The sequence below is a fragment of the Lampetra planeri genome, chromosome 32, assembly GCF_965212315.1.
Source record: "Lampetra planeri chromosome 32, kcLamPlan1.2.h2, whole genome shotgun sequence".
Lineage (NCBI taxonomy): Eukaryota > Metazoa > Chordata > Hyperoartia > Petromyzontiformes > Petromyzontidae > Lampetra > Lampetra planeri.
In genome coordinates, this window is record NC_136138.1 from 12,065,775 (window position 1) to 12,137,537 (window position 71,763).

Here is a 71,763-nt window from a genome sequence, read left to right on the forward strand (position 1 = left end):
GCGCGGTGACGTCATCGAGCGGCATCAAGCTCCGTCCGTCTGGATTGTTACGTCATGTCCTCACGGGCACGTCTTTACTTTGTGACGTCACGAGGCCGTTGCGTCACTGTTATGTAATTAGCACACTTGCTTTGACGTCTTGCTGACTAATTAAAGAGGATTAGAGACCACTCTTTCGGGTCTTTAGACAACGCGGCCTGATGGGAATTAAGTTTTCTTTTATCTCTGAAGATCAGCTTAAATAGGCATTGAATAGTTACACACACAGTGGCCATTGCAGGCCATACACGTGATATGTCTGCTGGTGTTTAGTGCTATCTCGTGGCAAAATGTAGAAAATAAAAATATTAGAGACACGTATTCGGGTTTATTTTTACAGAAAATAAAACTGATCAAGTTTACAAAATTAACAAATAAAATGGTGTCTTGCTGCATGCAGGGTGATGTACAGTTGAGAACATGCAAGCTGTGAGAGTTCAAAAGTCATCCACCCACAGCACGTGCCTGGACTCACACGCTGTTTTATTGTTGCGCGTGTGTGAAATGTACTTGAATCCATTAATCAATGTCTCGTTACAGTTGTCGGTTTGGATTATAAGCACGTTAATCTACAAGCGTCTACTGAGTATCAGATACGCCTCTAGCCCTTTCACAGCCAGGTGTTTTTCAACAGTACATGCCCTTGCAGCTAGCCACTTTATTTTTTTTATTAATTGTGTAAACTTGGCCAGCTTGATTTTTGGTTCAAAGTTTCAGAAATTACCCTGGTGCTGTGAAATATTTTTTTATTTTCAAAAATGTGCCACAAGATGGCAGCAGACACATCACGTATCGTCTGTGTGGCTCTCAAACTAAGCATGCGTTTGGTTTCCAGCCTGCACGGTCATAATCCTCTTCTCATCGCTTACAGATTTGAATACATTTGGTCAAGTGGAATATCAAATTCACCCGAGAGTAGATGGGACGAGCTGCGAAAGAGTGAATTTGAAAAATCGAGTTCATGACATCGAGGCCCACTCAAAACTGCAGGTGGGAGGGGCTCTCACGGTGGAAGATCGAGAGCCCTGGAGAGGGCATTTGGTCGAATCTTCCACACACCTCGGAACAGGGAGGAGTTCTCACACCTTACCCCGCCACGCATGATCTACGGATTTAGTAATTGTGGTCTACCCATTTATACTGCTGAGTGGACAGAGGTGTGGGATTTAAGAAGCGTCCGTCTCTCATAGAACCAGCAACCTCTGAAATGCGAGTCCAGCATGCAAACCACTCCACCGCAGAGTGTCCCATCATGCATCAGCGTAGAATTTGTTTAAATTGTAAATTCGTCATACGCACGATTTTATACATCTAATGTGAGCTGAAGAATTGCTATTAGTTGAATCGATATATCCTTACGTCGTGATGAATGTGGACGTACGTGTTTGCGAGTGTGTCTGTGTTAGCGCTGGGGGGAGCGGTAGTGTCGTTGTTAGCGCTTCGCTGCGCTATGAACCCGGCGGCCCCAGTTCGACTCCCGCTCACGGCCAACACCAGTGGCGATTGTTTGAACCGGTACTTGGCCTCCCCTAGGTCGACTCGGCCTTAAGTGAGTACCTGGTGAGGTGTATAAACATCGTTACGCGGGAGACAAAGGCGGTCGTGAGTGGTGCTGTCTACCCACCTACTTCGTGTATCGCCCGGCCTTCATAGTTGCTTGCTAACAGCACTTGCCCCAAAATTCTGTTATGGCTATAAGGTGGATGTTTGTTTTTGTTGGCAGGTACTATACTCTGTATTATTCGCCAAACCCGCAGGTTATGCTTGCAGCATATCACAAAGCACCCTGCCTCACCATCTCCAACCCCTTAATAACATCCCAGGTGTAATTGTATTTCTGCATTGACGCCTAACGCTTACACTCGTTCTCATGGAGAAATCTATCTTTTTGTAAACCGTAGCTCTTAGGCCAGATGTAAACCTCCCATTTTTAGCATGGAAACGCACGCAAGTAATTGCCCCTGAACCCTCATCACTAGCCCTAGCACCTCATCCTGCATTCATGATTGGCATTTCCATGATGAGGGGGCCATGAATGTTCGCTACTTCTCGTTGCAACAGTCGATGCACGGGTGCTGTTAATGAAACAAATATGTTTAATCTCAGCAAATTATTTGCAGATAAGATAATGAGATGTATTTTTTGGCATATAAAACCAGCACATGCTGACATCTTACTCTTGCCAATTATGTAACTTGGGTTTTAAAGTTCACTCTGCAATTTAAAACAAGGTTTTTCTAGTGAAATTTACTTATTTGAATATTGTTACTGAATCATCCCTTCAGATGGATTATCTAGCTTTTAACGGTGTCCAGCAGGCTTTGGTAATTGCATTTTAAAATACACGCTCCTTATCATTGTGTTACATAAAGTATATTTAAATAAGGTTTACAGAAACAGTGATGGCTTTAGGAGGTTGCCAACATTTCAGAGTACATCACAGCCGAAGCGGAATGCTGTATTGTTTTCTATATATAAACAAAATGTAATAACTTAATGACGCACCACAGACTTATGGGCGTATGTTAATCTGCAGGTTGAGAGATGAACACCCAGCAGTGAGTGATTTAATTAAGATCTGGATAGCCTCACCGCTGCCGATGAACACAGAGGCGACATAGCGACACGTGGCAGAAATATCTTTATCATAAGCGGCTAATGCACGGGCCAGACCAGTGGAGCTATTATTAAACTTAACGTGAGAATGAGCGTTCCGGTCACAGTTAGGGATTTAAAAACACAGCTCACGCTAAAGTATAATTTCTGAACGAACCATGCGTGCTTCAAAATGGAACTATCATCACGATCCATCTCCAGCCAGAAATATAGACCAAGAAAAGACATTTGACTTGGTGATGGAAAGTGATTCAGCCATACATGCCGCATTGAGACGACAGATCTAGCGGGGGTGGAAGGGGGAGATTTGGGGGGGGGGAGATTGAGGAGGGAGGTGGAGGGGAGAGGTGGAGGAGGAGGTGGAGGGGAGAGGTGGAGGAGGAGGTGGAGGGAAGAGGTGGAGGAGGAGGTAGAGGGGAGAGGTGGAGGAGGAGGTGGAGGGGAGAGGTGGAGGAGGAGGTGGAGGGAAGAGGTGGAGGAGGTGGAGGGGGAAGGTGGAGGGGAGAGGTGGAGGAGGGAAGGCGGAGGTGGAGGGAGGTGTCTGGAGAAGGTGGAGGAGGGGAGAGGTGGAGGAGGTGGAGGGGGAAGTTGGAGGAGGGAGGTGTAGGGGGAAGGTGGAGGGGAGAGGTGGAGGGAGGTGGAGGGGAGAGGTAGAGGAGGAGGTGGAGGGGAGAGGTGGAGGAGGAGGAGGGAAGGTGGAGGAGGGAGATGGAGGGGGAAGGTGGAGGAGGTGTAGGGGGGAGGTGGAGGGGGAAGGTGGAGGAGGTGGAGGGGGAAAGTGGAGGGGGGAGGTGGAGGAGGAGGTGGAGGAGGAAGGTGGAGGAGGAGGTGGAGGGGAGAGGTGGAGGTGGAGGGGAGAGGTGGAGGGGAGAGGTGGAGGGGGAGGAGGTTTCTGATTTCCTTCCCCCAGTAATTTCTTCACATTTCCAGCCCTGACGCTGATCCCCTCTCCACACGGATGCCTCTCTGAATCTCATTTATTTTCAGGAAAGGGGTACATTGTGTTTTGTTCTTGAACATACTGTGTAATTGAAACTTTATATTTGCAAAAAAATCCTATTTTTCTGGAAAAAAAACCCTATTGTGTATTTTCTAGCCTTCGTCCATTGTGATGTTTACCTTTGCTATACTCTGCACTCGTGTTCTTATTTTGTTTGTTCTTGCACCCTTCTGAGCCGCCCCTCGTTGGACATCTGTGAAAAAGAGCTTCATATCTCACCGGATTCCTCCTCCTCCTGCAGCTGTTGCTGCAGTCTCAATACAGAATCTCATCCTGTCAATCAACTCCGTGCTGGCGGGCGGGTGGGCGGGGTGTGGTGGTGGTGACGTCACGGGGAGTGGGCGGGTCCCAGCGCGAGCCGCTCTTAGGCGTGAGCGCCCAACCGAGCATCCCACACAGCATCTCGCAACTGCACACACACGCGCACCGCCAGCGCAGCTGGTTGGCGTGTCTTCTTTTGTTTAGCCTTTGGGAGGGTGGGGGTTTTGTTGTTGTTGTTGTTGTTTATTGTTTAGACTGAAGACAATTCTATTTAGATTCGCCTGCTTGAGAAGACAGTATGGCTGGCCGGTGGTGCTGGTTGTGGCTGCTGCTGCTGCTGGTGACTGTGCAAGTCCAATGCCAGCGCATGTGTGTGGAGGTAGGTGTCTGTGTGTGTGTGGAGGTAGGTGTCTGTGTGTGTGTGGAGGTAGGTGTCTGTGTGTGTGTGGAGGTAGGTGTCTGTGTGTGTGTGGAGGTAGGTGTGTGTGTGTTTGGAGGTAGAGGTAGGTGTGTGTGTGTGTGTGTAGAGGTAGGTGTGTGTGTGTGGAGGTAGGTGTGTGTGTGTGTGGAGGTAGGTGTGTGTGTGTGTGTAGGTAGGTGTGTGTGGAGGTAGGTGTGTGTGTGTGTGGAGGTAGGTGTGTGTGTGTTTGGAGGTGGAGGTAGGTGTGTGTGTGTTTGGAGGTAGAGGTAGGTGTGTGTGTGTTTGGAGGTAGAGGTAGGTGTGTGTGTGTGTGTGTGGAGGTAGGTGTCTGTGTGTGAAGGTAGGTGTCACTGTGGGTGTGTGGGTCCACTCGTACACACGGCTGTGCACTGCCCGCTACCATATGGCAAGGCAGTCCCTGCTGCCGGCAGGCGATGGTGGTATGATGGTGATGGTGACTCACCATCACTATCACGCTGTGATGGCGATAGTGATAGTAAGTCACCATCACGGTGTGCAGCTGCTGCTGCTGCTGCACTGACTGCGTCGATGTCGTCTTGCGACGTTTCGGCGTCTGTCCTACGCATGGACACCACGCGCACACGTGATGATTACACACACAAATCGCCCGTCTCGAATGGCAATGCATCACGTAATCAATGGAAAGTTGCCGTATTGAGGGTTTCATATATTAGAATATCAGTGCGGTGTTTGTAGCTCCACTTGGCACGACCCCGACACAGTCCGTGGCGATGTGCACATAGCAGGGGTAGAGGGGGTGCAGGGGTAGAGGGGGTGCAGGGGTAGAGGGGGTGCAGGGGTAGAGGGGGGTGCAGGGGTAGAGGGGGTGCAGGGGTAGAGGGGGTGCAGGGGTAGAGGGGGTGCAGGGGTAGAGGGGGGTGCAGGGGTAGAGGGGGGTGCAGGGGTAGAGGGGGGTGCAGGGGTAGAGGGGGGTGCAGGGGTAGAGGGGGGTGCAGGGGTAGAGGGGGGTTCAGGGGTAGAGGGGGGTGCAGGGGTAGAGGGGGGTGCAGGGGTAGAGGGGGGTGCAGAGGTAGAGGGGGTGCAGGAGTAGAGGGGGGTAGAGGGGATGCAGGGGTATAGGGGGGTGCAGGGGTAGAGGGGGGTGCAGGGGTAGAGGGGGTAGAGGGGGTGCAGGGGTAGAGGGGGGTAGAGGGGGTGCAGGGGTAGAGGGGGTGCAGGGGTAGAGGGGGTGCAGGGGTAGAGGGGGGTGCAGAGGTAGAGGGGGGTGCAGGGGTAGAGGTGGTGCAGGGGTAGAGGGGGTGCAGGGGTAGAGGTGGTGCAGGAGTAGAGGGGGTGCAGGGGTAGAGGGGGGTGCAGGGGTAGAGGGGGTGCAGGGGTAGAGGGGGTGCAGGGGTAGAGGGGGGTGCAGGGGTAGAGGGGGTGCAGGGGTAGAGGGGGTGCAGGGGTAGAGGGGGTGCAGGGGTAGAGGGGGTGCAGGGGTAGAGGGGGTGCAGGGGTAGAGGGGGTGCAGGGGTAGAGGGGGTGCAGGGGTAGAGGGGGGTGCAGCAAGACGACGTCACGTGTGAGTCGTGTGCTGGTCCTGCACGTCGCAGACTACCGCTGTGTCGACTGTCGGCACTTATTTGGCGAGTACGTACTCTGTGTGTTTATATATGAAGACTGTATTTGATGTGTACATATAAGCACACCTGTTGATTGTTACACGTTGCAGCAGTACTGTGTAGTATTATCAGCTGCGTGTGTGTGTGGAGGTAGGTGGTTTGCATACGAATGTATGGAAATCCGTAGCAGCGATATGCAAATGTGTAAAGGTATCACTACTATCGATACCTGTCAACCCATACGGTTTAGCCGTATTCTTGTGCAGGGAAATCGAGTTCTCAGGCCCATGCGGCGTACAGGCGTTTCGTTCCGAGCAAACACAATTTGTCAATGTGTTTGTGTTGCTCCCTCGATGGGACTTTGTAGCATGTGTGTTGAGATGTATCAGGGGGCACGCGGTGCCCCCATGACGGTCTGACTTGGTCTGTTATAAGGCAAGGCAGCACTGATAAGGGGGTGGCAGGTATGTATTATATCGTGTATATGTTTGTAATTTGTGCACATTATCAAACTCTTGGCCATGTTTGGTCGTGCTGTTGAACGCCTAACGGCAAGGGTGATGATCGTGATACTGTTACGCAGTCGAATGGTAGAGAAACCTTTCCCAAAAGAGACCGTGATGATGACGATGGAAAGCGACGGCCTGGCAGGCAGCTCGAGGTGACAGTGCGCACGAGGCTTGGGGAAGCCTTCATCCAGCAGTGGATACATCATCGTTTGGGATTTGGTAATCCGAGGTGCGGGAAGGCAGACACAGCCGGCGCTAACGAATGCCCACGCTCTGCGATCCTGTAGCTGGATGTTGGACAAACTCCAAGACCCGAGCGTGTGGGTGTGTTGCCCACGTGGGAAGAAACCGGAATACTCAGAGACAACTCGCCCGCGAGAAGAGGGCAACACGATATGTGATAAATGTAATTGTTACCTGGCTGTGCTGCCATCCCAGACAACCACGGCGAGGGAGCTTCACGAATGTGTGAGCTCCACCATCCCTCGCACCTCATAAGTGCTCGGTCACAGCGTGCCCACGTAGCCACCGAGACGAGCAAGGCGGCGCATTACATTTCGATTGCAGAGTTACCATACACTGGCCTAAGTTGGGGTTTACTACATTTACTCTATTGCCATTCAATACTAAAATGCACTACTGCGTGTTGTTGCACGGTGTTTCCCTGCGTACGTGGCAGAAACACACAGTCTTTGCCATCTCCAGTGATCAATACATCGTCAGTGAGTAACCTGTGCTTAAATGACAATGCACAAACAGCAGGAGATAATAATGATGGCCCGTGGCTGTGTATTAAATGGCACACGGGACTGGAGCCAGTTTGTAGGGAGAGTCACACCCACTGGCTTAACGCCGGCACGCCGTGCCTCGCCGTGTCCACGTGTCCAAGCAGGAGCACGCCGTGAAGCCCCCCACACCTTCTCCACCTGGGTGTGCACGCCGGGCTATCTCTGCTGTCTCTGTGGCCGAGTGGTTCACTGTGTCCTGCTTCAAACGAGGCGCCAATGTTTGGCACTGCGAGCATTCACGTGAGAGATGTTCTTGTTTTGGGGAGCGGTGGCGCAGCGATTCGGTTACTACGCCAAGAACCCCAGAGGCCGCAGTTCGATTCCAGGCCGTGGCCAACATTAGCGGTGAGTTGGTCCTGGACTTCTCCACTTCACCAACTCGCACTGACCAGCGTGGTTGAAGTTGGTCAAACAATCCAGCAGTGGATCAACAAAAAGACATTTTATTTTCTGGTTGGAGTATATCTCCACCTGGCCTCGACCATGGCAATGTCATGTGGCTTGGCACTGCTGCCACGACGCTCAATTGAGTGGGAAGACACTTGGCTTCAATATCACTTCTGATTGGGTTTTATATACTGCATTGTCTAATAGACTGTATTTTTTATAGACTGTATTGTTTTATAGACTGTATTGTACCGTACACATCTTACATTATGGTTGGCACTCATACGTATTGATAAAGTACGAGTTTATGTCAGATTGTCTACACGAGTTTGATCTATGTTGAATTTGCGCTAAGAAAAACCAAAACACCCAGTATAACTTTCCACATTTGTAAACCTTACATGGAATTGTATATCTATATATTTTAGCTCCTACTATATACAGTACATGTATTTTTATGCCTAAAACGATTGCACTGCAAAATACAGGACTGCAAGGTAGCTGTGAACTGCTAAACTAAACGATATCACTGGCTATTTAAGTGTTGTGTTGTCAACATCAAAGCCAGGCCGTGATTGTAAAGGTCACCCCGTAGTTCATAGAGGCTTGTAAGTTTAGTATTGCACAGAGGTGGGAGCTTTCTGGCAATTTTTTGTTTAATCCGATTAAAGTTCTGGCATTCTATTTCAAACAACCAGGTGGATACCGAGCGACTGATAGACACATCAAATGTAGAACTGTGAATTCAAATAAATATTAAATGATAAAAAATATAATTGCAGTCCTTGGTCCAACGGCTACTGCTGGGTGAAAGAGTCGGCACTCTCTGCAGGCCGCGTGGGTTGTTTGACCATCGTTGACCACGCTGGTCAGTGTGGGTTGGTCACTCCTGGCCATGTCCAACATCATCATTGATGTTCACCAAGGCCAGGAGTCAAACTCGGACCACCGGGTTCCCATGTGTAGTGAGCTAATCACTGCTCCATGCCACAGCAGTATTAATTGGGTATAAGTTAATTGCGGTTATGAGTCATCGCTTGTACACGTTTCAACTTATTTTGCTCAGTATCGTCATCATCAGCTATTTTCTGTTCTTTGTTGGATGAAATTTCCATGGGTGGGAAACCATTTCCTATTGTTGACGCCCAAAGGTTTCATTTTACTGTAAAAATTCTGTACGTTCACAAATGGGCAAATCACACAACCATCTCCAGTCGCTCTCCAGTGTTTTCCGCGTGCACTCGTTGGCATGATGTTTGACATGTCGATGCTCGTGCCGTGAGCTTGTTCAGAAGCTGAATTCATTTCATGAAATCAACTCAATTGGACAATATGGGATAACTTAAAGCACAAACCTACGGAGTAAAATCATCTACAAAGGTTCATAAGACAAACGAGCAGCCACTGTAACAATATAATATCTGGTATTCACCTTAGAAATCTTCGCTGTCCCTAGACATTTTCAGGAATGTCCTGCTTGGGATGTGTGGTCACATGTTTACTTGTATGTGTGCTTGTGGGAGGAACACTGGAGTGCCCAGAGAAATCACACACATACGATGGGATTACACTAAAATGATCCACGTTCTATTGATAGTTCAGCAGCTTATTTGCTGTATTGTTTTCTACAGGACACCTGTGAGCATAGCAGCTGTGTTGTGCACTCAAAAATCCACAAGCCCTGCCTCCTGCAAATAAATGAATTGGAGGCGTATACCACCACCACTGCTACACCACGATCACCGCTACACCACAACCACCACTACACCACAACCACCGCTACACCACAATCACCGCTACACCACCACCACTGCTACACCACCATCACCGCTACACCACAACCACCGCTACACCACCACCACCGCTACACCACCACCACCACCACTGCTGCACCACCACCCCGCTGCTACGCCTGGCACAATGTCACTGTGCCCTACATCCTCTGCACCCGGCGGTGTCGTGGGGTTTACGCTAAATCCCGTCTAGTCCTGCGTGCACCGCCCTGCAAGTGTTTCCATGGGCACAACACTCCTGTTGCAATTCGTGAGTGGCAGAGAATGAAGGATAAATGGTAATTTGGGAGCTTTCTGTACGTGCTTTCGTCCGGTGCGAGTTCATAAAACACCCAACGAGGACACACTCTCACATCAAGAAGGCAATTTTCAGCGATGGGTTTTCTCATGTCCTTATATCTTTGGGTGCATGTTGAGAATTTTAAAATTGAAGGCTTGGAGGCTAGACATTGGTATTAGATTGTACAGATATTCAGCCATCCATCCATTCACTCGAATCTCTAAATTGATCTTTGTTTGAGATGGTGTATTGTGAATCCATCGCAGCATAATACATGTTTTAGTCATGATAACACATGTTTTAGTCATGATAATACATGTTTTAGTCAGGATAACAGCTTACTGGAGCAGTGATAATAAACAGCAAATTAATGGACTGCGTAGGCAGCGTTGTCCATCTACACATTTAAAAAAAGAGTATCACATTTGCATTGCTCTGAAACAGTTGTCAAGCATTATTGAAGATGATGATACACTCATCTGATAATGTTCTTGTTGGAGTAAACAGCTGTACAACAATGCTCGTAAATTGGAATCAAGGCATTTATCTTCGTCATGAATTTACAGGGTCCATGCACAGTCCTTAGGCCAATCAATGGTTGGATGAAGGCCTCCTTCATGGCTTGTGTATCCAGGGACGTTATTTGACCATACTTCACAATGGATGTTTCTGCCCACCACGTAGGCCCACAGCCTATAACACTTTATTTGTTTTGTATTTATGGTTGCCACCCATCCAATCGCTGTTTAGCTTTTCAGTTCTGACGAGAGTGTGTGCATTAGGGATGCTTTAGTCATAGGCGAAATAGTCAATATCATGTATCATATGTACTCGTGTAGAGAATTGCATGGTACACTTGTTATATCAATTATATAGCGGAATTCTTGAGCTCATGAGGTTGTCATCATCATCCCTCTTAGTAAATTGTGCCCCAACTGGTGAGGTTGCATTACACGGAAGAGAGTTCGCTCTGGGTTTTAACTGGAGAGGCTCGTGGCTGCCATCGGAGTGTGGAATATAGAACCCTGGCACAAGATTCCCGACAAAGGTGAGCACCACCCAACGATCAATGTCACATTGGTAGGCATCACTGAGATTGACTGTGTAAGGTGCAGAGCATCTTCATGAAAGAGCAATGGCGCAGTGCACCTCACACTGGCCTTGAGCTGCCAGTGGAAATTCCTCATTCCTATGGCAGGGGCGAGTTTTTTTTATCATTGATCGTCCACTGTTGACTTACATCAAAGTAATGCAGTACATATTCATAATGTTGGCCCGAGAGGGATGGTCGTAGTGGAAATGTTTTTATATATAGAAACTGAACACGTATTAAGTCGTGTGTATGTCCTGCTGTTACGCATAGACACCGACAGAGAAAATAAAAGAAAATCTGTAAAATGCACAAAGAAGCAAAGCAAGATCCATGCTTGTTATAACACACCCGTGAGGCCGAATGAGGAATGTGGATCAGAAGGCACGGGCAAATTAGACACAATATTGACAGTTAAACAAAGTAAGTGGGCTTAGAAGGACCCATGCCCCTAAGGGATGATGGTTGAGAGCAATGACGTTGGCAGCAAAAGGATGGACCACGCTCGAGAGGAGACCACAGCGGAGATGGAGCAATGAGATTGGCTCATGTGCAAATGGATTGTCACATCACGAAATGGGGGAGGGATGGCAGATGGCTCGGGGGGAGACCGTAGTGCTCAGTGACTAGAGCGTGGTTGATGATAACGATGAAGAAGTACAGTATGTAAACGTATGCTTTAAACAAATGTGTAAATTTAGCCCCTACCACTGGGCTTTACCGAACAAGTAAGGTGTGGGTTCGGTGCATGTAAAGTGGGAATTGGCAATGGAAATGATCCTTTAAATAAATGTAGTGCTGCCACCTTCGCAGCCCTTCTGGGGGCACACAGGTGTCCTGTTGAGCAAGCTCCCTTCTGCCACGTGTCGCAACCAGCAGCCACTCCGATGAGCCTGCGAAGCAGCATTCGTGTGCTTGCGTCATGTTCTTACGCGCGGCTTGCGGTGAGTTCTCGGCGTTGCCAATTGTGACTCGTCTACACACGCCGCTTCAGGCAGCGTGTGTAGAATGCAGCGTTTATGCCCGTGAAGTCATAAATGATTAATGCAAACTAACTGGCGGCCAATTTTATATGTGCCACATTAAATCTTGCCTGCAACTTAACGTCCTTTCCAAAGGGCGCTTATTATCTCATTGAAACTGAAGCACACTGGAAAAAATGGGGAAATTAAACAATAGCAGGTGATTTAAACTGATTAATACGTTTAGGATCAGTGTTTATTATTGCCATACTTTATCCTTAATTTAACCAGGAAATGAAATAGACCCCTTGAGACGCATGAAGCACTGCCTCTTGCGAGGGCGACCTTGTTGACATTGATTGCTCTCACACAAGGACCAGAAAACGTGGACATTGACAAAGCGAATGGAAGAAAGGCTGAAAAGTGTCCCAGGTGTTGTAGCGTGGAGAGGTGCATGTGAAGAATTACGCTGAGAAACAGAAAATGTGATGTGTGGAGTAGAGAAGACGTGCAAGTTAGAGCCATCGGATTCACTGTTCGGTGAAGAACACACAGTGGACTTGGACAAGGCGTGTGTCGCTAGAAGGGTTCATGATCAGTGCTCGAGACTTATGCCAGTGGAAGACAAAGGAGGGAACACGTGTGGGAGATGACCACCGTGGACACGGAGAGACATAATCGGCGCTGGCTCTGGAGTTAGACGGGTGGTATCTCAAGACCGTGAGTGATGGTGATGACTGGGAGGCCTTCATCCAGCAGTACAAAATAATACAACTATATTGTACAGTATTGCACAAATGGATATCTTAGTAATTCGAGTCACCCATGGTTTAGTTACTGTAAAAGATAGAGGTGCAGCCCTGCAATTTCTTGCTCGTGCCACTGTTGGTGGAAGGTCCACTGCTAGAAGGAGCTCTCAAAAGAGCTCCTCGAATTGGTACCTGGCCTTCTCCTGCCAGACACCTTGGAAGAGGTGGGACGACTTTTACTGTCGCGTGGACAGAGGGGTCAGGGATTCAAGCAACCTGCTCCATTGTTTCAACTACCACACCGAGGGATTGAACCGCGACCTGTGGATTCTAAGTCCAGTGCGCACACTGTTACAACTCCTGTGTCTGACACAAATGGATTTTTACAATTTATAAAACAAAAATCCACATCCTTAGAAAAACACCTAAAATTGTTAGTGGGGAGCGGACTCGGTTCAAGGCAGCAAATCCATGTTGCACCTTTCGCCATGGCATGACTCTGTGTAGTGTTCAACAGAAGGGTATGTTGAGAAAAAATGTCCACGATCATAACCAGTTAATCTGCTGTATACCCATGATTAAAACGTATAGTTGCATCAGCTACATAAGCTTTGTCTTTCACAAGCCCCCTTCATTATCTTAAGTCAATATGATACCTGCAATTTTCTATTGTTCTCTGATTCATATGTTTTTCTTTCAGTGGCATTCCAACCACGCTCCTCTCCACGGTTATTTGCACAGGGTTAATATTTTGGTACATTGCAATTGCCCATGTCCTTGTTTGCTATGCATATGTCATAGCAGGTAACATACACCCTTGAAACTTTTGTATTACTCAGCACATTGATATGTTGTTGATTTTCGTGGTCAAGTGAAGTTTCCCCGAATCGCTGAAACCTCCTCTGTGCTACTGCTCTCGGCCAGCTCGCCACGGGCCGTGAAGTACGCAGCTCCACCTTTTGATCTCCATCATTCGAATGTGGAATTTCCACTCCTGGCTCAGAAGCCAGTACAGAATGAGTGCGTCCCCCAACTCTGGCTCGAGCAGGAAGACCCTGACTTGGGTCCTGTTTATGTTTACACAGTTGTGCTGCATATCAGCTCTCCGATATGTTTTTGGATTGCGCCGTGTGTCGTTGGCGATGATTTCTGATATTTTGCTCGCGTGCACTGTTTGCTTCTTTGGGAACTGAGTAACAATACCGTGAAGAAGCATTGGCACTGATTTGTTCATTTGCTTAAGGAGCCCCCAACACATGGAGCGTAATGTTGGGCATGGTGCCGAACAAACACGCGGTACATCCCAAACACAGTAGAGGGAAGAGACGCGTTCACTTCAGTCTCAACGCACATATCTGCTCCGGTGTTTAATTTAGAAACGTTCCGTTTGACCAAAACGCAGCTGAATAACCGATGAACAACCTGGGGCAGGTGTCTGGTTGCTGTTCCGAGTTGAAAATATTCATACATTCAGGAGTTCAGACGCACTGCCCTCGAATGAAATACAATACAGGTGTTTAAAATGTTTTTATTTGAATGTCTGAATCGAGAATAGCACTGCTACATCGCACAAAACCTGTTCATGGTAGAACACAGTGTCAGAGAATAGCATTTAAATACTGACTTTGGTAGAGGGGTCCTGGTTTCAGCCATACATGCTGGAACTGTGCTCTCAAGCGGAGCAAGTTTATGGTATCAGCCCAATCACCTCTTATACATGTATTTTTATTTACATTTTATTTTACTCCCGAAAGCCTCGCTGAGTCTCATGATTCGTTTTCAGGAGAGTCCTGCCAAGTTTTCACAGGACGGGGCGACATTGCTGCAGTGTGTAATCCCAGTGGAGTAATTGCATGTCATATTTCAGCATTAATTTGTATGGCTAATACCAGGTACATTTTTATGGGGGGAGGAGGTTTAGTTATGGGAGGAAACTGGAGAACCTGGAGGCAACCCATACAGAACCGGGGGAGAACATACAAACTCCACGCAGAAAGACTCCAGAATCAGGACTCGAACCCAGGCCCTTCTTGCTGCGAGGCACGAGTGTCACCACGTGGCCACCCTGCCGCCCAATCACGACAAGCACGCACATTACAACAAAATTGGTATTAACTGTTTGGAAAATTCTGTCTTTTGACGATGACAAATTCTGGTTTGACACGTGACTATTTTTATGGCAATGAAGAGGGGTGCCCCGACTGTGGATTTAGGGGCCTCGGTGAAGCGACTTCAGAAGTAGAATCGGCTGGTGCCGTCAACTTAGCTCATTCATAAGCCAGGCCTTCTTATATTTTATATATCTTCTTTAAAATAGCGTGACCATAGTAACAAATGTGAGTGTAATTTTAAGTAACTTAATATTGTTACACCTTTCCTGTTTGCCAAATTTAACATCACCAGATTTGCGTTTCAGCTTCATCACTATCCTGACGTTTTTTTCCACAAATGTACGACGGGAAACAGACAAACATGTCGAAGACAATAGTAATTTAGTCGTTTGTCTGCTCGATATTGATGGGAATTTCATGTTTGCCAACGCATGTAGCATGTTTGCATTTCTTCTAGTTGCCTTCTGATTTGACATTTATACACCTAAAAAAGTTGTACCCTCTTCCCCTGTTTTATATATTTGTACCAAGGAATTAACTTTCCAGATATTAATTCTAGATTTGAAGCTTTCGTCACTGCAAGGATTCATACTCTTAAGTTTTTTTTTCGGTAAAGTCACGATATTCCTTTATAAACACACACAAATGGCCCGATCATACGGTGGCAGATGGGCATTTGCCACCAATTTTCGGGAGACAATTTTCCAAGTTAATGTAAATGTAAGCAATGTTGTCATGATCCCACGGGGTCTCCGGGTTTTCCCTCCAGATTTAGAAACATGCATTGAGATTATTTCGGCGTTACAATGGGCCACTTTGTTGCTATCATCTGTGGCCAGGTTGCTTCTGAAAAATAAGTGAATTCCTCCGTGGGCTTTGCCTGGTAGGATAGGGTTGGTTGAGTGTTGTATTTGTTTGTGTGATTTATTTACCTTTCTTGTACTTTGCACTATTGTGCTTTAGTATTGATTGTTCTAACGTTATTACCCTCCCCGACTGGACATCTGTGAAAAGAGCTTCATAGCTCATGGGATTCCTCCAGTAGAAATACATATTTTGATTCTGAAGTATCAGCAGAAACGGTAATTCCACTTGGCCTGTGAAGGTGATTTTTGCGCACAGCGTTGGTGTACGGTGCTTTTTCTGGAAGACTTTGCAGTTTTTTTCTGGATTTTTCTGTTGGCGCAGTCACTTTAAAATGTTTTATTGTTCATGTTTTTGTTTTTTGTTTTGTTGCGGTTGCACCCGATTCAAGGGCCGAATGGCTCACAGGGCTATACCTAATAAACTGGAGAAAAAAAAACTTGCGAAATTTCGGCTGCTTCTGTGACAGCTGCTTTGACAGCAGGAGTCTGCCACAGGCACCTTCGTGTGCATGCAGAGGCCTGTTGTTTTATAAACATTTTTCAAGAAACTTGTCAGCTCTAACTTTACTTACTCTTACTTTGCATTATAGGCCTTTTAACCTCTGCTTAACAAACTGTGATGAAAATAATGACACATCCCAAATGGTTGATTCAGCAAGAGCGCAGGCGTCGATACCGTCTTTCTAACAAATGCCATGTTGAGTACGTTTAACATGTTGAGTATGTCATGGATATGCAAGCATGCACAGGGCAGATGGTTTAGCCACTCCTTGCTAATGCAATTGGTGGAAAGGACATACCCAGCGCATTATAATCATGAACCTCCATCACGACTCTGGGGATTACATGTACAGCTTGCTGGAAAGTGATTGTCTCGCGGGTAAATAAATGTGTGGAAAACAATCAACGTATGACCAGGTTCGTTCGACTAATGCCGATCATGTTGCTCGGCATTACCATGAACCTCGCTTGCTCCCCCGTCCGCGGTAATCTCCAGTTGTATATTCCATCTGCCGTGCCTAGGTCATTTGGAATATCATCGTTGTGTTTGTGTTGCACGAGCGTAATCATGTTATGGATGGACTGGCCCCCACCATGCTAATGTGGTATTTACAAAATGACCTCCAGTCCACGGATGCAAATGAGCATTGCTCCAATACTCGTTTGAGCACTGCGATAATTTGATGTCGGCATTAATTGTATCGCTGCACTGTATTTGGAATTCCATTGAGAGACAGATAGAGGATTAGATAGATCTGAGAACATCATCATCAGCCATGATCAGTCCACTGCTGGAAGATGGCCTGCCAAGATACGGCCATCCATTCGATACAATCCACCCAGTACGGAAGCCAGTGGGTGTCCGTTGGCTGCCATACTTCTCACGCAATACTTCCAAAGACTTTTTGGAAAGAACATCTATCCACATGCATGATTTTTCCTAAAAAAATGTTTTACGCCACTACAGCTCCCCTGTGCTTTAAATCAAGTTCGTGTTTTCCTGACGTAATCATAAAGGATCTAACATTATTGAGACTCAGGGATCTGAGCCTGCCCTGGAAAATATGATTGCCTCTTAATTGTCTTATTAAGGGATTCATATGCAATAAATCACTGGCTTTTAAAACGTATCCTATAATTAAAAACATTGAAAGGACAAACGAGATATGTAATTCCCTTTGTGTGCATAAAGCAGTTCCATTGATGGCCACACAAGATTTGACATTAATTCAGGAAGGGCCAGTTTATATTTGCAGGTCGTATATTGTATTGACCCGAAGCGGGCTTTCAGCCAGGGTGCCCTCATAGTCCTGTGGTTGAGATGCTTTGTGTATGCCTATCATTGGATCTGCAATAATAGCTGCAAGCAAATACTTTGTTTTATATTTACTGTTCTGAGTCAATCCAATTCTGGATGAAGGCCTTGACATGCTCCTTGAAGTGACGTGCTTTGCCTGACCATACTTCAGAATCTATATTTGTACTGGAGGAATCCGATGAGTTATAAGGCTATTTTTTTACAGATATCCAATAGTACTTCAGGTTGGTCATTTTTGTATTGTGAAACAGAGAGGGGCAGGACCAGTTCAGACATCACTCGCCGCGGATGATACCTGTGGCCAGGAATCGAATTCCAGGTGTATGATTTTTCTATTAACTCAATCTTAAGCACCTCACTGTTGATGTTAGTCACCAGCCAATAAGCTAATCAAATCCAATTTCGCTTATCTTCCAAGATATGACAAGATCAATCTCGGAGTTGTTGCGAGACATTCTTATTTTTACGTCCAAATAGTAGTATGAGTGATTATAATCAATTATTATTAATTTAATATAATTATAATCAATCAGTATAATCAATGATTACAGTTGCTCACGGTCCACGGATCAAATTGTGCATTCCAGATTTTATTTTTTAAGATCCATGCAAGTTATCCTGTATGTTATATGCTAATGTTATATTTAGGCTAATGGAGCAAACTAATCTACGGATAAGAAATGGGGAATTTTCGTTAGAAACGATACAATACAAATTATCCTGTAAACAATGAATGTCACTGTGAGTTTGCGAATTGAGCCAAGACAATGTGGCCCGTCACGGGGAGAGCGAATAATTACATGCTTCGCAGAAAGCGACGATGAAATATCTCAACGGAGCCTTTTTCCTCCAAACTAATCCTACTGATTGGTACATTTAGCTGTGCAAACTCGCGTGACTCATCTGCGGTTGATGACGTTGACAGTTGCAAGGAGGTTAAATGCGCTGTTGCTCAGCCGGACCATTACATGAGCTATGGGTTCTGCTTCATGGCCGGTTTTGAAATTTCCTCTTTTCATAAAACAGAGAGAGATTTCACTAGACGCTTAGAGAAGTAGCCGGCCAATTTAAATGTCATGATGGCATAAGGGAGAATTTATGTGTTAAAGATGCTGGTCCATTAAGAAGCCCCTGTTGTGGACCCCGCACTGCTGGATGAGGGCCTCCCCACGCCGTGGCGTGCTGGTTTGTCGAGCCTTCGCTTCACCGTGCCGCTCCGTGTCGGCTGAAGGTGGGAAGCATACACGTGGGAGTCGATAAGAAGCAGGAGAGAGATGTATTTCACTGCCCTATGTTGCCTCCAACATATACCCCCTTAGCCTATAATACCTGTTGTGCATGATGGTTGCTCATCGGAGTACCGTTCAGGCTCAGCTGTGCTGAGTTTCTAAGATCTGTTGAGGTCAGATAATTCTTAAATTTATTTTACGAAAGATGACCATTTGGAGAGGGGGGGGGGGGAGCACCCCCACCTTGTTCCAACGCAGCCTCTCCCCACCTTGTGTTTCACATTTGGCTGCACGCGCTGGCTTCGCGTAGAGGTTGCGTCCCCGCTAATCTTGAGACGGGCCGAGAGGGGGGGGGTGTGCCCTCTTTCCCTGCAGTGCTTGTGCAGCCGTGGTGGCGACACGTGTCGGGCCCACTCGCCGCCACCCTGGCCTCGCGTGTGCGTGAGAGCTAGAGACGTCGCTGGATCGATGGGGAATAAGACGGTAATTTTCTGCTCAAATGAGCAATGAGGCATTGGCGTTCAGCCGATGTTTGCTGACCGCCCCGAGCCATTGTTGGACATTCCTCATTCCTATGGCGGGGCGGATTTCTCTATAGGACACAATCAGTGTTGACCTCCCCGCAGAGTGGTATGAATTTGATTGACCCCGGAGAGATGATCGGCTGGGTAAACTCAACCAGGATTTAAACTCAACCTTCTGATTGCCGCCCGCTTGCTGTATCACGGAGCCACAGCGTAGGTCAATGCGTCTCCCGCCCTGTCGCCGTGTATATACTTGTAGCCATCCTCTTGCTTGTAAATTAAATAAGTCGCCATCCTTTTCCCCATATTGATGAGCGCCAGAGTCCAGAGTGCGCGTTGTTTTAACAAATACTGCTGCTTGTAAGCTAATAGGAAACCGATCATAATGTGTTATGTCTGTGGGGATAAAGAACGTAAAGTTATTTATTTAAACTACTACTATACCCACAGGGCTCAGTGAGGATTACACTTTTGTTAATGGTCAAACTTCGTTTATTTAGCGGTGTTTGCGGGCGTGCTTGTCCTCGCCGCACTAGAAAGACTTGGGTTGCTTAATGAAAGGGACTGTCAGATTTAATGGCAGTGCTCAATAGCTGTGCTTAAAAGTGGCCTTTGGGAAGTCAAGAATAATGGTGGGTGCAAGGTTCGCAATTCAATTTTGTTTCTTCATTTGAAGTGCTGTGATGGCAGTGTCAAATAGAACACTGGCATGTGTACACGCGGGGTGTATGCGCCATGCGGGGTGGTGTGTGTATATCTGTGTATAATCTGTGGTGTGTATAATCTGTGGTGTGTGTATAATCTGTGGTGTGTGTATTTGTGTATCATCTGCGTCGTGTCCCGCCGCTGTTCCGCCCGGCTCGCCGTGGTGCGCCTCTCTGCTTGTGCCACGTGGCTCGGCGGGGTGGTGGCTATTGAGATGTGCGTGGTCCACATAAGATGCTCTGATTTGATTTTAACGACTGTTTATACCTGCCTGTTTAGCTGTGGGAACATTGCTTATCAACTCTAACCGTTAATGGATCTGTATATGCGGGAGTGCAGGTCGCTTTACACTATAACAGCCTTAATTTAACTCCCACAAACAGTCATTACGAAATAGCGCCATTGTTACCCTCCTCAATGGCTCCACAGTAACCTCCACAATAACGTTGGCGACATTTAAAGTGAGTAGACGTCTCGCGCTTAGATAACATCTCTCTCTCTCCCGCTACCTGCCACGCTGCGGTGACCCCACAGGTGTTCCCCCAAGTCAGCCCCGTCCCCAGCGAGTGGTACACTGACAACAGCAGCAGCAGCAGCCTCTGTTCTGTACAACATTCAAGAGCCCCTCCAGTGCACCAAATCGTCATTTCTGAAGAAGGGAAACCGATTTTGAGACATTGCAGTCTTTTTTCCTTCTCGTTGATGCAAAAAGACAACCATGTACACACCGTGATTAGTGTTGACCAGAGGAGCCTGTATGTGTGCTCCCTTCTGCAGGGTTGAGCACACGAGAGTGCTTGCCAGGTGTTGTAGGAACGAGGCTGCGAGGTGGCCCAGGGTTTGCCTTGTTGAGTATCCCCCTCACCCCCCGTGCGTGTGGCTTGTCTCTGCGTACTCCGGTTTCCTACCACTTGGCATCTCCTCGTGAATGGTTCTGGCCAAATTGCCCAATTAAAGACCCTCCTGAAAAACAGCCTTGGGACTCGGAAAAGTGCTCCTGAGGAAACAATAGCACTTTATCTTATTAATCTCTTTATCTTATTAATCTCGCTTTGCGTAAGGTATCTGCAACGTCAACAGTAATTCAATGCTGTGCTTCTAATATTACTTATTTCATGTAATTTCGACCCTAAAATACGACCCTTGCAAAGTACATGGCAGTACGTGAGTAACATTATCTGCTGTCTTTGTGTTGCTTTATTTTGCTGGGTTGCTTTAAATATTGAGCGCCAATTGTTTTGACACAACAGTTTGTATGCAGCACATTTTTTATTTACCTTTACAGTTTTGAGATCACATTTCTGTTTGTAATTGCAATTATAATCAAATCTTATTTATTTACCCTGAACCACATTTATTTTGTTTCTCCGTTTATTTGTTTCCTTGTTGCATCTCATTCTACATCTTAAGCTGGGCATTGTTGCTCACTTACAGCTGCGATTATTGTTTTTAAACAATTTTCGACCTGAAACGAATCCTGAGTTTTTTCTTATATGTCGCCTGTGTTTTTATCTTCTACAAGTGGCCCATCGCAACTTACTCGGTTGTGTCAGCATGGGAAGTTCTTCATCCATCTGTGGTTTGAAACTTTTATGAGCCCACGATGACGATGGCGTCTCCAAGCTGAATCGCATCACTTAGTAATACTCATGCATGCTAGGAAGTACTGTTCGGATCACAGCAACAAAATCCCACAAGTAAACACTGGGGTCCGTGGGGAACAGCGGTGCAGCGATTCGTTCTATGCGCTACGAACCCGACCACCCGAGTTCGATTCCCGCTCACGGCCAACACCAGTTACGATTATCTGCGCAAGTCCTAGGCCTCCCCTAGGTCAATGCAGCCTCAAATGAGTGCCCGGTGCGGTGTGTGGTGCTGGCCACCCACCCCCCTTCATGTGCCGTGCCTTTCAAAGGTGCTCGCTAATGGCACTTTCCCAGAAAAGTAAAAGGCTATAAAGGGGAATTTTTGTCTCTGTTAATCTCATTATGCCTTGCATGTCATGCGATTTCACTACTCTGCGTGTTTAACGTACACAGCTTTGTATTAGACGACCAATTCTAAGTGTTGAGTCAAAATTGTGGCCACCTTTCCCAAGCCAGCGGTGTTAGCTGGCTGGCCAGCTACGTCTCTGCCGTGTGTCGTTCACCGCTTCGCCAGTTTGCAATGGGCCATCTGGCTCGCTTCTCACAGCCCCCCCACTCATTCATGTCTGAACAACATCATCGGGGCGTTGTGAGCATTAACAACTGTTTCACAAGAGGGGAGGCTGTTGTCTTCCATGATATCGTCATCCCAATCCCTGTTGCTAAATAGCCAAGGCAAGAGACGGGTCCCACTGTTGTTACACAGCTCTCCGAGGTGTAACACAAATGCCCGGTGGGCTTTTGGCTGATTAACGAAAGGACTGTACAGTAAATCCGTCCGTAATATTCGCGGAGAAATGTTCCTGGAGAACGGCTTGGATATTAAATTCGCAAATATTAACAATTAAAGCTTAGGGTTAGGGGGCATAAACATAGAATCCGTTTTATAATTAAAAACATATTGTACATTATTATGTTTATTTAACTTACCCTCAATAGTGATGAACAGAAACATTTAAAAGTGAAAATATCAAATTATTAATACATTTATATGACACGTTTTCGTAATTCCAAAAACCGGTGAAAGAGAGCGCTGGCGTGAAAACGGTGCGGCGGGAGGAGGAGTGGGCGAGGGGGGGGCAGGAGGGGGGGCAGGAGGGGGGGGAGCAGGAGGGGGGGGGGGAGCAGGAGGGGGGGGAGCAGGAGGGGGGGGAGCAGGAGGGGGGGGGGGAACGGCGGCGTCACGTGGGAACCTCCTCGCTCTCTCGCGGCCCATGCCGCTCCCATGCCGCTCCCATGACTCGCTCATTCTTGTCGGGGAGCAGCACACTCTGCCCAGCTGTGAAAAAGAGCTTTATAGTTCATCGGATTCTTCCAGTATATAATACATATTCTGATTCTGAATACTACAAATACAACTGCGCGAATTTCAAATTGCGCTGAAATAAATGTGTCGCCAGCGTGCAATACCGCGATTGTAATCCCCGTGAACATTCCGGGTTCATGGGGTTCCTTTCTGACTCCCATTACTCGGGGCCCCTTTCAAAAAAGTGGCAGCCCCAACAATCCCTGCCCGGCGTGATGCGCTAATGATGTCATCTAGCCCCGCCCATCACCTCCCGTCCAACGGCACAAGTGAGAACAGGTGGTGACTTTTCTTTGTCTGTGGCCCAGAAATGATTGATTGCAGTACAATAATCAGATAACTCAGTTTCATTGCTGTGGTCAAAATAACGTTTTTGCACGTTAATCTATTTCATTTGGCAAAACCGTTGTAAACTAAGCAGTAGATAAACCAACATCTACGGCCAATTAAATTTTTAGTGTAGAATTTTCAGAGCTGTAAAATGGCACCACCCAATCCCAACTACTTTCGCTTATTGACAGAGTGGCGGTCTTCTTTTTCTTTAGCGAAGAACATCTTGAACAAACATGACCACCGGGCCCTGCGCGGTGAGAATGAGCCATCTGTCGCTGCTGCTGCTGCTGCTGCACTTGTCCTGTACGCCCGGCTAATTCCGGGCCACGCTAATTCCGTGCCTCGCTATCGGCTCACAGGGATTTGAAACGCGCCTCGACACGACGACACATTTATTCAAGATGAATGGCTCAATTACAGCAGAAAAAGTTGTGCAAGACACATTTCTTTTGTTTAGGATACTCAATCATGTGTGATTAAAAATAAAATGAGAGACAGGTTGATGTTTGAATTCATTACAGCGGAGTGCATTTCCATTAATGACTCTGAACCCACCCTGAGCCCGTGGTGGATCCCGGGGTCAGCAGAAGTCCGAGGCATTGGCAGGAACACGGTGTGACCGTTCTGACGATTCCACAGTCCACCATGCCACAAGCACTGTTGACTTGTTATTCCATCTGTCCACCCGGAGCGATAATCGGCCACCTTGACTTTACACCGCGACTGGTAATTGCGACCCTTCCGATTCCGACATGAAGCCGAACGGCAAGTGTAACGAGACAAGCTGACATCACAACGGAGCCATAGAGCACAACCGCATGGTGGCACTTGCGGTTGCGAGTCACGCACTCTGCAAACACTGCAAGTCCATGACCCGTGGGAATCGAAACGACAACCGTGACTTAAAAGACAGGTCCGAACGGTGGTGTCTTTTAGATCGTGTGCTGCTTGATGGTAATCGTCTGTGGCGGTCGCCTGCGGGGCTGCTGTGGCGGCTCACTCGCCCGCGCGCCCGTGCGCTGGTGACGCTTGGTGCAGGTGTCTGTGAGCGCTCGCCACGACAGATGTGATGGCCGCAAGCTGCTATGCCTGCCTGGCTTGCGAATCTTATCAGCTGCTGGTGTTCTGGGCGAACGCTAAACAGAGCCCGGCAAAGTGTATGTATAATGCATGACTCATTAGGCTGTCAGAGGTAGGGGTGCTTCTTATAGGGGCTGTTGTTGTTGCTGCAAATGATTGGTCAGGTGTGCGGATTGATGCCTGGAATCTATCGATTTAGATGTGGAGTCGGTGGATTCTGTTGTTAGTGAGTCTGTGTCATTGCTCAGCTGCAGGGACATGTTAAAAACACATCATGACATGTTAAAAACACATCATGACGTGTTGTTACGACACATTGTGAGCTATGAAATAAACAAACCCTATATCTATGGGATCTTGATGTGAGTATCAAAAGGATGATAAAATAAGAATAGGCTTGACTCTCTCTGGCAATAAAACAGGAGGTGTTAAGATGTTCAAACACCAAATAATGACATATTGCTAGGCATCATGTCTCTGCAAATGATGTGCATGGTCCAGAATCGAACCCAGACGTCCAGGAACGTAAAAGAGACATGCTGTATTATTTACATCCTTTATTTTCTTAAACGTTGTCGTGAAACTTTTTCAATGCCATTATTTTCATGCCTCATTTAAAGCATGGCACGTGACCTTAATTTACACACTCCTCTTTCGGCTGGAGGCAAGGCCAGTCGTCGCACAGGATGAAAGGAAATCTCTTCGCGTACGTTGCATCGTTAAGATGGAGCTGTTTTTACACTTGTAGTTAAGATGCAAAACTTTGCATGCATTTCAACGTTACAGGTGGCCGTTACATTAGGGGTCCGGACACTCAACATAAATGCGTCTGCTATTGCTCGTGGCTAAATTGAGCAGCGGGTGAGCGAGACGAAGGGCAATGCATCACAGCCACGTGGCTTTGTCTTGCTTTGTTGCTGGTTATGTGTATGAACAACTCGAAATAAAGCAGCCTTATCTCTGCTTAGGGGGCAGTCTCGTCCACAATGGTATGATTATTAAGCCTTGCTATTTACCCTGAAACGGAGATAAGGTAATGAATGTTCTGGTTTTAAGTCAAATTTACACCCAAGGCAAGCCCTAAGGTCCACAACGGATTGTGAGATTAATTTCAAATCCAGTAGAGCATCGTGGACATGGTGTAAGTTTGACTTTGGCTTTCCCAAAAACCTTTTGGTGATTTTCTAATTTCTGTCGTGGTGGGTGCTGGGGGTAAAGTCGCCCGCAGTTCTCTCCGTGAAACGGTAACATCGTGGCCCCGGGGCCCCGAGCAGGCCGTGCGCGTGAATCGAAGGACACGGCCGACCGCTCCGTGCGATGGGAATACGAGAGCGGCGACGCCGCACAACCTCGCGATGCACTGCGAGTTTCGGCGGTGGCCATGCGAGCGCTCAAATGAAGCAGCCTGCGGTCCACGCTGACGCCGTACAGTGACACGTTCAGACACCTTCAGAGCGCGGTCGTGTAGAGAGAGAGTGTGTGTGTGTGTGCAGTACGTTGTACCATCGCAGTGACCCAGGTTTAATTTCTGGCCATGTTCAGTACAAGTAGAAAATTGGTGTGTGAACCTGTTCCTGGCCTCATCGCTGTCAAAATCAATAACTATCTTCCATACCATTTCGTATGTATGTATGTATGTTGGACTTATTTCGCACCCGTACGTAGCCAACCTAACGGTTAGGGTTGGGGTAGGGGAGCGTTAGGGTTGGGTAGAGTTGGGGGTAGGGTTAAGTTAGTCTTTTAACCATTCCTAAGCCTTGTGGTCAATGCGGGTTGGTGAAGGGGGGGGGGGACAGAACTGGCTCTGATATTACTTACCGCCACGTTGGCTGTGGCCGTAAATCAAGCGATGGGTCGCCATTGCTTGACTTATTCGACCACTTTGGCCGACCCTCACCATGCTGGTCAGTGGAGGCGAGTGCACTCGGCAGGCACAGACCTGCTTAGCTTCTGACTAGAGAGGCTCAGCTGCATTCCGTGTGATTTGATCAGTGTCGATGTATCAGTGTAGGTATTCAAAATAAAGCCATTTTACAATAAACCCAAACCAAGACAAGCATCTGCTGAGTGTATAATAAGCATGCTGTGCTAGCATCAGTATACAGAGTGTTTCAGAAAAATGGACCAGATTTGAAATCGCTATATCTCTGCAACCACGAACCGCCCGTGAATGCAACTCTTACCACTTGAAAGTGCGGGGCATAGAGTTTCAAATGAGTACCGCTCGATGCCTCTCGCAGCGCACAAACAGCCCCTAGCCTCAGTCATTCGCAAGACGGTGACCCCGCCAACACAAGGGGCGTTTTGCGTTCTGCAGTTCAGCGAGACTGAATCCGTAATTGCGGTGCAGCGTGCGCTTCAACGGCGTTTTGGAATTGATCCGCCGATGTCAAAGAGCATTCGTCGTTGGTACCGACAATTTGAGGAAGCGGGCTGCTGTTGATGTAAGGGGAAGAGCACAGGGCGACCACGCACCTCAGAGGAAAACGTGAGAAGAGAGGCGTTTGGGACGAATTCAACTATCGTCTCGATGTTGTCTGTACAGCAGGTGGAGGGCACATAGAGCATTTATAAAATGGTTAGTAAAACTTGATAACTCATGAAACCGTTTGTAACTTTTTGTGTAATTGTAATATGTTGCCATCGTGATATATACTGCTTTGAAATTGGGTCCATCTTTATTAAACACCTTGTGTATAGCTGCTGCCAGCACACTTTCCCCTGTGGTGTGTGTGTGTGTGTCTAAATGGGGAATGTGTATGTGTGTTCCCGCAGTCTGACTACCGATACCAGTACACGGAGTGCGATGTGACGGGCGGGCGTTGGCGCGTCGCCGTGCCGCACTCCCCGGGCGCCTGCACGGGGCTCCCCGAGCCCGTCAAGGGGACCGAGTGCTGTAAGTCTTGAAGAGCGTTCGCACCGCCATTGAGCCTGCGTGCGCATCGGAGTCGGTCATTGCGTGTGGCAAGTTCATTCGCCTGCAAGGGATGACATAAATTCATTTACGTCGTTTTTTTATGAGAATGTTCCTATTGTTGCTTCTCCGCACCCTCTCTCTTCTTTCTCTCGCCCTCTTGTCATCTCCCGTCTCCTTTGTCTCCTCCTCAATCTCCCATCTCTGAATTGAGCTCTTGTCTCTCGCATCCACCACCTCTTTGCTCAACTCTAATTTGTTTAACGCTTCCTCTTCTCGCTCTTCGATGTTCCTATTGCTGTGCTGTGCCTCTCCTATCCTCCATCTCCTACCTGTCTTCATTTCCTATTCTTCTATTTTCACCAATTCTTTGTCTTTTTCCCCTCTTGCCACTCCTCGTTCTCCTTCTCTTAATAATGCCTCTCCTATTCATCCTTCCCACTCATTCTCATCCTTTCTCCTCTTCCCCCACATCTCGTGCTCCTATTTAACGCTCTTCCTCCAACTTTTTCCTGCTCGTCTCCTTCAAAGCTTTCTCCACCCGTTTTTCTTTCTTTTTGTATCAATTGGTCGGAACACTTCACTCCCCCCCCTCTCGCCCCCATGCCTCGCCAGCATTCTCGTGCGGGCCGGGCGAGTTCTTGCAGATGCTGCAGCAGGCGTGCGAGCGGTGCCGCGCGGGCTCCTACTCGCTGGGCGACGGCGTCCTCTTCGACGAATGGGACGCCGTGCCGCCAGACTTCCTCAACATGGCCGCCATGGCCTCCGTGGAGGACGGGCCCGACACCCCCGTCGAGAACTGCACACAGTGAGCCGCTAGCCAGGGTCTCCTCCACACCTGGATTAGGCCTACGCTCTTCAACGCCTGGGTTAGGCTGGGAGCTACGAGGTCTGGGTTGGGCTTAGCGCTACTCGGGGCTACTAGGCCAGGGTTAGGGCTACTAGGGGCTACTAGGTCTCGTTTAGGCTTAGGGCTACTAGCACGTTGTACTGCTATAATATGGTATGCGAGACCCTTGCAAATCGCAAGTTTATACTGGTAGAAACGAAGTGGACCAGACCACCAATAGATTAATGTGTCCGTCCGTCCGCGTCCGTCCGTTCGTCCGCGTTTGTCCGTCCGTCCGCCCGCGTCCGTCCGTCCGCGTTTGTCCGTCCGTCCGTCCGTCCGCGTCCGTCCGTCCGCGTTTGTCCGTCCGTCCGTCCGCGTTTGTCCGTCCGTCCGTCCGTGTATCAACATCGCCCCCTACTGCAAACACTTGGCATGACCCTGTCCGACAACATGGCCGCCCTCTCCCCCTGCAATCTGTGAATTAAACAAGATGGCCGTCGCTTCCGGCGCATCACGGCAAAACTTTAAACTTCGCTTCAAAATTACTTTACTGAAACGCAGCACGTTTATTTAAAAAATTACTTTACTGAAACGCAGCACGTTTTTTTAACACAGAGACAAGAAACATTTATTAACACAGAGACGAGATACATTTAATCGCCTTATTTGTGCACGAAAAGCACGGCGCGAGGCCTAGTGCGGCAGGCTTCGCGAGGCCTAGTGCGGCAGGCTTCGCGAGGCCTAGTGCAGAAGGTGGTGGTGGGTGGTGGTGGTGGGGGGTGGTGGTGGGGGGTGGTGGTGGGGGGTGGTGAGGGGTGGTGGGGGGTGGTGGGGGGTGGTGAGGGCTGGTGGGAGGGCTGGTGGGAGGGGTGGTGTTAAGGGTGGTGTTGGGGGGTCTTTAAATCTCACAGCGTTTCTTGTCAAAACAAACACTTTTAATTAACGTTACATTAGAATACAGTAATTTTTTCTTTAACTCCTCTATACCCGGTCGATATCTCTGTACCGGTACTAAGTATTATTCCTACCAGCCCACCCCGCAGGGTCCTGTTCTTCCGCGGTTTCGACTGATCGCGGGCAACTTCTTTGTGCTCCAAGTTAACTATTTCAGGAGCTTTGGCCATTCGTGGGTATACTGTACCCAGAAGTCCTGTATCATTGGCTGACCCCGTGGTGCGGGGCGGGCGAGGAACGCGAGGCAGTCGGTGGCACCTCAACCTTAGCCGCCGGCCTTCATAGGTGCCACTCGCTAACAGCACTTGCCTCAACGGTATGTTAAGGCTGTCTGGGGGGGATCTTTGTGCTTGTGTGGCCCGCAGCTCTGGCTGGACTCCCAATGGCGCCGCGATCGTGTCCAACCAGGACGAGTGCACCGCGTCGCTCGTCTACGCCGTCAACCTCAAGAAGCCTGGCGAGTTGGTCTTCGAGTACCAGTACCCAGATGCCGGCCTCTTCTTTGAGTTCTTCGTGAGTACCCGGTTCCGTGCCCTCCCAGTCTCCCACAAGGCTCGCACAGGGAGAGTGTCACATGAATACACAGTTTTGTTTAGTATCGTATGATGTGTCTATTGCCCATACTGCGTTGTTTTGTACATTGTATTTGGACTCACGCATTGTCATCTCTTGTCTGCAGGTTTCTTGTCATCTCTGTTTCTTATTTGTCTCTGATCTCACTGAGCGGTAACTCTTTGTGCCCCAGTGAGCCATAGCTCCCAAGTGGTCCATAGCTCCATGCCAGTTTCATGTCCCTCGGGCCACTCTTCATAACGAGCACCGGGCGTAGTACACATCATAGCAAGGCCGTAATTATAATATATATTGGGGAGGACACATCCCCCCCAATATTAAAATATGCTCAAAATGTCTCCCCCAATATATTGCTATCAAAAATATTTAAAAATCATCATTGCTATGTTATGTAAATAAATACAACTATTTGCTAAACCTTGACCACAATATCTGGACTTGTCTTCATATAACAATGGATAGATTTATGTTTATATTATTGTGGTTATGGTTGTACTTTATTAATCCCTAATCTCTGCCATTCCATGCAATGAAACAAGAAAGGTAAAAAAAGATAAAACAGAGCAATGTAATAGAATACACTATTAGACATTGTAAAAAATAAATAAAAAGCCCATGCCACGTGTTAGTGCATTTTTTTTATATTTTAGGCAGGAAATGAGTTTTCAAATTTAGATATTTTTTCTGCGTTGGGACTCCCAGACCCCCTGGAAGATTTGGTCCCCCCCAATGTTGACTCCATGGCTACAGCTTTGTATCATAGCAATGGTACAACTGACAAGAATGGTATTTGGTACGTGCTCCAGTGTGCTTGTGATAGCTAAATAAACACGTGCTCAATGCAAGGCCAGAGAAGCATGTTGTTAACAGTTAATAATGATTGTCTTGGTACTCCGTCAGGGTCATGTGTTGGGTAATCTTAGAGCTTGCCACACTGGACCGGTTTGGTCATGACAGGTGACAATGCTGTCTGGAGCAGCTGTGCTGGGAAAGTGTGCCCAGGTTTGTTTACAGTTCCCCATGAGTTAAAACAAATGTGTAGGGCTCAATCGGATATGCAACCTGCCTTGGCTCCTTTGTGTAATAGAAGGCAAACAATCACAGATGCTTAGTTAAGTAAAGATAAGATACATTCCATGGAGGACGGTGGGGGGAAGGTTATTTACATGAAGTTTGCAATTGTTTTTCCTACATTCAAATCTTTTTAGAATTGTAAATTAAATATACAGTTTTGGATCTGGCTGTGCTGTGGTTAGTGTTCTTGAATCTTAATTGGGAAACGTTGTGAGTCCAAAATCGGGCTCAGGCTCAGTTCATTGCCTCCACCGTCTGTCTGTGGGATGAGGACCCCGCTGTGGGAAGTCCGCAGCGGTTGTCCTATGGAGAGCACGACACCTGTCATGGGAATGTGGAATTTTGGTATTCGCTCGCCATCCTCCAAAAGCCAGCAGTTAAATCGCTCGTCGGTCAAATCCATACAAAAGAAGATCAGTGACGATGCCTCCTTAGGCTTTAGAATCTATTCGTTGATGAATCCATGCATTGTTTCACCCCACTGAGGATGGTGAGCAGTGAAGCTCCGTAGACTCTCACCTGCTTGACTAAAGGGGGCACTGCATTGATGCTCGCTGACAAAGCAGCTGCCGCCGCTGCGCCGTGCCCAGCGCCGCCGCCGCCGCCACTAATGGTGTTTTGACAAAAACAAAGTGCGTCTGAGTGCGGCGCTCTCTTAGGAACAAGCGTGCGGTGCGTCGGCACCATCGCGTCCCAGTCGGAGTGCACTTCTGTCTCTGCAGCGATCGCGGTCCCAGCTCTGTGAGATGACTTGCCTGCAGCTCGGGGTGGTCACGTGACCATAACACAGCAAGACGAGGTTGTCCGCTGCTCTTTTTGGTGCATTTTTAAGCTTTTACTGTTGATCGTTTTGGTTTATGAATCAAGCTTTTGCACAAACCGTTTTATCATTTGTTACATGTCCTTAGAGGAGCTGCATTTTGTATTTCTGTGTGGGACGAGGGTGCTGTGTTTCAGAACCATCATATCGAAGATCGCATTGCAGGTATTTTCTGCAGTGTCAGCATTTTGTGCTCTCAGTGGGATAACATCCCTCGAGTTGAGTGTGGCCGTGTAATACAAAACTCATGAGCAGAGAAAAATCCCAATATATACGTTCAATAACCAAACAGTGATGTCAGTGTAGATGCTTACTTATGTACTCCGAGCACTCCATCACAGGTTGGAAGCCCTGGTAGCCACACGCGTTCTTGCAGAGGAGGATTACAGTGTTAGAGACTCTCCATGTAGCCCCACAAACTCGCGTGGCCGTTTGGCCGTCACTTGGTGAACAATCTCCGAGCACAGTGTGAGGGAGTTCCGCCCTGCTGTGTAAAGGATTAAAAGGCCACTTGAAGGATATTTCAGGAGAAGTTCTGTGAAGAAAATCTTCCACCGGCCATTCTCCGACACGTGGGTCACTCCCGCTCTGTGAGATTTCCGAATGGCCAAAAGCAATTTTTGGACATGAAAAATAAATGGCAAAAAATCAACGTCCACACGCGCGCTTGCACGTATGCACAGATGAGCATATTACACGCTGCCCTGGTGGGAAGGACACATGTTCTTGTGGTGGCAGCCAGAGCCTGTGCTGGTGGTGGCAACATGCTGCACTTTCTTTGCGGGTGCACTTCCACTGAGCAAAGAATGTCAGCAAGCCGAACAAGCATCGACTATCTCCCCGTTCCATCGTCTGCCACCTGCAGGCCATGCGGAGGCATATAAATGACGTGATCCGGCCCGTGTTCACAACACAATCCAATTTCTATTTTTAAAGTGTCCGAATGCAAACAAAAAAACCACAGCTCGTGATTGTATCTACACAGTGTGGTTCTTACTCTGAAGCTTCACATTCAATCTACCCTTCATGTAGAATGCGGGTTTGGAGATGAGGGTTATATTGGTGCGCGAAGCGGAACCTTCGACGCTCGCACTGATTGTTGCAAGTTCCAAATCGGCTCGGCCGCTCACCGACTCGTCCCCTCGTTGGGGTTGTCCTGCACCACATTATGGGAAATCGACCATTTTTGTCCTTGGGAGAGAACGGTATCTTCAGGAGCAAACCGGCAGATGTCTTGCAGAACAACCACTTGGTCCGATCTGAAAACACGTTGGGCAGATATCTATATTTGCAGTATACATATACACAGCACAATCGTGAAAACACGGAGCGGTCACTAAAGAAGGCTGTGGACACCCAATGGGTGAACGGGAGGCCGCCGTCCCGGGGTGCGCTGGCGACGCAACATGCCGAGGGGGCCTTTCTCCGCGGTGTTGGCGAGTTGGCGCTTCGGCCGCGCTCTCCAGACGGACGTCAAGACGCGGGGCGGAGTGTGACGAGAAGAAATTCTCTCTCCCTTCCTGCCCCCATCGCCGGGAGCCTCGAGAACGCGACGCTGCTTACAGGGGGGCCGACATCGTGGGGGGGGGGGGCTATTTACTTCGCCATTGCTCGCCAGTGTCACCGCAGGGCTGTCGGTGACTTTGCCTGCGAGATTTGTGGATGGATCTCCATTCGGGGCAGTCAGCAGCTCGTCACCTTGCCGTCAGAGTCGGTCCCAGAATACTGTATGGCGTTGGAGCTCCTACATCCGAAGCCACTTTTATAAGACGTCTTTATTGACACGAGGGGAAGACCTTTCATATGACCTGCAAGCAATGCTCATCACGTCAATCAAACTGAAACTTGTCTTACTCTGTAAACCTTTATTGAGTCAAAAACTCACACTGTCGCTGTGTTTTTGTGTTGTGGTGAGCTGAGAGCCTCAACTCACTGTACCTGACAGCCCAGTTTTTGTCTGGAGGCCGCCGTTCGTCTTGGAGATTATTTATATTATTTTTCTGCTAAAAATGTCCAAATGATAAGACACTTTCTTGAGATATCATTTGTGATGGCCTGGTCACTTCTGAAAAATAAGTTAATACCTCGGTGGCCTCTGCCTTGTAGGATGGGGATGGTTTCATTTTATTTGTTTGTGTTTGGGTGATTTGTTTACTTATCTTGTACTTGGCACTCCTATCGTGTTGTATTGTTGTTATTGTATTGTTGTTGTTGTATTGTTGTTGTATTGTTGTTGTTGTAATGTTGTTGTATTGTTGTTGTTGTATTGTTGTTGTTGTATTGTTGTTGTTGTGTTGTTGTTGTAATGTTGTTGTTGTATTGTTGTTGTTGTATTGTTGTTGTTGTATTGTTGTTGTTGTATTGTTGTTGTTGTATTGTTGTTGTTGTATTGTTGTTGTTGTATTGTTGTTGTTGTATTGTTGTTCTTGTTTTAACGTTCCTATCCAGCCCTACTGGACATCTGTGAAAAAGAGCTTTATAGCTCATAGGATCTCTCCGGTATAAATAAATATGTAGATTCTGATTCTTTGTACGCTGGGTAACAGTAGCGCTGTCTTGGTGCTCTGGCTCAGTGTTCGCAGCCAGAGGCGTCCAGGGACATAACGCGCACACACAACACTCATAGATAGCTGCACCAATAGCCTCCTTAACAATAAGGCTTACAGCCAAAAATGGGGCAACCGAGAGAGCTAATGCTGCATATCTACCGTCGGAAATATGTATTGCTTTGTCTTAATAGGCCAATTTATGACTGTTCCCTATAAATTTGGAGCCACATTGTAGCCAATAAATGAGCTTTAACAGCAGGCAAAGGTGTGATCGCAGGCAGCAGGAAATCACGACTCTTATTGCCCATCATACCACTCCTGTTGTGATGTGTTTTCTCATCTTTTACAGAAAGTGTTGGGTTTGAATGGGCTATTAAAGCACGGCATTAACAGACTTTCTATACTGTAGAGACTTGCCGCAGGTCCTTTAGGCTCCTTCAGGAGGGGACTGCATTTGGAGACTCTCTTCGAAGAGTGCTATGCATGTGGGAGGAAAGTTGGCTACCCGGAGAAAACCGATGTGCACACGGGGAGAACGTTCAAACGCTTATAAAGAGCCACTCGCTAAGCCACCTTGCAACCAGACTGGGTTTGAGAGATCCACAGCACGCGATGGAATTTTCATGGCTCGCCACCCCCGACTCCAAAGCACCGGGTTGAGTAACCACATCTTCCGAGTGGACTTTAACCGCATTTTGGTTAAACCCAGTTTCACCGCGTGTGGTTACACCACCGCGTGCGGCTTCGCGGTGGTGCCGTACGGCGCGCCGCTGCGTCTCGCACTGCACCGCGTGGGGTGCCGTTCGCCGTCGTGTTCCGACGTTGCGCTCTGCCTGCTGGGAGCTCCTTGAGGAGGCCACGTGGCTCGGTGCCAAAACCACACGCGGTGCGGCGTGGAGCCGCTCATCCAGATTCTCAGCTGTAGGGAGTTGATGGAATCAGCCTGGCTACCGCTGACTGTATGGAAATACAATATTGGCTTTGTATCTTTGTTTACAAAACCAAGTGTTGTACACTCACAGCCCCTGGTCATACCAAGTGTTGTACACTCACAGACCCTGGTCATACCAAGTGTTGTGCACTCACAGCCCCTGGTCATACCAAGTGTTGTACACTCACAGCCCCTGGTCATACCAAGTGTTGTACACTCACAGCCCCTGGTCATACCAAGTGTTGTACACTCACAGCCCCTGGTCATACCAAGTGTTGTACACTCACAGCCCCTGGTCATACCAAGTGTTGTGCACTCACAGCCCCTGGTCATACCAAGTGTTGTGCACTCACAGCCCCTGGTCATACCAAGTGTTGTGCACTCACAGCCCCTGGTCATACCAAGTGTTGTACACTCACAGCCCCTGGTCATACCAAGTGTTGTGCACTCACAGCCCCTGGTCATACCAAGTGTTGTGCACTCACAGCCCCTGGTCATACCAAGTGTTGTGCACTCACAGCCCCTGGTCATACCAAGTGTTGTGCACTCACAGCCCCTGGTCATCGACTGCTGGATGAGTGCCTCCCGAACCCGTGCAGGTCGTGGCGGTTATTTGACCATACTTCACCACGCTTGGGTCAGTGCCGATTGGTGAAGATGGGCAACATAGATGTGTGAGCATAGAAGTACAGCACAACAACCTATGTTTCTGCACTCCCGTCTGCTGCCCCCAACACAGCGCTGCATCCTATAATACCTGTGACACCTGGCGGTCGCGACACGTGGCACAGCACGGGGTCACTTGGCGATGGGCTTCGTTGTAGAAGACGACACGCGTCAGATTTCTCAAGGGCTTGTATGCGACTGCAAGTCAAGACGCGAGTGGGGTTGGTGGGGGGGGGGGCGACTCGCGTGCGAAGATGCGGCGACTTGCATATCGGGAGCGACGACGTTTACCACAGCGAGAGTCTTGCGTGCCCGTGCCCACAGATGCAGAACGACCAGTGCCAGTCGCTCACGGAGGAGCAGGAGCAGAAGTGGATGCCTCGCACGGACCGGGGCCAGTGGCTGGAGCACCGGGTGCGTGCGTGTGTGTGTGCGTGTGTGCGTGCGTGTGTGTGTGCGTGCGTGCGTGTGTGCGTGCACGCGTGTGTGTGTGCGTGCGTGCACGTGTGCGTGTGCGCGTGTGTGCGTGCGTGCGTGCGTGCGTGTGTGTGTGCGTGTGTGTGCATGCGTGCGTGCGTGTGTGTGTGCGTGCGTGTGCGCACGTGGGTGCAGCCCGCGTTGGTACCAGCGACAGCGACGGCACCCGCGACGTCGTCATCCGGCATCGCTGCTGCTGTTACTATCATCATCACCGTCGTCATCAATACCATCGTCTTTATTGTCGTCAACACCATCATCATCGCACTTACCACTCATTATCACCCATTAGTATCACCATCGTCAACAAGCATAAACACACTTACCAATGTCAATATCTTCATCACCACTGTGAGCACCAACACCATCACCATCACACTTGCCACTGTCAGTATGTAAGTATGAATTTATTATAACAATAACTGGCTCTTCGTGCAAGAGTTTCCCCTCGAACACGATGTATAACACAATGGGCTCCTGTCCGCACGATTCACTATAATCTATGGGCACCTCCGTGTCACGTGGTAGCGGTGGTGCAGCGCGCTAAGCGTGAACCCGGCGACCCGAGTTCTATTCCTGCTCATGGCCACCAACCCCAGTGACGAATATCTGTACCCGCCCTGGGCCTCCCGTAGGTCGACTCGGCCTCAAATGAGTACCCAGTGCGGTGTGAAATTGACCATTGCCACTAGGGAGACAAAGACCTGTGGTTGTGGTTCTAGCCACCCAACCCCTCGTGTGCCGTGCCAGGCTTCTCTAGGTGCTGCTCGCTAACAGCTCCACGGGGCGTCTCTGTCTCCACGGTGCAGGTGGCCCTGCAAGTGGGGAACAACGTCGTCTACTGGCGCACCACCGGCTACCTCCTGGAGAAGGTCCCCAAGCCGGTGATGATTCGACGCATCTACATCACGGGTAACTCAAGCCTCGACCTCCCCTCCGCACACATGGTCCCACTGTGCGTCGTCGGCAGAGCGGCCCCCGGCTCTTCGGGAACGCCGTGCGGCTCCGCTGTCGTGCTGTGGCCAGCCTGGTGCGACGGCTGCAGGAGAGCCGTCGCCCCGCACTCGGAAGGGTGCAAGTTCCAACCTGGTCACGGGGAGACTCGCTCCATTATCTCAATTGGGTCAATAAAGTGAACATTGGTTGTATTAAAAAAACATTGGCCCTGACATAGCAATGTGGAATTTCAATGACTTGCTCAGGGCTGCCAATGGAAATGAGTAGAGTCGTGTTGCCGATGTTATTTCTGTTAGAGTGGTTGGTTTGTCGTCCTTCCACTGCACCTCCAGTGAGCACGGTTGACCACGTACGGTGTGAAAGAAGTTCTGCTCACATTACATGTTTCAGTCATCGACTACCCTTGCGGTTATCTGTTCAATTACTCGCTTAGTCGGAGCACACGCGAATAGTTGGGAATAAATCGTTCCCTACCTCCAGTGTCTTATTCTATAGCCTCAAGAGGCAGCAACATCTGTGTTGAATACCTACTCACATGTACCATCCTCAGCATTTGTATGCCATGTTCATATTGAGTGCGCTTCTTTAACATAATCAAAACAAAGGTGTGCTTTAGGTGTTACTGGTCCCAGTTTAGTGTATACAAGGCACATAAACAGTAAATATTTTAAGTACAGTATGTTGAGGATGGAAAGCTTAAGAGTCTTATTTAACCGCGTCTCTTTATGGACTGGACAAAAAATATTAAAACTATTTACCGCTGAAATGGATTTGACCCAACACTGATCTGTTTACAGCCCAGAGCCAGCGGTGGAAGTTCCACATTCCTACTTGAAAGAGTGATTCTTTGAAAAGGAAATGTACCAACTTGATAAAAAAACCATACATTTCCATTTACAGTATATGCAAAATGCCCACATTTTTAAAGAGATACTGTGTTGTCAACTATTTGAATAGTAAATTCTACCAGATATCTGCTTTGGCACCTGCTGGCCAAGCCAAACTATTCATGCATATAAAATATATTCATGGCATATGCAAAATATGTAAACCAAGTTATTAAAAAAAATTGCCATTTTATTTAAAGTTACAAGGCATTCCAACTTTTCAGAGTAAATGCCACGAGGTCTGTGTTGCATTACTCGCTGGTGAAGCCACTGCGTCGATCAGGATCCCGGTTCTTTTGTCAAGTTTGACTTTTTAGGGTTCCTTTTTTCGTCTTCGTTTGACAGAACCGTCCCAAAGTCTCTCGTGACCAAGAACGAGCCGCGTTGCCAACGCGCTCCGTTTCACTTGTTTCCTCCCAGATGTGAATCTGCACCGAGAGCTTTTGTGTGGAATGAATGAATGTGGCTCGTCACGCTCGGGAACATTTCGCCGATCGGCAGGTCACACGTGGTGGGGTAGAAGTGTTACAAGATGTCTGGCCAGCGTGAAAGAGTAGGCCAAAACTCCCTCAAGGGGTTCTCTAGAGCTCCCGCTAAAGGGAATTGTGGCCTCTAAAGCTCCCTTCCCAGGGAATGTCAGCCGACGATGAAAGCCTTCAACAGAGCTCCCTCTGGACGGTGTCTTGGCCTACCGTTGTGGAGGCCTTTCTGCCAGCAGTGGCATGAGCCTTTCATACAGGGCTGTACCCTTGCCTACACTCAGGTCCATTGCGTTGCTTGTTGCATCTGTCCCAAGTGTGTGCGCCTGTCCGTGTGGGCAGCGGTCACGTTGTGGTTAGCGCACTGCGCCCCGAACGCGATGGTCCACGTTTGATTCCCGCTCACGACTAACATCAGTGGAGATTATCCGAACGGGTCCCGGGCCTAGCCTAGCCTCCACAGGTGCTGCCCGCTCGCAGCACGTTGCCCCGACAACCATGCTTAGGCTACGCGTGGGATCGATGTCTTTGTGGCTGCCGCCCGCCCGCCCGCCCGCGCGCAGGAGTGGCGTACACCTCGCAGTGCTTCCCCTGCCGCCCGGGCACGTTCAGCGAGGCGACGGGCGCGGCGTCCTGCAAGCCCTGCCCCCGCAACACCTTCTCCAGCAAGGGGGCCGTGTCGTGCACCGCCTGCAACGCCACCACACACTACGCAGGTACGGGGGGTGGCGTGGGGGGGGGCACGGAGACTCGTGGCAGTGAGGTCAGGGGGGCGCTGTCCCTACTCCGGGGGCTCACTTGTAACAGGCCTCCAATGTTATTGTCATCGTTGCCATCGCGGTAGCTCTGTAGTGTCTGCTTCCGTGGGTATTTCTCGAGCACAAATGGACGCACTGCTCTGAGAGGTGCGATTTTAAACTTTGGTTTCATTGCATTACAACGGCAGCTGAGTGGGGATAAAAATGTGGAAAAAACACTTTTAGTTACGTAAAGTAAAACAAAGGGTCCCAAGAGGTGAGACGTGTGGCACATATCACATCACCGTTGGTGATCACCGTGGGTGATGTGTGTGTCTCAGGAAAGTTTCCATTGCTGTTATACTATATTTTAATGTTTTTAGATTTGCGCCAATTAAAAATCTGGAAATTGCGGGTGTGTGAGGAGTGGTGATGTAGTGGTTAGCGCGCATGCGCTACGAACCAGATGACCCAAGTTCGATTCCCGCTGACGGCCAACACCAGTGACGATTATCTTAACCAGTTCTGGGAACCCCCTAGGTCGACTCAGCCTCAAATGAGTACCTGGCGCGGTGTGTAAACATCGGCACTGGCCTGGTGCTGGCCACCCACCCCCTCGTGTGCCATACCGGCCTTCATAGGTGCTACTCGCTAACAGCACTTGCCCCAATAGTCTGTTAAGGCTATACGGGCGATCTTTGTGTTTAAATGTGCGCATGCCTCCATGTGTCCCACAGAGCCCGGCTCGTCTGAATGCAAACTGCGGCCTCCTTGCACTACGCGGGACTACTTTGAAGTGCACAGCCCCTGTGACATCAACCACAAGGTGAGTGGGCTCGAGGATTTCTCCGGTGCCTCCACGCATCATACAAATAAACTAATGACAACAACAATCCTTTGATCAACTACAATACTTCTTCTCACTTGATTAAAGATCGTCCTTGCGTTTGCTCCTACCTACATTTCTCATGTGATGAACACGCAAACGTAACCCCCCCGCCCCCGCGCCCCCGTCCGGCACAGACGCAGCTCACGTACGAGTGGGTGGAGCCCAAGAGGTGCCGTGAGGACCTGGCGGGCGCCGTGCCGCTGCCGGCGTCGGGGGACATGAGGCCGTGCCCGCCCTGCAACCCGGGCTTCCAGAGCCTCAACGCGTCGCTCTGCACCGCCTGCCCCCAGGGAAACTTCTCCAACGGCACTGACGGTAGTGCAGCTCCCACCACGCGCTGCTGCTGCTGCTGCGTGGGCTGCTGCTGCTGCTGCGTGGGCTGCTGCTGCTGCTGCGTGGGCTGCTGCTGCTGCTTTAGTGGGAGAGATGTTATCTCCTTCGCTTGGTGCGCGAGAAGTCATGGGTTCGATCCCGGATCTTGAAGGTGGTCGTGTGGATATCTCTCCGGGTCCTCCGGTTTTGCCATCCTCTTCATTTAGAAACAACACGCGTTTAGATGATTTGGCTGCTGCTATAAATTGCAACATGTGACGATGTCAATGACCTATCGCGTGTTGCCAAGTCGCCTCTGAAAAAGAGCTGATAGCTCCGTAAGCTTCACCTGGTCAAATAATACAGTTACATTTATTTCAGTTGTGGTGGTTCAGACAAGGCTGAGCATTGTGCACGCAATGTGGTCATCACATGACACGCATGCAAGGCATGGTGGGAGTTGTGCCTCGCTGCGGATGGTGAGCATGCCGGCGTGCGTTGTTAAATCCTCACCATTGCCCCTCTCGACGTGCCCCACTACGCTGCGGCTCGATGAAAGGTGCTTTGTCCGGCGCAGGGGAGAGACACCGGACCTCGTGCGTGTTGCGTTTGTCCCCCGTGCCCCGATACTCGCGGACCACTCAGCGTGCAAGAGCTGCCCCGTGGGGACGGAGTCCGTGGCCGGGCTGGAGTACAAGTGGTGGAACAGCCTTCCCGACACCATGAGCAGCGCGTGTTACAGCATTCACTACATCAAGTGCGAGGGCAAGGAAGGTGAGCGGTCCCCATTCACCTGCCCCAGTGTCAAGCTCTGACTCGCTCGGCCATCGCATTCATCATCGCGTTCACCAACTCCCTTATCAGTCAATATGATGTCTCTAACTTATCTATATTTTCTCATAACCATTATCATCATTATCATCCTTCCTCGGTTCATAAAATTAGATACATTTTGAACAGTTCTTATTCGTGGTTTTCTAAATTTCATGGTCCCTGCCATAGGAATGTGGAATTTTCTCCACTTACTCAGGACTGCCAATGAATTTTAGCATTGTCCAATGCTTTCTTAAATGAATGGTCATTTTGGGATACATTTCCGTCTTTACCAATACAAGCTGTTTGTCCATTGTGCCCCATTGATGGCAATGAAAACTCTTGACACATTTTAATCAAGGTAACCGTGGCATTGATTTGATTTTGACTGGACCAGGTGTGCTCAAGTGTGCAAAAAACGTTTAGATTTAATTAGATTTAGCTGTGAATGTGGGCTGACCGGCATTCTGATCTTAGAGGCTTCCCGCTGCGCACTGTCAAGCACAGCGCCTTCCAGCCCGGCACGCTCCCTTTGCTGGAGCAGGTTTCACTCGCAGCGCTCCGCATGCAGATTGTCAATGTCTCTTTGCAGCCTGGACAGTGGGTGGAGACCACATCAAGAGCGGAATTGGTAACTCGGATGAGGACTACCTCGTCCTGTCTCTGCAGGTTCCCTTCTTCAGGTGAGTAGTTGGTGCACGGGATGTTACGTTGAGTCCCCTTCATTTGAACCAAGTGAGATCTCATCAGACCTCTCTTTTGCAAGAGTGGCCTTGGAAAATGCATGGAGAATTACAGATGTGAGCACGCAAGGTGACAAAGAAATGCTAAAGTGTAAAATAACAAGTATAGCAGGTACAGACCGATACATTTCTCTCGTACATTTGCAGGTAAATTATCTTGCTGCATTATAAGAAGCGTCACTTCTACGACTGACTCAGTCTCTCGGTCACAGCTCATAATTCAGTAATTTTCATCATAATGTTGAGTGAGGGCTCATTCTAACTATAGACGAAGCCAGGGTGTTGATGATGAAGTAACGTTTAACATTGGTCAACAAAACCATGAACAAAATTTTTTACTGGATTTTAGTAAGTTCACAATGCTTTCCCTATAATGTTCTTTCATTCATTGGCTTAGCTTGTTGAGGTCGAAAGTGACGAGGTGCAGTAAAGCACAGCCTACCGAGGGGTCGGGTCACTAAGTAGTGAGGTCTAGAAAAAAGAGTCGCCTTGTCTGCAGGATCGGCTGTTGCTGGCTTGTTTACTGTACGAGATAGCTGTTGTACAGTCCTTTGTCAGTCCGCTGCTGGATGAGGGCCGCTCCGCTTCGTATCGGCCATGAGTCGGTGCGGTGGGGGTCAGTGGACTGGCTTTGACATCGCTCGCCACTCATGTTCGCCACGGCCGGGAACCGAACTCGGATTTCTGGATTCGTAGTACAGTGCGGTAACCACTGCTTCACTGCTCTGCCACTTAAGTAAGGGCTAACTCTTCAGGAACATTAAAACCTTATATTATCAAAGATATCGAGCACATGCTATCATCTCGGCAGTCTCGTTTAGATTGCTGGCCACAATTACATTGCCGCTTGCAATTGCTCTTTCATGCTGGCTTTAACCTCCCGTAGAGTTGCCGGGCCTCTTGCAGTGTGATCAACATTGTAGCTTAGGGGACAAAAGCACCCAGGCTTTGGTCTCAACCACAGTAATAATCTGCCTTGTGCTGACCCTAATAGGCGCTCGCTAACACCGTCAATCCTTGTGCAGGTTGATGAGCTGCTGTGTGTGCGTCCCTGTCCCAGGCCTTCGCTTGTGGGCTACGGAGAAGGAGGTGAGGTGGGAACAATCAACTTTGTGTTTGAGACCATCTGCTCCTCAAACTGCGAGTTCCACTTCATGGTGGTGAGTGCCGTATATATATATATATATGTGTGTGTGTGTGCGTATGTGTGTGTGTGTACATATGCACAGCCCTTTGATCAATCCTCTGCTTGATGAACTCTTCCCCCACGCCATGTATGCATGTTGAACTTCTTTCGCACCGTACGTAGCCAACCGCACTTACCGGAGGTGCCATGAAAGTGATGGTGGTTGTTTGACCCATACCTCACCGCGCCGGTCAGTACGGATTGCTGAATGCGGAGAGCGTAGATGTTGGGACACGGCCTATGATCAGGTCACCCAGATGTTGAGCGTGGATAGTGCTCGGTTGGGTGATGACCAGGCATGAGACAGCTGTTGTAGGCAGCTGCGAGGCGATGTTATCCGCAGGAGACAGTGCAGCAACATGTATTTTGATAGTACTTCTATGCGCCCCACGTTCACAGACCCGTACTGACCAGCGTGGTGAAGTATAGTCAAATGCTGCCCATGGGCCCACATGGCATGGGGAAGGAGGCCCTCATCCAGCAGTGGATTTAAATTATCAAAATAATTATGAGTCCTACAAAACACAGCTGAGAAGTCGGTTTATTTAATGGTCAGAATTTATGAAAAAAATTGTCACTTAATTCTAGATTTAAAGCTTTCGTGACTGCAAGGATTCATACTCTTTGGTTTTTTTCGGTAAAGTCACGTAGGTAAAAAAACATTTCTTTTCATTTTTGTCACCTGACAACTCACTTGATTGTTTAAAAAAATAATCCAGTAAAATGTTTGTTTAAAAAAAGACACACTCGAAGGGTCATTGAGCATCATCAGCAGGAAGTGTCCCTTTAAATGAACGCCACTGCGTATGACATGCTGCTGAGCCCTAATGAGGGTGAAACACCTCTGCTGAGCAGAGTGGTGAAGTGGGTATAGTTATAGAAAATGCTGGCAATGATAGTGGCTATGGTAGTCATGGTAATGGTTGGTCATAACAATGGTGGTGATGCACCTGCTGATGGTGGTGGTGGTGGTGATGCATCTGCTGACGACGGTGGTGGTGGTGGTGCATCTGCTGACGGTGGTGGTGGTAGTGGTGCAACAGCACCATGGGCTGGCGGGGCCCAGGCCACAAAGAGGAGGGACATTGGACAGGGGGCCCCGTTGCATTCCTTGTATCCAAGCCCATGCCACCCATGCTGCGCCACTGCTGATAACGGTGGATAATCCTGGTGGGGGTTGTGGTGCCGGTGCTGATGCTGCTGCTGCTACTGATGTAGCTAACGGTGGTGATGCTGCTGACGGTAGTTGTCATGACAATGGACAATTGTGCTGCCGCTGCTGCCACTGGGTGCATCTGGTGCTCGTGACGTTGCTGGTTGGTGATGGCAACGTTGGCTTTGGTTGTTGTTCAGGACAAGGAGAAGCAGCGGTCGCACGTGGTGGAGACGTGGCGGGGCCCGCACGACAAGCAGTCTTACACATTCTCCGTGGCCACCAACGGCTCCTTCACGTTCAGCTGGGTCTTCCAAGCGAACATTGATGCCGCCAAGGTACGGATAAAAATTCGTCTTGCATTTAGGTGGATTGATCATGGCTGGTGATGACCTCTGAACTGCCAGGCCACTGCCACCTTACAAAACCACAAAGGGGACAAAGCAAGTGATAGAATAAATTGATGAAAAAATGTTGCTATTTACGACCCCAAATCGTGATCATTTAGCTAATCACGGGCAAGGCTTCTTCACGGTAGTTGAGATGTGAAGTTTAATAAATGTGCCCGCATGTTTCTGCACAGCGTCTCGACTTATGATCACAACATGGGACGCCGTATAAATCCACATTGAAACGTTAACAAGTCGGACCTGGGGTCGGTGATCATTACCATTACAGCGGCGTCATTTGCTGAAATGACAATTGCAATGTGAATGTTAAGTCATCATGAATGACACAATTACTTGAAACAATTGACCCCACGTCCGATACAAGTTGTGGAATGTCCTCCACCGGGCCCGGGGCTAGCAATGGAGATGCGAGCGCCGCTGCCCCCGTCGGTCGCTTGAGCAGGGAGACGCTTCGCCCCTTCGCCCCTTCAATGTCCAGGACCATCGACAGACGGGCAGCTCCGCCCGCATCTACTCCATCAACGTGACCAACGCCGCTGGAGGGGGTGCCTCGTACTGTCGGCCGTGCGCGGTGGGGGCCGGCGTGGCGGGCTGCGTGCCGTGCCCCCCGGGGCACTACGTGGACGCGGCGTCGCGCGAGTGCATGCCTTGCCGCGACGGCACGCGGCTCGCGGCACGCAAGCCCTACGGACGCGAGGCTTGCCTGGCGTGCGGGCCCGGCACCCGCAGCAGCAAGGTGAGCGCGACGTCGTCGTCGTCGTCCTGACAATAGCGCAGAACGATGATCGCTGGACACCTAAGATTGCTGACGATACTGACACAGCTGCCACTGCTGCTGCTGACTACTGATAACCCCCCGCCCCCCACAGGACCATGCGTCTTGCTTCAGCGACTGCACGTACTCGCACACCTCCGGCGAGCGAACCTACTTCTTCAACTACACGGGGCTGGGCGGCCAGCATGACAGGCGATTTGGGCCCAGCTTCAGCCCTAAGGGAACCAAGTACTTCTACGCTTTCAACTTCAGCCTGTGCGGAAACGAGGTACCGGCTCTCGTCACGTCTCTCGCCGCCGCGCGCCGTCAGGAACAATGTGCGGAGTTGCGTGCCTCCCCCCGGGTCCTCGCGCGTGGCCGGCTGCTCACAAATCTCAAAAGCTTCCTTGACCCAGAGCCCTGTGACCATTTTTTTGACCGGACCCAAATGTCCAAGTGCGCTGTTGACCGTGCGTCGTAATCGACTACATTGCTTTTGCTTTTTAGATGCTGCCGTCGTGTTTTGTAATGAAGTGTTTCTCGTAGTCGGCCTGTAACGATTTCACCCTCGTCACCAGCCCAGCCACACTCATCATGCAATGAATTGTCGTTATTTGCGGTCATGACAACAGAATGTTTGTTTAACCAAGTGGTAGTGCATTGTAGCATCACTTGTGGCTGTCGGGCTCATCTTAAAGTAACTTGATCATTTTACTACATTAAGGTAGTCGACTTTTGTGAGCAAATAAACATTCTTGTGAGTACCGGTCTTCCAGACGTGGTCAGGTGATTGATGGTTTGAGTGTCCCACTCGCGCTCAGCTGAGTAAGACATAATGTAACATTAGCTGTAGTAAAAAATGTTTTTACGACATTTAAACGATGTTACCGAGTACTTGTAGTGGCAGGTGTAAGTGAAAACAGGAAATGGCACTGAAATCACTGACATTGGCACCTTTATCACTCAGACAGATAACAAAACCACCAATCAATTCACAAGTAAATCTAATTTACTTCCAATTAAGATCACTTTGTAATTAATGAACAGGATCTATAGCTTGACTTAAAGCTTTCATGACTGCAGGAATTCATATTATTTGGGTCTTTTGGTAAAGTCACATAGATGGTTAAAAGAAAATAACAAAAAACTACGATGTTTCGATCACAACACAAGCGGTCGTCATCAGGAGGGAAGAGGAGGAAAGTTTTACCGAAAGACCCTAAGCATAGGATCTATAGCTATTCGTTTGTCTGAGAATTCACAGATGTTGCTAACCTTGGCAGGTGATCGATTGACTAATGCATGCATTATGTTCACTCGATTTTGCCTGTGGGATATTTTTTCAAGCAATCCAGCCAGGTGGTGTTGTCGTGAGGGCACTCGGCTCTCCATCGTGGGAAGGTGACGAGTTCAAATCCTGATCGTGGATCAAATTGGCCGATTAATCCCACTGGCATTTGCAAGTCAATGGTTGTGGTTTTTTTTCAAGAACCGGCTGCCATCCATAGGATTGTGGATGGAGGATTTAAATGATTAAGTTCGTTATGTGACAGTCTGCGGGAGAAGAGGCAATAAAACTATCAATTTGATTGTGAAGTGTTTCGTGGGTTATCTAGAACAAGTCAATGTGTGGCTTAGCAGCTCTTTCTAGAACACCCCTCCATGTTGTTTCCTGCGCTGCGGCCCGCCATGACTCGTGCACTTCGCCGTCAGGGCCAGAAGATGGCGGAGTGCGTGGACAACGTCACGGCAGAAGCAGAGGAGACGGAGGGGCCCGCTCGCGCGCTGCCGGCCGGCGTGCGGGCGCTGGCGTGCCGCGCCACCATCGTGCCGTCGGACGTGCGCTCCACCACGCTCTCCTCCCAGCCCATCGGCCTCGCCGACAGCATCATCGGTAACGACGCTGTTGAACCCCCCGATTAGCGCGGTTGGCTACGTAGGGTGCGAAAGAAGTTCGATGAACACACGTAGAACGCGCTCCGCTCACGGCCATCGGTCTCGCAACCTCTCCGTTACCGAGCGCCGAGTTGGACTTTAAATACCTTTTGGCAAGACGTGGATTAGTCCGTACCGACCTTTGGTCAAGCCAGGACCGTGTGTGTTGACCGTGTGCTCGGCACTGCTGGGGACACCCATTGCAAATGAGACCATCCTCGTCTCGAGTTGTCACCTGGTTCATCAACTTGAGAGACCACGGGTGACAGAGTATTAGAAACAGTGTTGCCAGGCTGATAATAGCTCCCTCTCCTCTGCTTGGGTAGAGCTGCTAAGATGCTTGTAGTGATGGATAGATATCCTTTGTGGGCTGTTTCAAACTATTAGGTCTCATGTGGCCGTGGGAAAGGACATCGCAGGCCATTTACGGCTTGTGGGCCTTCATTTCAGTACCCTGGATTAAAGGCCGGGGCTGGTCCGCACTCAAAGCCAAGTGGAAATATCTCCTTGTCTGCTGAATGTATTGTCTAATTCGGCTGTTAGGAGGTAGGGTTGGTGACTCATTCTGTTGTCATGATGGCAGTATAGCATGTATGTTGACGACATATCTTTACGGTTTTTTGTGTTAATAGCTGTCATGTTTTCTGTGAGCTCTCCAGTTTATATGTAGTCACAACTTACATCAAGTAATATATCCTTGACTTGAGATAGCAAACCTAACCTATGTTGCACCTTGTTAAAAAAATGTTCAAGATCGCAACTCTGCGGTAGAGACGGAGCGGGAATGGGCTTAGCCCACAGAGCTGTGTGATTCTTGACGTAGCGCAACACGAAGCAAGCTCTTGCACACCGCGCGTGAAACCGCCCGGCCTGGCTGGGACCTGCCTTCTGAAGGCTGTGGGGGGGGGACGTGTCACTCGTCCGTGTCCAAGGCGACGCGAGCGGTGACCTCACAACGTGGTTCTCTGTGCCGACTCGCCCCGCGCCGGTGTTGCCGTTGCAGGCGTCACTACTCGGGAATCGATGGATAACATCTCGGCCCCCGTGGGATACTTCCCCGAGTCCACGGTGCCTGACATCCCTGACATCATTCACTTCTACAGGTGATGCCCTGCTCGCCCGCCAGCTGTCTGCAGTCCTTGCTAGGGGATGATGCCAAGCACAGACGCAACAGAGAGTTACCTGTCCCTGCCATGTGCCCACACTCGGATCCGTTTCGTTGTCTCCTTGAGCCTTAGTTCTTTGCTCTGGTTGCCAGTTTAGCTTCATGCTTTTGTATATATATATAGATCTGTGTCATCCAGCAGTGTAATGACAAAGGGCTGAATATAATTGTTTTATCAATGAGGTGTATGTGGTTTGAGAGATTGGATGTGATCGTGGTTTGTGCACGGGGCTCCTATCCCGGTTACCCCGGCACGACTCTTGGCCACTCGCACCACTGGTGGTCATCGCGAACTGAACCCGCGCCGAGTATCCGCTGGGCGTGTGTGGCACATCAACAATAGCACCAGGGGAAGAAAGGCAGCCGGGCGGAGTGATGGCCACAGCACACAGGTGATATTACAGAAGAGAAAATTCTTCTGTAGTTGACATTAACGACCCCCTAATGCCATTGACGACAAGCCAATAATTCTAAATGGAAAATTACACTCAAGCTCACCCTAAATAATGAATAACCGTCTCTGCTTAACTACGGCCACCCAGGTCTCTACAACGGAAAAACGCACCTGCGTGGATCCCCGCGTGGCTAAATAAACGATGAGCACACGCCGAGTGGCACCGTGCACGCTGCTGGGCAGGCGCTCCCCGTCGCGCTCCCGGGTTTGTCCCGCTCGTTGTTCGGCACGGTGTCCGACGTTTCGCTCCTGGCAGCCAGAGGTCGTGCTGGGAGCTGGACATCGAGCCCAACGTGGACACTTATTTTCCTGCAGGTCGTCGGACAGAACTGTGGCCTGTCCGCAGGGCCGCGCCTCCACCGTGCGTCTTCGCTGCAACTCGGACGGCCCCCCCAACGGGGAGATTGTCCTGCCCAGGTACCGCACCGGGGGGGGAGGGGGGGGGCACCATGGGGAAGAGTTGGGCGGCAGTGGGGAGAAGTGGGCAGCTGCTCTGAGCAAAACGTAACTGACTCGCATGTACACGTGCGGCCTGCATGTGGGAGTTCTCGGAGATAACTTTCACAAGTGAGTTCAAGTGGTGCTCCACTGGTCGGTGCGCAGCCTACTTGCTCTACTGCCATCTGGCATGTCATGGCACTGATAGTAGTGAATCTCAGATGCACGTGATCTCTGCGTGGTCCGCAAACTCCCTGCCTCCAAGTGCTCTGCCGCACGTTGTATCGAATGACGGAGCCGCTTCGAGCAGTCGGCTCGCGATCGGACCGTTGCGAGGTTGAGGTTTGACTCGGCCCATCATCTCTCCGGGATCAACCAAAACAGGTGCTACCTCATGGCAGGTCTGCAGTGGTTGTTCCCTATGGAGACTGCTGACATAGTAACGTGAAATTTCCCCCACTGGCTTAGGGGCAGTAATAGGGATGATGAGCACTGCCGATGCTTCCTTCAGCGTGTCGGCTCTCCGACCTTGGCTTGAGTGGATCGCTGGAGGTTTGTGCTTGGAGCTGCTGACGCGCCGATGCGTGGCTGTGCAGGCAGTGCCCCGCCGGCACCTGTGACGGCTGCACGTTCCACTTCCTGTGGCTGAGCCCGCTGGCCTGCCCGCTCTGCACGCACCGCGACTACCAGCTCATCACGGAGACCTGCAGCGGCGGCTCGGAGGTCGGTCCCGTCACGCCATCGCACTAACCCAGGCGTGCACTGCGAGCACCGGGGGTGGCGGTCGGCTGGCCACCGTCCACCCTCTCGTCCCGCACGAAGCTAGCAGATTCTCAATGCATCCCGCACTGAAAACAAGTTGCACCCCCTCTGTGTACCAAGCTGTGCGGCCAGTCTGCCATCCTTCCCACACACCGTCCTGCAAAACCAACGTGGCAGACTAACTAACCAAACCATACTATCGAACTCTACCACACGATTGAACTATACCACTCAACCATACTACCCGACCACACACATCGCGCGAATATGCGACTCGACAACTCGGTAATTGTGCGTGGCATCGGCGGCACTGCTCGGCATCTGCAGTGGAAAACAATGCGGTGCCTCCTGAGCCGCGCCAGGCCGGCTCGGCACGGCGCCGGCATGGACTGGCTGTCCCATGGACAGGAGGTGTAGCGAATAGCGCTACGCTGCGCCTCGAACCCGGCGACCCGAGTTCGATTCCCGCTCACGGCCAACACCGGTGACGATTATCTGAACCGATCCTGGGCCTCCTCTAGGTCGACTCGGCCTCAAATGAGTACCTGGTGCGGTGTGTAAACATCGCCACCGGGGAGACAAAGGCGACCGGGGTGTGGTGTTGACCACCGAACCCATCGTGTGCCGTGCAGGCCTTCGTAGACGCTCGCTAAAAGCACTTTCCCCAACAGACTTGTACAGGCAACATGAGGATCTTCGTCTCTGTGTGTGCGTGCGCAGAAGCTGCGCTACATGTGGCGGCGCCCGCGCGTGTGCCACGGCGGGGAGGCGCTGCCCCCCGACGGGCACCGCAAATGCGAGCTGCTGGGCTTCTGGCTGCGCGTGGGCATCGGCGCGGGCTCCTTCCTCGCGTGCCTGCTCTGCTCGCTCACCTGCTACTTCTGGAAGAAGAATCGCAAGTAGGGGACGAGGAGGCACAGGCCGCTCCCCGCCGCACGCGGTGACATGGCCACAGGGCCTCCAACGCAGCGGCGTCCGTCCAGACTGGGCGTCCGCTGCAGGCCGCGTGTGAACCCGGCCCCTGTTGGATGCATTGCGCGATGGCAGTTTGACCCAAAGGATCCACTTTCCTAAAGGCGGCGCTGTTCAACTCCAGTAAATCGCTGCCAATCAGTCGTGTTCACCACGAAGTGAAAGCCGCCCGCTGCTTCGTGGACGGCGGGGTAGTTATTCGGTATGCAGGCGGTGCAACTGCATCGGGAGTGACAGCTGGAGGGGGGGGGGCCCAGGTGCCGGGCTACGAAGAGGAAGGAAATTAGACGCTGTGCGGATTACGGGTCTTCTTTGACCGTGCTTCACCATGCTGTTCAGTGTGTGTTGGTTGAGGCAGTAGCATACGAGTACAGTACTGTACATGGATATTGCTGCACCGATCCTCTGCTGCCCACGACGTGACCTGACGTGATCTGAATCGCGTCTCGCTTTGAAGAAACAACCGCCCCCCTCCCGTCCCCGCGACGCGCAGCGTCACGCTTCCTTGTACAGAGCCGAGAAATGTGGCAGCGCGTCATCAACACGCGTGTCGCGACGTGTCGCGTCATCAACACGCGTGTCGCGCCGTGTCGAGTCATCAACACGCGTGCCGTGCCGTGTCGAGTCATCAACACGCGTGTCGCGCCGTGTCGTGCCGTGTCGAGTCATTAACACGCGTGTCGCGCCGTGTCGTGCCGTGTCGAGTCATCAACACGCGTGTCGCGCCGTGTCGTGCCGTGTCGAGTCATCAACACGCGTGTCGCGTCGTGTCGAGTCATCAACACGCGTGTCGCGCCGTGTCGTGCCGTGTCGAGTCATCAACATGCGTGCCGTGTCGTGCGCTCCTCCCAGGCTCGCCTACAAGTACTCGCGGCTGGTGCAGAGCGCTTCGTCGCGGGAGAGCGAGCTCCCTGCGGCCGACAGCTGTGCCATCATGGAGGGGGAGGAGGAGGACGTCATCTACACCAACAAGGACAAGTCCCTCTTCCACAAGCTCATGAACATGAAGGTGAGGACTCCCCCAGTAACTCCTCTGGAAAGTTGCCCGTTCCCCGCTGCTGCCCCACATTCTGCAGGGCAGCTCCTCCATAGTGGCGACCTGTGCAATAAACTAACATTTCCTGGTTAACTAACAAATCGCCCTTCTCTTTCCATATTTGCGGAGATCAATTGAGAATAATTGCTTGAAGCAAAAAAGAGGGGGTGTGAATTACGTTGATGTGCGGCCCACGTAGCTAAAGCAGACAGCCGAGGACTTAACACATTTGTAGTTTACTTCCAATGTTCCACTTAGAAGGGCCACCCTGCAGAGCTCCGTTCCCACAGTCGTCCGAGCTGTCGACTCCCTGCCCCAAGGTTAGGCTCAAGATCCTCCTTGTCTCTCTGCCTATGGGTATGTGGATCAAATAAATATGCCCACCACCGCCTAGAGATGTTGGTCATATTTAGAGGCGATGTCCATATAAATGGTATTGTTCTTGTGATGCACACCACCTGGAGGGCGTCTTTCAACCTGATCTCGGTCAGAGGGCCAGGTCGCACAGAGGGTCGCACAGAGGGCTGTGTCCGAGACACTAACCTACAACTGCTGGGATGCTGGGCCTATCTCCACACATTTGTACTTCAACCGTGTTCGTTAATGTAGCACTGCTGCGTCGCTAACGGTGCGCTGGTGCATCACTAACGGTGCGACAGGCCACGTCTCCGTACGAGGGCAACCGCGAGGAACGGCTGGCGCTGGGCAAGACGGAGCTCAACTGACCGCCGTGTCTGCCGGCCTCCTCGGGTAGGAGACGGCACTCCAAGCGCCGCTCGTTAGCGCGCACCGCCCCACCCCCTTCGCTCACCGCACTCACTCACGTTACACTCATCTCTCGCCCACACCTCACCATCTTACACTGTAACGCACACGACAGTTTAAACAGTCTTCACCATGACCCACACCACCACACGCTACAGACAACTTCACCATGACTCACACCACCACACGCTACAGACAGCAGTCTTCACCATGACCCACACCACCACACGCTACAGACAACTTCACCATGACTCACACCACCACACGCTACAGACAACTTCACCATGACTCACACCACCACACTACAGACAGCTTCACCATGACTCACACCACCACACGCTACAGACAGCAGACTTCACCATAACCCACACCACCACACTACAGACAGCTTCACCATGACCCACACCACCACACTACAGACAGCTTCACCATGACCCACACCACCACACACTACAGACAGCAGCACGCATCACTATAGCTCAAACGGTTCACTCTGCATTTTAACTATCACCATGTCTCTGTGAACTATAGCCTCCACCACACGAGGGCATGGTTTAGTCTCCATTGTTGTAATAACCAAGTGAGTTAGTGCAAAGACTCTTCGTAAACCGGCTCTCAACTCGTTTAAAAGGGGCCACTCACAACTGCTTCCTGGTGTAGCGGTGAGCACACCGGACTCGAAATCCAGAGGGGGCCGGTTCCAACTCGTGGCGCGGCAGCAGTGGAAGCAGCGGTGCCGGTGTCGCGAAGCCACTTCTGGCCTCTGTCCACCCAGCAGAATACCGGAGCGCACTACGGTCAGTCAATCGATAGGTTGGGTGTGGTGTCTGGCTAGCTTGCAAGAGCAGGCCATATACCCTCCGCAGGGGCTCTCCAGTACTCCCGCAAGCGGGTGGGCCCTTCCGCCACCAGGAGCGCGAGCAAGGGATTTGAGGGCAGCACCTTTACCTGTTTTATGGCAATCCTATCCTCAGACCCCCGAATCATGAATGCATCCACCTGCCCAGCATCCAGAGCCATCCCCAGGGTTCGGTGAACCAGGGCGAGCGCCCCGGGCCCCGTGCTCTGACATCACGGTGGACTCCGATGCAATACTCCCGCTTTAGTTTGAAGGTGTGGCGGGGGGGGGGGGGCGCGGGGACTAATCCCTGGATCTGCGGAACTTGCCTTGTCAAGAATCACCCCCCCCCCCCCGTGGACGACCCTGCCAGCGTCCCACTGCCACCGCCGCTCACGTGGCGTGCGTTGTCCCTGTGTGCAGTTGACGGTGGGAAGCGACCAACGCAGCGACACCCGCGGAGCTGCAGGGAAGGGGGGGGGGGCCCTGCCGCTGTGCTCCTCCCGCAAGCTCGCGAGCGTGCGGCCGATGGCGCCTATTGCGTTGAGCATTCGTACAGATTTCACCGTAACGGTTTTTGAACTACTGCGATAGTATTTTTATACGTCCGGTCATCGCGCACGTCCACAGCAGTGTCGTAAGAGCCGAGTCGCATGAGCCAGGCAGAGACGGGGGCCGCAAGCTGTGGGTTCGGAAACTCTCTTATCCGTGTGTTTGTTGGGGCTAAGCAGGTGATCCACATTTACCTTTGATTTGTAAATTGCTTGTGTTTTTTTTAAGTTATCCTCATGGTAAAAATGGTTAAGATGAATGCCAGGAAGGTGATTCTTGACAAGGCAAGTTCCGCAGATCCAGGGATTAGTCCACATGTTGTACCTGCGAGATAAGACACGGGTTACAAACTTCCTGTGATCACCAATTCTGTAGTCGCTCGATCCAGTACCAACAAACTGGATCGGCCGTCCCTTTGACAAGTAATTTGCATTCAGTAGCAGATGACGGTCGATGTGCTGTGCTGAGTCACTGCTTACTGGCTTGTGTGATGTCCGTGGGAGATGTGTGTATTTAATTTGTGAGCGTGCGTGTGTGCGTGTGCGTGTGCGTGCGTGCTATCGTATCGAGCCAACAATTGCAGCAATTCAAACCACAAAGCAAAAACTTTCAAGTGTATTTTTTATGGGGGGAAAATATTCACAATTCAATCATCTCTCTGGACTTTCTCTTCATGGTTTGTCATGTTCACAGTTTTCCTTTGGCTCGCACCGCCTTAATAACGCGCACAGGCAAATCTGTGAAGCGAATAATTATCAAAGTGTTGCCAAAGTTGCAAATGTTTTATTTAATTTATAAAGCATTACTTTTTCTGTTTTTGATGTTTAACCGGCACATCTTTTATAATTAATATTTTGTTTGATTTCAGCCCAAGGTAAATGAATAAAGCAAATGTTAAAACTAACTCGGTGTGCTTACTGTATATCCTATAGAGCAGTGTGGCTTCGAGAAGTTCCAAACGTTGTCTCGAGAGAGACTGGGTAATGCTATGCGTTGGCCATGTTTGTGTACAACAAATGTAACATTTGGACTCATTAACATCATAGTCAACCCAAATCAATAAAAACCCATCAACTCGCCTAAATTTGGCTGAATTCACATTTGGATGAACGCTGAATTTCTGGCAATTTTGTTGGGGATTTTTTTAATTTTAAGGCTCATCGGTAATATAATTGTTAGCAGGCTCTGAAAACACCCATCGTCATTTCTGTTAGGCATGACATTGATGCCTCGTGGCCTGGCCTGAAAGTCGGCGCACAGCTCTGCTATGAGCAGTTGGCCAAACGGATAGTACCAACATTCCACTCCACTGGGTGGGGGGGGGCCTTGCACCATCCTGGGCAAGCGTCCCACCGAGGACAACGGCCCACCTTGGGACGTGCGTGGGGCTGCCACCGGGGCCATGCCACACACCTTGCTTGGTAGGCTGCAAGTTTTCCACTCCCCAACATGAATCTGTGAGTTGGAGTATCCATTGGGATCCCTCCCGACGCATTACAACCCCTCTCGTTCTGTTGGAGAGCGGCTCGCAGAGGCTGGAGCTCTCGCTCACAGCCTCACCGACGGCCCTCGCCGTCGGTGAGGCTGTGATGGCGTTGGCAGAGGTGGCAACAATGTCGTACTTTACTGAACACATTTATGGGCCCCAAATGACTTTGGCCTGTACCTGGAGTGTTCTGCTCATCACACACAGCCGTTGTCAGACGCCTGTAACCTGTTAAAACAGTCGTGCATCTTCACGTTTATGTTGGCTGCGCCATATCATTTTGAGTGCTGATGTTATTTACTGTAATGTGAAGAAGCTACCTTGTGCATTGATTTTAGTGCCAGCCGAAGTTTGTTTACTTGTCTACATCGACGTTGTTTCTAAGTGCCTGTGATTTCGTAATAATTCGTGGTAACGTTCGTCAATGCAGGGGTGCTCAACAAAGGGTGTGCAGATCCCAAGAGGGGTCTGAGACATGGTTGAGGGATCTGCGGATGGCCATCTACACGTGCCGGGTTTGCTTGGTGCAGTTCTAAATTCCGTTGACGATAAACCAACAACCGCCATTCGCCACAAAGTAGCGGTGATGTCACCACGGCGATTGGACTCGGCGACCTGCACTTTTAGGTCAACGATATTACACTGCTGACACTCACTGTAACAAAACTATTCCAAGCAGAATGAAATCCAGGAAGTCATCCAGAATTCTGATTGTTATTCTGGCTTTCTGGATTTTTACAAAAATTGTTGGTGCGGTTTGAAGTTAAATCTCTTTTCATATTGCTAAATTTGTTTGAATTATTCTTAAACTTTCCAGCGAGCTGAAAGAAAAATTTGCGGATTAAACACTTCCACTTGTGAGTTTTATTTATTTCGCTATTGTCGGGTGGTGGAGGGTGAAAGGACAAACGTAGCCAGATCATTATTGCCTGGCCTAACCCAACAATTATAAATCAAATTTCGATTTAAAGCTTTCGTGACTGCAGGGATTCATCTTCTTGGTTCTTTCGGTAAAGTCACGTAGAATGGAAATAATAAAATAATAAAAATAAAACATAATAAAATAATTCTCACGACGTTTCAGCCACAACGCAAGCAGCCGTCCTACGTGATTTTACCGAAAGAACCAAGAAGGATTATAAATCAATTTGATGGTTTTCAGTTGAAGTGCTGGTCGGGGTTCAACTCCGCCTGTGATAAAATGAGTGCCGCTGTGTGTGACATTTAACGGTGGATGTTCTATTGATATCCCGTGCCCCTTGTGAACTTTCCACCACTGGCTTCGGGCCACTGATGCTGAACGCTGTGTGACGCTTACCTGAGCAGGGAGACACTGACTTGTGAGATGTGGGGAGCTGCCATTTATAGAGGGGCGCCTTGCACGATCGGGTTGAGGACCTCTGCACTCAAGACATTCCCTGCGCTCTGTCACCCTCTGTCATACCGGTCACGCAAGTCTCAACGCGCCTTTTGTCGATCACAATTGAGACTTGCTTCATGCGGGACACCGTGGCCTTGGGAGTGTTTGCTGTGCACCGAGCGTTGTCTGTGTGGCCGTTAATGGGACGTCGACAGCGGTTCCCTGTGGAGTACATTTTCGTCGAAAGAACGTGGAATTTGCACCAACGGGGATGAGCACAGCTAGGAACTCCGTATGAGCAGGGAGACCCTGGTGGAACGCGTTGGGGTGGGTGGGTGTGTGTGTGTGTTACTTGGGATCTGACCTCGGGTTTTCTCTGTGCAGGGCTTTTGTCTTTGGTTACCAAAACCAGTAGAGTAGCTGCAGTAAAAAAAATATAAACCAAAAAGTAACGTGTGAATTCGCTGTTCGGACGACGGTGCCTCTGTACCTTGTCGGCTCATGGAAGTCTTTTGACCATACTTCACGGTGCGGTCACTGTCAACTGAATAAAACCGAGTTGACCCAAGAATTCTTCAACTTGTTTTATGTAGAACTACTTTTGCAAACCCATAGCATGTCGGCACAGAGGCACACCGATAATGCTGTTCCATTTGTCATGTTTTTCCGTGTTCTTTCTTTTTCATTATTATTGGAAACCGCTTCTGTGTCAATATTTAGACAAAAAAATAAAATTGCGGATACAATTTTCATTTGGTCATTCCTTGTGAGAAATTATGCCAAAAACTGCCTTGCCGCCACAAGTTGCGCACGTGAGACATATATATTTGTATTTCATTCAGTAGAACTTGGAAGACTGTGGTCCTTAAGGCTCAATGGCTTTTCACTGAAATTATTTTCATTGATTTCTTCAAGCACCTTACTTGAATTTTGACAATTTAACATTCGGTTTATTGCACAAACATTAACTCTTTAAAAACATAGCGAGTCACATTTCTGCTGCACTGCTGATTTTGTTAACTCTTTACGTAAGCCATGATAGAATAATTTTTTGTGCTGTATTTTCTTGTCTTTAATTCATCGTAAACGTATACAAAAACAACTGTATGCTACATGTTCAGAAATTGTTGTGACTGCGTTCACTGGATTATATGACATGCACCTTTTCCCTTATTATTTTAAATAAAATGTAGTGTGTGAATCTTATAACCCAGGAGGTGTGTGCAAGGCCACACTTGTGCAACTTTATTGACACCAGCACAAGTTTGAGGTGCATATTCATTTCCAAAGCACTATATAATCCAGAGAAGATGGTGTATGTTGTGTAAGATCCTTATGAATGTCGTTTATCAAATCAGAAAGCCATTGACAGCAGCTCGGTAAGTATACGTTTCAAGGGGCATATGGGTCAACATTTGTTTTTACATTTGTAACTTCACGTTCTTTTTTGTAGATTCATTACTTTTTGACTTTCAATAAAAAGTGCTTTTCTGAAAAAGTGAAAAATAAATTTACATGTAAAACAAAATACTTCTGCCAACTCTCTGGAGTGCGATTCCGTTGGGCGTGTGGCCCCTATCAGGTGGATGTCTTCGGGAACAACGATCAGCAGTGTCCACCCAGCCACCCACAATGCACCCCATCCGGTCTCATCTCAGAATCTAATGCGAGACGGGGCCCATGTGAACGTGAACGCGCACTGCGCAATGGGAGTGGCGGGCAGCAGAGGGCAGCAGAGGGCAGGGCAGCGAAAGTCGCGGCCCTGCACCCCCTTGGCGACCCGCACCGAGCAGCAGGGCGAGGTGTGGCCACGTCAGGTTTCCCTGACGAGCCACAAGGCATGGGGAGGGGGCCCTCATCCAGCAGTGGATTGACAATGACCTGTACACAGATATGGATAGACAGCAAATGTCTACAGGGCTGTGTACACTACCAACCTCTGGTTACCCTTACATCACAAGAGCGCAGTTCGTAGATCACGTGCAGCCATTTACTAGCCACCTGGCAAGAAAGAGGTGGACAATGGGTGCCAGTACAGCAAGTAGGTTGCCGATTTGTGCGTGTGCAACATGAGTGGCAGGTCGCATCTGAACTTGTCCGGGACCTACCATAGGTAAACTCGGCCTTAAATGAGTGTGGAAATTGTGTACCGGTGGTGACGTTAACCCTTGGGTTGGTGACCGCGCTGACCGTGGTGGTGGTGCTGGTGGTAGTGCTGGTGGTGGTGCTGGTGGTGCTGACCGCGCTGACCGTGGTGGTGGCGCTGGTGGTGCTGGTGGTAGTGCTGGTGGTGCTGGTGGTAGTGCTGGTGGTGGTGCTGGTGGTGCTGGTCGTGCTGGTGGTGCTGGTGGTGCTGGTGGTAGTGCTGGTGGTGCTGGTGGTAGTGCTGGTGGTAGTGCTGGTGGTGCTGGTGGTAGTGCTGGTGGTGGTGGTGCTGGTGGTGCTGCTGGTAGTGCTGGTGGTGGTGCTGGTGGTGCTGCTGGTGGTGCTGGTGGTGGTGCTGGTGGTGGTGCTGGTGGTGGTGCTGGTGGTAGTGCTGGTGGTGCTGGTGGTAGTGCTGGTGGTGCTGGTGGTGCTGGTGGTAGTGCTGGTGGTGCTGGTGGTGCTGGTGGTGGTGCTGGTGGTGCTGGTGGTGGTGCTGCTGGTAGTGCTGGTGGTGGTGCTGGTGGTGGTGCTGGTGGTGGTGCTGGTGGTAGTGCTGGTGGTGCTGGTGGTAGTGCTGGTGGTGCTGGTGGTGCTGGTGGTAGTGCTGGTGGTGCTGGTGGTGCTGGTGGTGGTGCTGGTGGTGCTGCTGGTGGTGCTGCTGGTAGTGCTGGTGGTGGTGCTGGTGGTGCTGCTGGTGGTGCTGGTGGTAGTGCTGGTGGTGCTGGTGGTGGTGCTGGTGGTAGTGCTGGTGGTGGTGCTGGTGGTGGTGCTGGTGCTGGTGGTAGTGCTGGTGGTGGTGCTGGTGGTGCTGGTGGTGCTGGTGGTGCTGGTGGTGCTGACCTTCATAGGCGCTCAGTGACGGGGCTTTCCCCGACAACTTCGTGGACAAACAGCGGATCGCTGTCCGTGTTCCCCAGCGTGTGCAGCTCTTCTCTCTAACACTTAACTCGAATTTGGGGAACATTGGCCACATTAATCTGACAACGTTGCTACAAATGACAGCCATTACGTATCATTCACAGCCTCCACAGAGCTGCTGAATCAAAGGGACAGTACTAGTATCGTGTTTCCCCGTCCCGCGGTCTCGTGTTCTCGCTCTCCGATGATCTCTCTCCTGTCTCTCTGCCCCCCTCCCCCCGTCTCTGTCTCTCACTCTCAAAGTGTTTCTGGGGTTTCTGTGGCCGCCTCACATTGTGCTTTAAATTCATTTTCAAAATAAATAAATGACAAGGTTCTAATAACGATTCACAATCACCAGGTTATTTAAAGAATATAATTGGCTTTCCAGTGACTAGACATGAAAACCAGCCCATACTAATTAAAATGGGAAGATATTTCATGTTTTGGTAGTTACCGGCACATGTCTGTGCAGCGTGCACATTCAACACGGGATCGTGCGTTGCGCAATTGTTTTATGCGCTCACGCACTTTTCCCCCAGTTTATGGGACATCTGGTCAAGTCGAATGTGAAGGTGCCAGTGGTAGAAATTCCACGTTGCCATGGTGGGAACTACACCCGCGGACACTGCAAAATTTAACCTGTTGGGGATGACAAGTCGAGTTTCCTCTCAACCATATTAAACGTTGCAGCTGGTTATGTATTTCCTCTTCTGTTTACAACAATATTTATACCTTCAAATCGTGCATCTATTTCCCATTTTTATTCCGAATTATTTGCGTTTTGTCCCCGTTCTCCCTTGAAGCAGAGACTTTCTTTCTCAACGGGCTTGCAGCTGCTAAATGAAGGACATTGCGACCATATCACTTGAGTGTTGTCCCTGTGCATCGCTCCACGGCCTCGAAGCTATGGTCACATTGCACTCTTCACAAATCTTGCGACATACATCTGGCCACCATCTTCAGTTTTCTCCGCTGCCATTCTTATTCTTCTTCTTGCTTCCCCGTCTCATCAATTCCTTCACCAAGCCGGGCGACGTGAAATCCATCCCAGCAGATAAGGACACCCTCACCCCCCTCCCCCACCACATCAGCTCCATCGCATCGCATTAAAAATGTACCGTGGCACAACCGCGCGGATCATCTCGGGGAAGCGTCGCATACCCCCCCAGCGTTCGTGTCGCTACCTAATTAGTCTAATTAACCCGAATCCCCTGGTCGTCGGACGCCTCGAAGTGTCGCTCGGGCTGCCTGCGCCTCTCGACGGCCGTGGCTGTCGCCTTCAAGGGCCTCGCCGCCCGGAGCTGCCGGTGGCCTCGTCGTGAGTGTGGCCTGGCGGCCTGCGGCGGCAGCGACAGCAGCAGGAGGAGGAGCAGCAGCAGCAGGAGCAGCAGGAGCAGCAGGAGCAGCAGCAGCAGGAGCAGCAGGAGCAGCAGGAGCAGCAGGAGGAGCAGCAGCAGCAGGAGCAGCAGCAGGAGCAGCAGGAGCAGCAGGAGCAGCAGGAGCAGCAGCAGCAGGAGCAGCAGCAGGAGCAGCAGCAGCAGGAGCAGCAGGAGCAGCAGGAGCAGCAGCAGCAGGAGGAGCAGGAACAGCAGCAGCAGGAGGAGGAGGGCCTCGACTCGCATGCCGGTTCCAGCGCCGCCTTCTCTCGAATCGTTTTCTTTCCAGTGAAGTTTGTCAGTGCAACTCGGTGTTATTATTATTATTTGACCTCCGCCGAGAGAAATGTACAGAAGCAGCTGATCCAGCGTGGACTTGTCATCTGGTACATTCGTATGTGGACCGCGTCTTCATGCTGCTTGCCGAAAATGCTCCTTCAAGCGAGTCTTGAAGAGTTGACTGGAGGCTGGCGCGCTGCTTCCCCGCTCTCGGTGCGCGGCCCCCGCTGGCTCCGTCCGTCTCCAAGCGAGCCGAGTGCCGCCGGCTGATCCCACGGCGCAGCGGGGAGAGGCGTCGATGCTGGGCCGCCCACGCCGGCACGCCCCGGAGGCAGAGTCGCGGTGGGGCGCCCGCAGCGATGGGCGCCTACCACGGCAAGAAGGGCCAGGAGCGTAAGGGGAGAGAGGCGTCTGCGAGGAGGAGGGGCGGCTTCACTGCCGACCTTCTCACCCTGCAGATCTCCGCGTTCCACCACGGTGGAGCCGCAGGGCCTCGGATAGCCCCCAGGAAACCTCTGCGGAAGGAAATCTCCAAAATGCCAATCATCGCCGAGGAAGATGAGAACAAGGTAACTTAATGTATACAAATAAAATTTACATAATATTGATTTCAAATATGCCAGATTATAGTCCAGCGTCGTTAGTTTTGCTCGGCATGCAGAGGTAGATGTGCAGCAGTGTCCCTGAGCTTCCTCCGTCAGCTGAGGAGCCACCTGCCACTATGGAGAAGAATCCAGCAGTGATGTCACAGGCCAGACATACTTTAAGGGCTGTCTTACCACACACACACACACTGCTAGGACTGTGTACCGCAGCTGAGTATGTCTTTTATTGTGGTTCACTCTTCATGTCCGCCAACATTTTCCTAAACTCTGCTCATCTCACTCAAACGCAGCACGGGAGTGAATTTGCTTAGAGGCTGTGCATGTGAGTGAGGGCTTCCATCTCATCTAAAGTCATACATCAAGGTTTAAGACTCGGGATTCGTAGAATAAAATCCAAATATAAGTTGACGGTGTTTTGTGCAGTAGTCGGTCACTGGCCTGGCCCCTCCGAACTGTGCCACCGCTGAGACCCAAAGGCCTCCCCGCATTCTCCTGAACACGACTCGTCGGCAGCTGAGAGCTTTGAGTCGGCTGCTGATGGTTCAGTTGGTGATGATGGTTCAGTTGGTGATGATGGTTCAGTGGTGATGATGATTCAGTCGGTGATGATGGTTCAGTTGGTGATGATGGTTCAGTTGGTGATGATGGTTAAATGCAGAGGACATCAGCCCCTCGGTCCACCCGATAACATTCACACCGACTCTGAGCCTCAGGAATTAACAGATGCCTAAGAATTCTACAGATGGCTTAGTCTGGCCTAGCCTCAGGAATTATTATTATTCAAAGGTGCCTTTGTATGGTTTCGAACCTTAACCATTAACACCGAAGCCTAAGAATCCTACAGGTGTCTTAGTCTGACTCGATGTTCTGTTGCGTAGCTTGATGTATGCGATAATTATGCAAATGGTAAGTATACAAAAACCGGTTACAAACTGGTTACCGGTTTGCCGCACTTCGACAAATGTCGACCAACGATCTCCCGTGGTGTCAATGTCTCGCTCGCTGAACTTGCAAATCACCCAGGGGTGTGAGAACCCATGACCCCGCACGGCATTTGAAACAATTCTGTTCCAATCTTTATTCTGTTCCAATCTTGATTCTGTTACATTTCTTAAATCGGTGCTGTCATTTTACTCCTCAAAAACCAAATGGAAACGGTGAACGGTTCCCGAGCGTCGGAACCTGTAAACTATTCTAGAAACGGTTACCGGTTATCACTGATCAACTCCCTCCCGGCCTCGTGCGGTGACTTTCCGTCCGGCACGAGGTTGTCGCCGAATCGTCGCGTGAGGGTCGCCGGGCGGGTTGTTCACGGCCGCGTGTGTCCACGAGAGGGCAGCAGAACTACAACACCAACATCGCGCTCGCCAAGCTTGTGCTGCGGTTGTTACGGTCGAAACGTCGTGGGTTTTTGTCTTTCTTAAAAATATATATTCTATTTTTATTACCGAAAGAGCCAGAATAAGTCTACCTTATAGACTGCCATATCGCTCACTCAGTTTAATAACCATTGCTACAGTCTACATTATAGACTGCCAGTACACTCACCATACTTAGTAACCAGGCTACAGTCTACATTATAGACTGCCAGTACACTCACTCCGATTAAGAACCAAGCAAGTCTACATTATTTTATTTTTTTATTCACTTTATTATTTGTATTATTATGTTTCTATCTACGTGGCTTTACTGAAAGAACCAAGAACAGGGTGAGGGGCCTTCCACGTTCTGGGGAAGGCCTCTGTGTGACGAGGCGTCACTGAGTGAGTGGGGTCACGGATCCCTGGGTCTGATCACCATTAAAACAAAAGTTGGTCACATTCTTTGTCGATTCATTACAAAGCTTCCAAAAACATTAATTCAACAAACACACGCTTTGTAAGTTCAAATGTTGCAACGCATGCTTGTTATGGCAGTCGCTGTACAGCAATAGGGTGCACAGCTTAAATTAATGCATAAAAAACAGCATTCCAAATATGAATATTGCAAAGCGTTACTGTGCTCAACTAAGCATGGGGCAGTGCTCGTCTTCGTTGCTGGCCCTGGTACAACAGAGGAAATTCCACATTCTCATGGCGGGGTCTGGTCGTTTTTCCATGTGAACCTTTTGGCGGGACCCGGGGTCCCGCCATAAGCTTCAATTATAACCACTTCATAATTATGATAACCACTTCATAATTACGATAACCACTTTATAATTATGATAACCACTTCATAATTATGATAACCACTTCATAATTACGATAACCACTTCATAATATTCCTCATTTGATTGAATCTAGAAAAATGTTAATCGCCTCCAGAAAGATGTGCCTGAGGTAATATTATTGAGAATATAAACTTCTCTACACAAGAATGATACTGCACCGTACTGTATATCTTGCACACACACACACATCAGCGGCCTTTTGGGAGTGTATAATTGCAACAGCATCGCTTCAGTTCCAAGCAGACAACTCTGGACCAGGATCGGTTTCGACACACAGTGTCTCATCAGCAGAGTCGCGCCCGCTTGAATCAATGCTGGTGAACTAGCAGCTGTTGCAGTCAAGGGGCCCGGTGTTTAAGACCGTGGGTCCCAGTCTGACGTACAATGGTATAACCCAAACAAATCCCATCGCCTCAGCGGGCTGTCAGCCGGCGAAGAATCAAAGACACTTCGACAAACGTGTGAACAGAAACGCCACGAGAACAGCAAACGTGGGTCCGTCGGGGATTCGCCCAATCGTTTCTGCGGGCTGGATGGACGAGCAACGTCCCTGCAGGTGCACAGAGCCCGGCAGTGAAGCCACACAGAGGAGGAGGGCTTCAATGACAACCAACAGTGCTGCAGCCACAGCCGTCGCCATGGGACGGCATCCGGACGCTCGTCGACGGAGTCGCTGTGAGTCGCTGCGGCTCCCCTCGAGAGATTTTACAGCACAAATCTCTGGCGCCAGCTTTGCCTTTTTGGACATAAATCTGTCCGCACAGAAGAGGCAGATAAGCCCCCATCGATTCGACACAAATCAGCATAATTTACAGAGCCATCTCATGCACAACTCGAAACACGCTCCCTCACCATGTCTCCACCTGTGCAGGCGATGCAATGTCGCCACTCCTATCTCCCGGCGTGGCGGCTGAAACAAAGAGAAACTCGGGGGGGGGGGTCTTTTACCCCCCCCCCACCACCCCCGTCTCTGTCTACCCAGCAGGTAGACGCTACACCAGTGAGTTTATCGGCAGGTTGTGTGTGTGTAGTGGGGTGAATAGTGGATATTCTCACCTCTTTCAAGACGTCTGGCCGCGTGTAAGAACTCGGCCACGTCGCCTCGAGAGGGGCTTGCGAGTGGAAGCCGCTGACCAGCAGCGGCGTGGGGTGATTGGTTGCTCGGCTCCACGTCCATCTGTCATACTGGATGCAGACGGCACCTGGGCCGGAATGAAACATGTGGCCAATTGCCTATAGGCTGGGAGTTCCCATGACTGGCTGTGGATTCCCTGTATATATGCACGTGTGTGTGTGATGACGAGCCGTGCCGTGTGGTCACACTTGGGGGGGTCCATGCGTGTATGCGTCTCTACAGATTTGGCACTAATAAACAACAGCAAAATCCACACACAGCCCCACTCAAACATGCAGGAGTACAGGATTAAATAACTCTTGCGTGACCTTGTTTAAGGCCTGTTCCCATTCCAGTCTTCTTAAACAGTTACGTTGGACCAGCTGCCTTAGCCCTCCGAATGTCTGTTCACACAATGAGAAGACAGACGCGTTCACATTTTAGTCAGACACTCTGCATGATAAATCCTGGAATGCATTCAAAAATGTTCAAACGTTGATGACTCATTGCACGCACAGTGAATGGTTGTCTGACCCTCGCCCACCAACACTGCCTCTGTAAACCTCAACATTTTTTTCTAAGAAAGCCATTCAGCTCAAATGTTTAGATCTTACTTTCCCTCTGATGAAGGAAAAGAAAACACAATTGTTGTTTTTAATTTTAAAATAATATTTCTGGTGATATATAGACAACTTCTTCCCCCCCCCCCTCTGTGTTGTTTATCGCATCCTCTGTCTATGTTCTCAATTGGCTGCTTCTTAAAAGCCATAATGTGCATGGCGCACATGTCTGTGAGTAGGTCAAGGGACGTGTTAGGGCAACATAAACCACTTTACAGAGCAGGCGTATGCATTAGCGTCAGCAGACGGCGGTTTAAGGCGGCAGTAATGTCAGAGTCGGAGCCGGAGCGAGCAACTAGAAAAAACACAACAACTTACTGCTGTTCTGAGAATCCACGTGTGTTTGGAAGATGATAATTAATTTCTGTATCGCATCATTCCTCCAAAATTGCATCTCGCAACGCTCTGCGAGAGAGAAGTAATAAAAATAACTAAATATTGCGTTTCGCAAGCCACAGCGCACCCAAACTAAGGTTCGTTAAATGAATGGCCGTACTTGAATGAGACTTTAATAGTGTAAGGGACTTAATACGAAGCCAGGCATGGCATGAACACATCGGGTACACGACTTGGAAGTCAGGAAGAGACGAGAGCTGAGTTTAAGACGGAACCAGGAGGCGGCGTTCCCAACGGGCAGGGCGACTGAGACGGGGACATCGCAGCCGCACCCACAGGCGGGTGGCCAAGCTGGTGGGACACCTCCAGTCACGTGGTGGGACATCGTGAGAGGCGTTGCGGGTCAGGTGTCGACTGTCCACAACAGTTGTGAGATCGGGCAGCAGGAAGGAAGTGACGGCCAGGGTGTTGGTGGCATCAACAGCGCTGACCGTGATGCCCCCTTCCCTGGGTCGCATTGCTTTAATATTGCGCCGTGTCACCTTGCGAGATGTTAAATGGCTGCGTTAAACTTTGATGGCCGCGACAAAAGGCGGCTATCCATCATGGGTCTGCACACGCGGATGCCAGAGCAATGGAAGAGGCAAAACAAGAACCCTGCGCCTCTATTAATGGCTGCATTATTGAAGGGGGCCGAGTGGACATCTGATGCCGGTGTGAAATTTAGCTGCACACAGCGTCCGTTATGAGTGCTGCTGCCCCCCCCCCCCACCGTGACGCAGAGGCGGACACAGGCGGCGCAATTAGCAATCATCTTACACGCGCCAAGTCTGTGTCTCAATGGGTCACCCTCTCGCTGTGTGTGTGTGCTTCAGGGCTTGTTTGGCGATCTGCTTGTCCGCCGTCTGCCTGCGCGGCACCGCAGGCGCTGGGGGGGGGGCTCCGTGTTTGTCTTCGCGTGCGCAGTCGGTGTCCCTGCCAGGACGTGGGTGCTGAACAAGCAGACAGACACTTAACTGCAGGGCTACCAATCCACACCACACAAACAGTCAAATCGATAGATGCCTCTATTTAAAGCACGCGGCAGTCCGTATACTTAACCCAGCAGGTGGCTCTTGCACGGGAGATCGAGCCAAGGTAATAAAACAGCTCAACATGGACATATCAATCGGCGCATGATTTTGAGAACTAATTTTAACGTAAAATAACCTCATCGAATAAAAAATCGGCACGTTCCACCGAGGATGCTGACACGTGCCATTTTTTAAAATGCTGTCGTTATAATATCAGCAATTATTTAGTTTCGGAAGAGTAAACTGGTACTTTGAAGTAACAGTCGTGTTGTGTGCACCTTGTAGGTGCGCCTGTTGGTTTAGGTCCAAGTGGGTGACTGTGGGGCACTGCCAGGGCCGTCCCTAGGGTACACGGCGAATCGCGGCGACTGCCCCGGGCCCCACGCTTTGGGGGAACCCACGCTTCGACGTCACGGTGGTGTCAGATGTCATACTCCCGGTTTAGTTTGAAGGCGTCGGGAGACCAACAGTTGTGTTTGCCCCGTGTCCCGCATCCCTCCCATTGATGGGCCTAGGCACAGCTGTCATCTGCATTGGTGGCTGAACCCAGCGGTGTAAATTCCACTCTTGTACGGCAGCGGCGAACCTCTCAAAAGGATGACGACTGTTGATGATTTCACACAAAGTGGCTCTTATTTGATCAGCCCCTGAGGGATGGCGGGGTGAGTCGACCCCATCTCCAAGTTGAATGCGCAGCAGTCCTCGCTGCGAGCCCAAGTGCCCTGACCCCGCAGCCGCCGCCGCCGCCGCCGTCAGTCTGGGATCTAAGAAACTCGAACTCGACAAAACGAGAGATTCCTCCAAGTGGGAGATTGTGCGCGTTTCCAGCACCGTGGTCCCGAAACATGTTGTCTGCCGCTTGCCCTCGGATTGGCGGCACGGGGGAGCGAACAAGCAGGCCAGCGGTCTCCAGATTTGTTTACATTGAGTGGCCTTGCCGAGCTAAAGTTTGTCTCACCGATGCAATAAAAGTCATAAATGGTGCTGAAACATGGATAGCTAACAGAGCGCTGAATAATGCATGCCGCGCTCGTGAATATGATCCGCGCTGGCACAGACTTGGCTCCCGCTGACCCGGACAGATATTGTGTCCATTGTGGCGTCTGGCAAAAAGCGCTGGCTCACGTTTCACATCCCAGAAATTAAAAGAGTCTGGAAAGATAAAAACAAACGGCAGCGTTTCTCCAGAGCTCTCGCAGGCGCCGGCAGCGTGTGAGCCTGTCGCTATGGAGGGGTTCCACTCTCATTGCGCCCACACGCGACACACGAAGACGTAGCGTTGTAGACGTGGTCAGTGTGGTTCAAGTATTTATTTGACTTTGATTCATGCGACTTCAACAACACAGGTAAGACTGAGATAAGCCCATCATTCGTTTGCATGTACCTACGTACATGCACGTTGTATATCTTGTATGTATGAATGCTGAACTTCTTTCGCACCGTACGTAGCCAACCGTGCTAATCGCAGGTGTGTATGGAACATTATTAAAATATGTTATTTTAATGGTTACCCTCATCATCATCATCATTGGCCATGATTCATCAACTGCTCATGGGGTGTATGTGCGTCTTTAAGCATTCGACCAAATCACCCTGAATGCACCTGATTCTGAACAGATTCTGGACGTGAGCCTGGTTATTACTTGGATGGGTGGCCGCCGGGGCTTGCCAGGTGTCGTAGGTGCGAGGGTGCGCGGTGGCCAGAGGGCGGTGTTTAGTGTCCCCTCGTCGCACGCGGGCCGGGTTCTCGCTCCCGGTAATTCGGCAATCGTCAAGTGGCAGTCTGCAGACCCAGTGAGGCCCTCCTGGGTAAACACTTTGTGTTCATGATATTTGGTGTGAAGTATGGTTTTATACGCTCGTGTGTGTACGAATGCATGTATGGTTGTTTGCTTGTTTGTTCTTATATTCTTTGACGTATAGAACAGAGCCCTTTGGGTTCTTAAAGGGTTTGCAAGACTAAAAAAAACACGTGATATGTATTCCTGGAGAACGGAATAAACAATTCACCTGACCAGCAATTGCATTTTAATATGCATGTATGTATGTATACATGATGTGTTTAGGTGAATGCTATGTATGATAAACATTGTAATAATATACACCGAGCCACTGCTCGCAGCAAGTACATCGCTGTTCTCGTTGGCTCGGAAGCGCTCTTGTTGAGCGGCACGAACTGTGTCCTTCATTCGGGTGTCACGACTCCCGTGACCCGAGTCGAGTCCCTGTGCACATCGACTCGGAGCCATCGCGTCTCCCTTTCCCCACGGGGAATGTGGCAGCACTTCGCCTTGGTTCATGGCCCTGATCCAGTGGTGGATATGCTGCATTCCCATGGCAAGGGCCAGTTTGTTTGTGAGACAACCTTAGTTGACTTCCGACAGAGCGGTACGTATTTTCTCAAGCTCCGGAGGAATGATGCGCTAAGTTGAACCCCAACGGCTCACGACCTTCCAGATGCCCGTCAAGCGCCCATAGCCACGGCACCAGCTTGTTATCGAATGCTTGAGCCGAAGATCACCATTTAATGTTAAGAGAGGGATTTTCTTTTTGTTCACTAATTTTTTTGATAAGTCAGACTTTGATTAAATGTTTTGCGAATAGACGTATTTGCTGCGCTTGATGGATCGGATGGTGAAACAAACAAATATGTAATAAATCAGCGAGTTTGTGTGCGGATGATATTTGGTTAATGGTTAACGCATTCCTCGACTTGCTGCACATAACAATGTGCGCGCTCTGCTCGTGCTTGAAAGAGTCGAGACCACGGCCCCCTTCAACTCCAACTCGCAGGAGAGAACCGTGGTCTTAGACAACACGAATTGAGAGGAAACAGCTCAGAGCAGTTTAATACGGAGGCTTTCGCGACCAATATCCATAATACAGGTTTTTTGGGTTACGCGATCTCAACCGAGAAGATGGCTACAGACTGAGCAATCATTGGAAGGACGTTATTAACCAGTTTAAGTCATAACTGGCTGTGATGTTTCCATCCTACCTTCCGATGTTAGTAGTTATTGTCAACTCTCTGGTGTTACATTAACAGGTTAAATGTATTTACATTAACAGGTTAAACGCCTTTTGGTGTCATCTGGTCCAACACCAATGGAGACTAGGCTCTAAAGAAAGCTGTCTCGGGTGTGGACCAATCAACTTCAAGGACAGTGCACATCATTATCATCATCAGAGTTGTTTCTTTTTGTTTGCATTTTGACTACTTGTGTTGTGGTTATTGCAAACATGATGCCTTGTATAAAGGTGTCCGTTTTGTACCAGTTTAAAGGGTAAAAACCTACTACTACTAGGTTAAGTGTCTTTACATTAACAGGTTAAATGTCTTTACATTAACAGGTTAAATGTCTCATTAACACACCCACCATTGCTCGTTTTCTTCCATGTGGCGGTGGCTCTGCGATCTGACATTGACATGCAAATGTCTCACTTTACCATCACTAGCCCCGCCCGCTTCGCTTATGACCCTTGGGCTACACCCATCTTGCTTGTGTTGCGATCGAAACGTCGTAGTTTTTTGTTGTTATTTTTTTTGTTATTTTCTTGGAATCTATTTACGTGACTTTACCGAAAGACCAAAGAATATGATATCCCCTTGTTTGATTTAAAGAAAAATGAAAGACATGACTAAATCTGCATGTTCTTCCAAAATATGTATCCAACTCTTGAAGGCGATACATACGTATGTCCTGTACATATGGTCAAACACAACGGTGAAACAATGTTTAAGACGAAATCATCTACACGTGAGTACGTCCTGTATAGTTATACCGAGAAGACCAGGGGCTTTGAGATGAGCAGCTGCTACGTGGATCGCTACTCCGATCACAGAACCTTGAGTTGGTGGCCGCTTTGCGAGGCCTTCATCCAGCAGGGGATTGATCATGGCTGCTGCTGCTGATGATGATGAAGCTACATGTGGTGGAATCTATTCACTTAGAATTATAATCGGAAAGCGACTTTACTAAAACAACAGTAACACGCAAATTAACAACACGAACTTCAGAACATCGGACGGCAGGAGTGGCCTTCAAATCGAACAATTCCATCGAGGGATGATACGCCGAGTTGCTCAACTTATACCAACATTTATATTCCGGTAAGATTCTCGTTACTTCTCCTAC

At 49.7% G+C, this 71,763-nt stretch overlaps 1 protein-coding gene across 3 annotated transcripts; it reads left to right on the forward strand.

Moving 5' to 3' along the window:
- Positions 1-4,033: 4,033 nt before the first annotated feature.
- On the forward strand, positions 4,034-58,179 carry LOC144729483 (endosome/lysosome-associated apoptosis and autophagy regulator family member 2-like). Of its 3 annotated transcripts, XM_078609812.1 has the most exons (23): positions 4,034-4,295; positions 26,873-26,993; positions 27,627-27,819; positions 29,163-29,310; positions 35,735-35,824; positions 36,697-36,799; positions 38,774-38,926; positions 39,685-39,773; positions 39,971-40,151; positions 40,794-40,922; positions 41,554-41,644; positions 42,765-42,864; positions 44,244-44,381; positions 44,932-45,189; positions 45,323-45,496; positions 46,921-47,101; positions 48,146-48,245; positions 49,077-49,178; positions 49,796-49,922; positions 50,682-50,860; positions 51,786-51,942; positions 52,629-52,719; positions 53,996-58,179. In XM_078609812.1, exons 1-22 carry the CDS (start codon positions 4,215-4,217, stop codon positions 52,692-52,694), a joined length of 2,961 nt encoding a protein of 986 aa, XP_078465938.1. In that variant the 5' UTR covers positions 4,034-4,214; the 3' UTR covers positions 52,695-52,719; positions 53,996-58,179. The 3 variants fall into 3 exon arrangements, with proteins under 3 accessions (XP_078465938.1, XP_078465940.1, XP_078465939.1); XM_078609814.1 differs by lacking the exons at positions 4,034-4,295; positions 26,873-26,993; positions 27,627-27,819; positions 29,163-29,310 and adding exons at positions 29,324-31,243; positions 31,402-31,429; XM_078609813.1 differs by lacking the exons at positions 4,034-4,295; positions 26,873-26,993; positions 27,627-27,819; positions 29,163-29,310 and adding an exon at positions 29,324-31,429.
- Positions 58,180-71,763: the final 13,584 nt, after the last annotated feature.

What these genes read in the sequence shown, in the direction of transcription:
- LOC144729483 (XM_078609812.1), top strand. Translation starts at nt 4,215, where the DNA reads ATGGCTGGCCGGTGGTGCTGGTTGTGGCTGCTGCTGCTGCTGGTGACT. An exon ending in CAAGTGCGAGGGCAAGGAAG is followed by an intron (nt 40,923 to 41,553) that starts GTGAGCGGTCCC and finishes GTCTCTTTGCAG; the next exon opens with CCTGGACAGTGGGTGGAGAC. An exon ending in GACATCATTCACTTCTACAG is followed by an intron (nt 48,246 to 49,076) that starts GTGATGCCCTGC and finishes ATTTTCCTGCAG; the next exon opens with GTCGTCGGACAGAACTGTGG.